Source organism: Eulemur rufifrons, chromosome 7 (genome assembly GCF_041146395.1).
Source record: "Eulemur rufifrons isolate Redbay chromosome 7, OSU_ERuf_1, whole genome shotgun sequence".
NCBI classification, from domain to species: Eukaryota; Metazoa; Chordata; class Mammalia; order Primates; family Lemuridae; genus Eulemur; species Eulemur rufifrons.
Window position 1 is genome coordinate 211,741,771 of NC_090989.1, and position 72,089 is coordinate 211,813,859.

A 72,089-nucleotide genomic window follows, 5' to 3' on the forward strand; every position below is an offset into this window, starting at 1 on the left:
TTGAGGGGCTTATGCACCAGAGTGCTCACTGTTTAGCTTTTCTTTGCAAAGAAAGTAAACATGGCAGTACTGAGGAGAAACTTGTTCAAAGAATGACACTGACAAGTCAGGCTTCTCAAGGAGGAAGAGCTTTTGTAGCTCTCAGCCAGTATTTTTTAAGGAGAATAGAAATTTTATCCTACTGTTTCCCATTTCAACCTCTCTTCAAAAATATTTATTTAACATTTCAAAAAAATTATTATTTCTTAAACATTTGTATTTTTCACTAGTGAAAGCATTCCTCCCTCCCAATTAAGAAGTGAAAACTGAAATGCCTTCACCTGTGCTCATATGGCTTATCAAATATTTGGTGAAGAAATCAGAGATTAATTTCTCATTCAGATCCATCCTACAATGAAGTCATAAATAATAGTAAATTTGTAACATCACATTAATCTCCATGGCAACAGGCTTACTGCGCAAACAGAGGATTATGACTTCACAAGAGAATCAAACAGAGGGAGAGAGAGTGGGTTGCATGGAAGAAAGCTCATTTTCAAACTCATATAATTTACAGTAATTGCACTGGGAATACAGGCAAAGCCTAGCAAAGCAAATTGCTTTTCATAGAAATATTTTGTTTTTTTTTCAAGTTTGTTCCACAGTGAAAATCTTTCTCTAACTTGCATGGAATATGAGACATAAGGCAATTTTAATACATAGCCAATGTGGGACAAGAAATCTGGGATATAAAGATTTGAAGTGGGACTGACAGCATCATAAGAAAAACACTATGCATCCAAAACAGCACTATGTAGAGCTGAAGTAAAACAAAACACAGAATTGCTACCGGTGTGTTTACTATCCATGCCTCTATCTACATTTGTAAAGGAATTGGCCTCTGCATCTTTCCCTTCCCATTTTACATTCTCTCAAATACAATCTATAAAAATTATACTTCCCTTTTAGGATTCACTTCCATTTTGGAGAAGTTGCAATACTCTTATACCTAAATAACATCCTTGGGGATTATTCATATGCAAATTATTTAAAAACATTTCTCCAACTATTCTTTTCTCCAACTGGTATTCATTCCTGTAATCTCCTTTCCTTTTTAAAAGAAAAATCCTGTTCACAGTAAGCCTAGAGCTTGTACAGAACTCCATACCCAGGCAATAGTGCCAAGGTTTTTTCTAAGATAAGAAATTAAAAACCACAACTCTAACAAACTAGTACTTTGGGTTACACATTGTTTATTGTTGTTGTTGATGTTGTACTATGCTTTGTATAATTTGGTTTGTTTTTCTAGTAAGGTAAGAATATCTTTAAGAAAACAAAAAGAAAAACAAACTGAATGAACTAAAATTATCCATCAGTGATACCCAGAAAAAGGAAGGGTTAAAATAATAATTTAACCAGAGACCAAAAGATTGAAAACTCCGCTGAGACTTCTAATATTTATATTGACATAGGGTCTGAGTGAAGTGTTCTAAAAAGCAGTCTATTGTGAAACAGCCAAGACTTTTTGTGAGCCAGTATTTTCATGGAATGTCCCACTAAATTCCCATCTGCCTGTGCAGAAGGCCAAAGATGACATATAACTTATGATTAAGGATAACTGAGTGTGAAAACTACTTGTGAGTTGGCAAGAAGCAGACCTCATTACCCACAACTGGTTCAATTAAATATTTGAGGCAAGAAAAATGATCTGACCAAATCCTCAGAAAACATTATACCAGCTTGAATGACTTGAGCCTTTTACATGTCTGAAATCAAATAGAACGCCAAGTTCCTCAAGCTATTTAATTAGATGGATGTTGACTAGTAACTCAGTATGTGTGTTGTATTTTCTTTCCAACATCTAGTTGATATTACACTTTCAGAAGAGTGGTATGTCATCTGATCTTTCCTCTTCCACCTTCTCATCTGCCTGTAAAGATACACCCAAGTGGACAAACCCAGAACTGACAATCAATTTGGTACCAATTTCATGATAGTCTCTTGAGTCAAGATCAAAGTAGGGACATGGATTTTGCGGTGTTTTAATAACTATCAGAACTAGGGAGATTACAATTATTTCCAGACCTTCTTTAGGTAACTTCTGGAAAATCTCCTCCTTTTTTTTAAACTTTCCTGGTCTTTCCTGGAAGCTTTTCAAGGTCTAGTTATAGGCAAAAGCTGAAAAGATGAGGCTCCAAGGGTCTGGTTCCTTTGCTTTCATCCACATTGATTTTGTCCTCACCAGTGTGGATAAGAATGATTACTTAGGAAAAAAAAAATTCAGATTAGGACCTGAATTAGAAATATATCTATAAATTAAAAAAAGAAATATATTTATAAAGAAACAGTAATTTACATGGCATGCATAGTTTCAAGAAACTTGAGTAATATAGTTAGATACTTAAACTATATTATAGTATTAGTCCTTTTTAGTCAATCCTTTGAATGATAAATTCCACTAACTTAACACCATTATTAATACTGGAAGTAATACTATTTGAAAAAATAATTATAACAACTACTTTTCTTGAGCACTTATCTATCATAACCAGATTCTGTGCTATGTACTTTTATGTCTTATTGCATATAATCCTCATCCCAGTTTTAAAGAGTTGGTATTAAGAGTTCCATTTCATAGATGGAGACATTCGTGCCCAAATAGATTAATAATCTCTTCAAATTCACAGAATGAATAAGTGATGGGATTTGGATGATTAGATAGTCTGTCTGTTATACTTTCTTTACTTTTCAGTGACATTTGCCTATAAAGTTTCTGCAACATGGTGCCAAACCAGAAGACAATTAAATCTGAAAGACAGCAACTTTGCCAGATGGGCCCTAAAAAGATCTGAAACTCTGCAGCTGAGATATAAATACACACACACACACACACACACACACATATATATACACATATGACATATGTTAATATCATGTGTGTGCAGTGAATATACATTATGTATATATACACACATAGAGCCTCCAGCCAATAAATACTGCCCACCGGGGCAAAAAGGTATGACTATCTTTCCCTAAATTCCATCCTCCCCATTGCTCAAGAGGCCTATCTGTGACTTTTTTTTATTCCACTCTGTGACTTCTTTTCCTATTCCATTCTGCCCTTACAGTTGCTGAGTAAAGGGAGAAAGAAGATGAACAGAAGGGCCAGAGTTAAGAGTCCGCTGCTCTTCAGACTCTCACAGTGAAAATCCTTGGAGAGCCCTTGAAATATTTAGATACCTCAGTGGCTCTTAAAAAAAAAACAAAAAACCCCACAAAAACAGATCAATATCTGAAAGTTGAGTGCAGCTTTAAGGTCAATGAAATGATTCCAAGTCTTTCTACTTGCTACAGCAAAATTTATTTATTTAAAACCTGGTCGAGCTTTCTTTGATAGCTTTTAAAACTATTTTTGTTCATTCACATAATGCCTCCAAAGGAAATTACATTTAAAGTTGTGACTTAAGTGTTAATTTGTGTCATAAGCAAGCGTATTAATCTGAGTTAGGCCAGATTTATGACATAGTTTGTTATTTTATGTGATATATGCACAACTTGTTGTTCATAAAGGCCACTTGAATAATCGACGCATAAGGTATATTTATGCTCCTTTTATGGAACTTGAAACATCATTTTACCGTTTGAAATTATTACTTAAATTTATACTGGAAGTATTTTCATTTATAATGTTTTTCTGGTGACACCTATGAGTAATTGGATGTGGTGACTTTGGTCAGAGATACAAGCCGAGTTATTATGTTACTCTATGCTATAGCCAGCTCATTGGGAACAGAGGATCTATTTTAAGACAATGTTGCTCAGAATTTTCCTGATCAAATTTTATAAATGCTCTGGGTTGCAAAGGGCAATCACTTTAGGTGAGGGTTAAACAAGTCAGTGAAGACCAAGCCCATATCTCTTTGTCCCTGAACAAAAGCTTTGTTGTTAATAACCAAATAAACTGAAGCTGGTCAGGGTTAGGGGGCCAGAGGGGAGCAGGACAAATGAATACTCGTCTACTGGGAAAGCTCCAACAAATATTCATCTCACGGAGTCTTCAGTTTTCAGGTTGTTAGTGATTTTTTATTTCTTTTCATAAGTATCATATTGGATCTCAGGACAGAGGAAATACTGGAATCAAAAAGGGCTGCTTTTTCTAAGACATTTGAAGAAGTATAGACAAATAAAGACTACGGAAGACCAGTTTTCAGGATCATTTTCTGTCTGGCTTTGCCCATCTGTGTATAGCACATAAGTTCCAGAAAAGGAGCATAAATATACCTTATGCACTGATTATTCAAGTAGTCTGTATGAACTACAAATTATGCATTTAACGCATAAAATAACTGTGTCATATGCTCTCCTCAACACAGCATCAGCATATCTTTCCATCTGCAACTTCACCAGAATAACATAATAATGCTACTATTAATACTCTGTACCAGACACTGTGCTAAGTTTATAATAAATACATTTTCACTTTTAATTCCTACAAAAACCTTATGATTGGGTATGATTATTCTCATCTTACAGATGATAAAATAGAGTCTGAGAGGCAATAATTAGCTTGCAAAAATCTTGGCAGAGCCAGTTGTCCTCGACACTGCTCTGCTTCTACGGCATCCCCCAGCCTTTGAATCTTGCAGGCTTCTTCCTGTGTCTTTGCTATAATCCTCTGTGGATGAGGAGAAGGTGTAGCTTAAAGAGGCTCCTTTTAAAAGCATGAGAACAATACACATGACTGCGCTGAAATGGTTAAATCACCAAATCCCAAACTGCTACCTTCAGATAGCAGTGATTCACGAGCTAACAATAGCCATGCAGAGAGGGGGGTACTCTTAGCTAAAACCAAAATAGGAAGTTTTACTCTTTCTAAAGAAATCCTGGGAGATTTTTATAGCCCTCCTACTATCCTATGGTAGGAGAGCAAGCAAGAGAGCAAGAGCGAGAGCGAGAGCAAGCGCGAGAGAGAGGTCACGAATGCCTGGGTACCTAGGAATCATAGCATGTTTTGCAGTCTGTACATTAGAGGATAATGAGCCTCTTTGTGTCCAGCTTTTCCCAAGGCTGTGCAGTAATACAGAGGAACAAGAATAGCAGAAGCTATAGAAATAATGACAAAAAAATTGTAAACATACTAAAGTCCCAGCAGTATGGATTTATTATTGCAAATTGTTCCATATTCATACAAATAAATATAATGCAACAAATACAAATATTATTATAGAAGAATTTTGACATGGGAAAATGCTAAGTAAAAGACAGCAAGCTACAAAATAATATGATTTTAATTTTGAATCCAAACACAAAATACTTGCATATGCACAGAAAGGGAAGTGCATACGCCAGTGTGTTAAAGGACTTTTTCTGAAGCAGGAAGATTTCTTTTTGTTTGATCATTGGACCTTTCTTTATTTTCCAGTGTCTAAACACTGAACATTTTTAATTTTTTAAAAAAAGATATTCAATAGTCACCTAAAGACATAGGTAGGTTATAACAATTCAGTACTTAGTATCTACACTGGAATAACAACAAACAGATGCCAGGAAGGTTAACCAATGCAGGGCACAGACAAAAATTATCAAATAAATTAAGAAATGCATAAAGAAAGAAGATAAGACCTAAACAGATCAAAGAGAGACACATTTCTCGTAACATAGTCTAGCTAAATATTTCACCAATTCCCTTAAGAGGAGGGATGAACTAAATAACCAAACCATAGATTCTGACATCAGCAAGACCAGAAGCCTCTAGTACCTGTCCCTCCACAAAGACAGCCAAAACAATACATGAACAACTACACTTTGATAAAAATAACTAGAGTACCAGAGTACATAAAAGGAGTTACAGAAACCTGAGTGAGCACAGAAACTCAGGTTAGGCAGATAGAGAACAGAAGGAAACACCTGGCCTCTTCCAGTCCATCCCCCAGCCAGGATCCGCTGGGAACACGAAGGAACTTCTCCTCGTGGGGAAAAGGTAAGCAAGAGGATCCCACAGCCCCTATGAACACCTTGAAACCTACAGTCCTCACCACTGGCAATTCCTGCAGTCCTCACAGGTGCTGAGCCCAGCTGAGGGAGTTGCCTGGACTCCATACAGCTGTACCCATCCCAAAGGAGGGACGCTATGCTCTGGCCCCTGTGGCCTGCTCAATATTTCACTGTATCTTTGTGGAGGTGGAACTACTGCTGGAGTGTGTCTTGTTCCAGAGGCAAATGGCCACAGCACCTTTTAATCTCTGAGGCTAATCTGCCGCCAAACCACCCCTATCTATTGACCCAACATCTCCAAGCCAAGCTATGATCACCTATGATCAGCCCAGGGGGCCACACAGCAGTGGAGCCACTCCACCTACCCTTCCCTGTCATAGCAGGACTCTCCCTCTTCAGGCAGGCAGGAGCCTAAGCTGCACACTCCCTCCTAGGGAAACGGTGCCTTGGTGGATCAGCTCCATCTCCCCCTTCCAGTTGATGCTGCACCCCTAGGGACCTGAGCTAGAGCTGGGCACTGAATCCCAAGGAAACTAACTCTCCTAGTTGCTGCTGAGCCCCGCTCCTTGAGGCTCAAGCACGTTCCTTCTTGGAAAAACGATGTCTTGGCAGAGTTGCTCCATCTACCCTTCCTGGTTGCTGCTGCACCCTGCCCCTGAAGGTCAGAGCTGAAGCTGTGCACTGCCTCCCACTGAAACAGGGCCTTTGCAGGACAGCTCCCAAAGCCCCTCCCCGTCATTGTGGTGCCCTGCTTCACTAGATTCGAGCTGAAGCTACACACTGCTTCCTGAGGAGATGATGCTTCGGTGGAACAGCTCCTTTACCCGTCCCATTCACTACTGCAATCTGCCCTGCTGTTTCTGCATGGAAGCAACACCTGGCATCCTGGGGAAACAATGCCTTGGCTGCTGGAGCAGTCACACCCCCCTGTGCATGAGCAGGGTACCCTACATCCTAGAAAAACAGTATGCTGGCTTCCCAAAGCAGCCATGCCTCCCTGGTGCCTAAGTTGAAACAGTGCCTTGCTTCCTGGGAAACAGTGCCTTGGCTGCCCAGAATGGTCACACATCTAGTACCTAAGCGGAAGAGGCACTCTGCATCCCAGGGAAACAGTGCCTGGGTCACCCAGAGCAGTCACACCCCCCCGGGGCTGAGCTGACGTGGTGCATTATCTCCTGGGGAATCAGTGCCTTGGCCAAGCTGAGCAGATGCACATCCCAGGGCTGAGCTGACATAGTATCCCATGTCCCAGGGAAATAGAGCAGTGGCTGAGCTGAGATGCCCCACCCTACAGGCCAAACAACTCTAGTACCCTGTTTCCCTGGAGCTGGACTAGCCCCCTAAATTCTGATTTGCAGAAACACCCTTCTCCTCAGGGAGTAGAGTCATTGCCGTGCCGCTCCCTGCCCCCCAGGACCCAAATGACAGCTATACTCCTCCATTCTATGGTACTTGCTGCTGGTGCACTAGCCTCACAGAGTGTGAAACACTACGAAATCCCACCATCCCAGGGTTTAGAGTCACCACTATATTGTGCCTATCCCATGAGACCTGAGTTGCCACTGAACCACATTGCTCTGGTTCTCAAATTGCAGCCATAGCCTGATTCCTGGGCCCAAACCTCAAGAGCACCCCTTAATCCTGAGAGCCAAGACAGTGCTGTGCCCAGGGTCAGAATCACAGCTACAACTTAGCCCCTTGAGCTCAAGATGCAACGGGGTGCTACAGAGGCACAGATCCCGGCTCTGTGGGCAATCTACATAGATTCTTGCCACACAGAGTGAATCTATACCCCAAAACCCAGGTGCGACAATAGGTTCACAAGACCCCAATCCTAGAGCCCTGGCTCAAAAGACACTTTGAGCACCTGCATCTGGAACACAGTGCCACTGTAGCTACATGGAGGTTGTGTAAGACCCAATACCAAGAGGGATACCCTCAGCTAAATCTCATCATTGTGGGGAAAATGAAAAAAGGAGGCCCCCAAAGCCCTTGCCAAGGACATCAACAACCTACACCACTACTGCTGCTGCCACAGGTTTCTACAGCCTAGGTCACTGAGGCACCCACACTTATCTCTGAAGTTGATAGCAGATGAAAAAGTTACATGGAGACTATGTCACTACATCTACTCAGAACCAAAGTCACCAAACCCTTCCCAATTGGCACACTGAGATCCAACTGTAGGTGAAGGTCTTTCCCTATGAAAGCCATTCTGTATAGTTTGGCAGAGGTGATGGTTCCATCAGACATCAATGCAGACACAGAAAACATGAAAAAGCAAAGAAATATGACACCACCAAAGGAGCACAATAACTCTCCAGTAACAGGGCCCCCCCAAAAAGGAAATCTACAAACTGCCAGAACAGGAATTCAGAATAATTATGTTAAAGAAATGTAGTGAGATACACAAGAATAGAGGTAGACAATTCAAAAAAAAAAAAAAAATCAGGAAAAAAATTAACAATAGAAATGAGAAATTTCACAAAGAGATATCATAAGCAAAACAGAAATCCTGCAGCTGAAGACTTCAATGAATAAATAAAAAATACAACAGAGACCTTCAACAGCAGACTAGATCAAGCAGAAGGAAGAATTTCTGAACTTGAAGCTAGCTGTTTGAAATTATTCAGTCAGAGAAAAAGAAATATGAAAGAAAAAGAATGAAGAAAGCCCATGGGACTTATGGGACACAATTAAGCAAACTAATATTTGTATTATGAGAGTTAGAAAAGGAGAAGAGATGGGGAAAACATAAAAAAACCTATTTAATAAAATAGTAGGTGAAAATTTCCCATGTGGGAGAGATATGGACTTCCAGATCCAGGAAATGCAAATTTCCCCAAATAGATTCAACCCACAAATATCCTCCCTAAGGCACATTGTAGTCAAAATGTCAAAAGTCAAAGAGAGAATTCTAAAAACAGAAAACAGCAGCAAGAGAGAAGTGCCATATCACATACAAGAAAATATCCATGAGACTAATAGCAGATTTCTCAGCAGAAACCTTACTGGCTGAGAGAGAATGAGATAATATAGACAAAGTGCTAAAAGAAAAAAAAAAATGCCAGTCAAAAGTATTATATACAGTAAAGCTATGCCTCAGAAATGAAGGAGAGATAAAATTTTGTAGGCAAGCAAAAACTGGGGGAATTCATAACCACTAGATCAGCCTTTCAAGAAATCCTCAAGGGAGTGTCACATCTGGAAGCAAAAGGATGAAAACCACCATCATGACAACATGTAAAAGGATAAAATTCACTGGTATAGCATATATACAAAAGAGCAAGGAAGCAAACCTTATCACTACATAAAAACACAAAATGCAATGATTAACAATACAAAAGGAAGAAAGGAACAATAAGCAAAACAACCAGAAAACAATTAACCACACAACAGTAGTAAGTCTTCACCTATCAATAATAACCTCAAAGGTAAACTAATTAAATTCCCCAGGTAAAATATACAGAGTAGTTCAATTGATTTCAAAACAAAATTTTGAGAGCCGTATCAAAAATAAATCAGTGAAAATATGAAGCAATTATTAACCTAAGAAAAACAATAGTTGTTCACAAAAGTCACTTTGGGGCTCAGCTATAATGATACTTTCAACCCCATTAGATCTTGCACCATACCACATCCCCCTCCTGTTCCAGCCTTATAACACATATCTTATAATGCCCCCTTTATTACCCTGAAATAAATTCATGAAATTCATAGATAATTTAACTTGCCTACACACATAACATAAAGAAAAAAAATGTTATACCGTAACTGAAATATGATGGAGAAATAAAGAAAAACAACTTTTAATGAAATAAAAGCTTTTTATATGTAAATAAACAGACATAACTACTGATTATATTAACAGACACAATAAAGTAGTGGACATTGCACCTAGTTGAGAATCTCCATGAATGGAACAGCTAAAATGCAGATTGATCCATATCGACAACTCGAACAGCACAAGTGATACTGTTTTGGGACATAGGATTTTCCAAGTAGTGTTCAAGCCTTTTTTTTTTCTTTATTGATACAGTGTTTCCAAGGCTGGTCTAAAACTCCTGGGCTGAAGGAATTCTACCATATCAGCCTCCTGAGCAGCTGGGATTACAGGCATATACCACTGCACCCAGCTTAAATAGTGTTCAAGTCTTAATAAAGCTCCAGACAAAAAAAGAACAATCTTCCCTTGATTAATCTGGTAGTTAATTCCTAGAAAATTCATCATATAATAAATTGCCGCTAGAAATACTGTGTGTTTTTATATAAAATACAGACAAGTTCTAGGCTCAGATATTTATAAATGAGTTTTTACATACATGAAAGTACCTAAGTAGAGGATTTCAGCAGGACATTTAGGTTGGGTGCAGGACAATTCTTTGTTTGGGCATCCATTGTACAAGGTCTAAAAATGCTAGATTCTACCCATTAAATATCATTTGTGCTCCAAATCATTGTGAAAACCAAAAAAGTCCCCATTAATTTTCAAAATTCCTTGCAAAGTCCTTTGCAATCTCCTCCACAGTGTTCTCCTAATTAATCCATATTTCTTCCTCACTTGCCCAACCCTAAGCACCACTGCACAGTTGCAGGCTCAGGTCTTCATTGCTGTGTTCCATTCAAGCCCAAGAAGCAGCTTGTTTCTTTAAGTTCTGTGAATCTGTTCTCTCTCTGCAGTAGTATCAGGGCATCACCTTGATGGCATCAAATTCCTTAACTTAAATTATTGTAAAGTTTTAATGAACAGTCATTAAGACTGATTATTCCTACATCCATTGAGAACCAATGATTTATATGGTAATAATGAAAGAAAATACGGAATACTGATTTCACCAAAAATTGTGACAAAAATGGGAGGAGGGGAAGGATGTATTAATATGTTGAGGGGAAAGGGGCTTGAAAGAGTTAAATCTTCATTTTTCATAATAGAAACACAATATGCAATTTCTTAAAGAATCAAGAACCACAAGCATAATTGTGTATCAAGAGATATAGAAGTGGCAAATACCAGAAGAAACATCTAAAAGAACGGAAAGTGCTCTTGAACCCAGGACTTAGGGTAGGGAAGAAGAGGTCAAGGGTCTACTATTTTTTGTTCTAAATCTTATAACATTATTGCTTTTTACAAATTGGCCATAGACATGGCTTACTTTGATACAAATTTAATTTATAAAATTGCTAACTCATTCACCTATTCACCTTGCATAAAATGCTCTTATTAAATAAAACCTTACTGTAGATTCAGTTTATCTGGTTTCAGCTTGTGCTAAAACTAGTTCTGTCTAACAAGATGAAATCTTGAAACTGTCATGCATGCTCTAATATTATCCTTGGTTAACCGTGTCTGTGATGCCAACTACACACCCAATCAAACATCTAAAGTTACCAACTGGCTGCAGAGCTGGTGCCCTGGTTACAAAACACTGGCCAGCTGCAGGAAACATAGAGGGGAAAAAGTTATGCCTTGGCTACTGAGTACAATCCACGCTCAGTGTTAACGATACTATGTCAGTTCATAAATTATAATGGCTAATGCTGGAACATTAACACCACCCAAAAACACACTCATAAGCAAGCCAGCGTGGCAAAATGAGGTCATGGAGAAGCTTAAAACTATTTTAGGATATATCTTGAACACCAGTATAGCTCCTTTGACACCACCTGCTCTCATTTGGAGGACTGTATATTTAAGTCCCCCAACAGCAACTGGGCTCAAACCCAGTGCTGACTCTACAATCCAGTTCAGGATAAATGCTGTCCTGTTGTTAGGTGTTGACCTTTAGATGAGACATTTAAATCCCCCTGACAACATACCCCACCTTCTGCTTAATTGGCATAGTATAAAAGATGTGGCTGAGATAGCATTCAACAGTGGTCATAGTTGCCTGCACAATATCATGGTAATAAAAGCATGTGATTTATTCCTTTGAAAAAAAAAGTGGATGATACAATCCAACATAAATAAATCACTCTTGCTTTGAGGATCACAGTGGCATCAAAACGGCAACTTACACTCACACTAGGAATTTACTTATTCTTTCCATATTGAAATGGGACAAGAATAACTTACCCTAGTGTCTGGGATGAGGACCTACCTTCATATTATCATAATATATGAAATTTGGCAGTACCCTTCAAAAAGAAAAGTTTATGCCCAGATTTCTTTCAAAGCCATAATTCTTGAGTATGGCAAGTTTGGTAAAACTTGAGTTTCATTCCAGCAGACTTTGATAATTAAAGTTATTTCAAATAATATGTAACTCGGAATAAAAATTACTAATATCCTTTGGAGTACAGAGGAATTGTTGGCAAAAGTTAGAAATTAAAAGTTTTTACCACAATGATTTCCGATCATTTTTTTTTTCTGTATTTTATGAATGTTTCTGCATTCTGGAAAATGAATGAACATTGTTTTGTAGAGTTGTAATGTATTTATAATGTGTTTACCATGTGCTCAAAACTAAACTGCTGGCTTCTCAATCTTTCTGTTTTCTCCCAGCATCTAATACTGCTTCCTCTTCCACTATAGTTTACAATAAATAGTGATTACATGAAATTTTATGCACAAAGATCAAATGTGTGAATATGAATCTAGAGTGCTCCTTACCACTGATAACATGGACTGTTCCTATGATTATTGAGAAATAGCAGGATCTTTTTTTCACTCAACCAATATTTATGGTGCACTATGATTTTCCAGGCAACATGCTAAGCAACAGAGAGAGACAGAGGACAGATAAGATGTGGTCCTTAACACAAGGATTTCACACTCAATCTTTACTGCTCCTCCTTGTTTCTAAACTAATATAACTATTATACAGTTATATTATATTATATTATATATATATTTTATATATATATTATATATATAATATAACTAATATAACTAAACTAATATAAACTATTATTTATAGTCCAAGCTCAGTAACACACACAAATTACAACTGCATGTCTTGTTTTTTGCTTTCTTGCTGCCTTGAATAGGTTGGCTGGTGAATGCAGGTGCTAAACGCATGACAAACATGAAATTAGGAAATTAGATTAAGGTTATAGTCAGTTATCTGGGAGGCTGAAGGATATTTAACTCTTAATTGTTTATAATACAAGGCAAAAATGAAAAAAATAAAATAAGACTTCCAAACGTAGGGTAGTATCATTTACATATCAAGAGTATATTAATAAAAGCAGCAAAAAGATATAATGTCTCAAGAAGTTTATATAATATAGAAGTTATCTTGACAAAAAACACTGAATTCCTTCGATAGAACTTCTCTTAATAGATCTACTGGTGAGTCCATACTTGAATATTGCTAGTAAGAAGGAATTTCCATCAAGCATGGTCCATTCATCTTGTTACTGCCATTTAAAGCCACATATTTCAAAAGATAACCTGTCTCCCCCACTCCCTGCCACCCCACCACTCCAATCCAAACAATCCCTATTCCTTCATTCATCAATAATATCACTGAATTTTGAGTCCGTATCTATCTAGAGCTCTTTCCCAAGAATACACCTGTTTACTTTCGTCCCTTCTAAAGAGTAGAACATAGAAATGGACCATATGTTTTTTGGCCATTCTTCTATCTTCTTTTGAAAAATTTCTATTCATGTCCTTTGCCCACTTTTTGATAGGGTTGTTTGATTTTTTTTCTTGCTGATTTTCCTGAGTTCTAAATAGATTCTAGTTATCAGTCCTTTATCGGATGTGTAGTATGAGAAAATTTTTTCCCATTCTGTAGGTGGTCTGTTTGCTCTCGTGACTGTTTCTTTGGCTGTGCAGAAGCTTTTTAATTTAATCAGGTCCCATTCATTTATTTTTGTTGTTGCTGTGATTGCCTTAGGGGTCTTCTTCATAAATTCTTTGCCTAGGCCAATGTCTATAAGAGTCTTTCCCACATTTTCTTCCAGAATTCTAAAAGTTTCACCCCTAAGGTTCAAGTCTGTTATCCACCGTGATTTGATTTTTGTGAGAGGTGAAAAGTGTGGTCCTGTTTCAGTTTTCTACATGTGGCTACCCAGTTTTCCCAGCACCATTTATTGAATAAGGATTCCTTTCCCCAGAGTATGTTTTTGTCTGCTTTGTCAAAGATTAGATGGCTATATGAGGATGGTTTTATATCTGGATTTTCTGTTCTGTTCCACTGGTCTGTGTCCCTGCACTTGTGCCAATACCATGCAGTTTTAATAACCACAGCCTTGTAGTATAGTTTGAAGTCTGGTAAATTAATACCTCCCATTTTGTTCTTATTGCCTAAAATTTCTTTTGCTAAATGGGGTCTTTTCTGGTTCCATACAAAGCATAAAATTATTTTTTCTAAATTTGGGAAAAATGATGTTGGTAGTTTAATAGGGATTGCATTGAATCTGTAGATCACTTTGGGGACATTTTAACAACATCTCTAATCATCAGGGAAATGCAAATCAAAACCACAATGAGATATCACTTAACTCCAGTGAGAATGGCCTTTATCAAAAAATCCCAAAACAATACATGTTGGCTTGGATGTTGAGAGACATTTGTTTATAAAACTTGAAATGTTAGTCTACATAAAGAAAAAGAGGCAAGAGCTAATAATACCAGGCTCAGTTACAGAGTTCTTGCTACTCCCAGTGTGGTCCACAGAGCAGCAGAATGGAAATCACCCGGGAGCTTGTTCTGACTGGGGCTGCATCTCGTGCCCCACTCAGAACTAATTAATGAGAATCTGCATTGTAATAACATCCACCAGGTGAGCATGACCTCACTCAAGTTTGACAAGCCCTGGTCTGGGTGATGGAATTTTACTTCATTATCTTGAGCTTTCCACATGTTCTCTTCATTGAAGAGTTGTATCTCAACCCTATATATTCATGATGCTTAAGAATGGGCAAATTCTGGTATTATTTTTATATGTTTTCCTTCTAAACAAATTATCTGTATTTCCTCACCCACAACAATCACTAAAAGATTCCCTGAGAAAAAGCTGAAATAAATTTTCTTATTTCTTTCAGCACTGGTTTCCCCTGACTAAATTTTCCTTCTTTATGCTTTCTTATATTGAAAAAAGAAATTCAATAAGAATATGGGTAAAATGAACACTATTCTAGTGACGGGCATACTAAAAACTTCAACGTAACCCTTATACAATGTATCCATGTAACAAAAATATTTGTACCTCCTTAATATTTTGAAATTAAAAAAAGAATAGTTTTAGATGTTAGGACAAAAAAAGTTTGGTATTATTATTATCATTTTTATATAGTCGTTTATGATACATTTTCAAACTTTATTATGCCCCATCTTTTAGCTTTTGAAAAACAATATTAATTTTTATGATTAGAAGTGTTGTGATTTGTTAAGTGAGGTATTTCAGTTAGGTTTGATGTGCTCAGGTGCAACACAGTGCGGGACACTCAGACATGAATGGCTGACAGATTAAGTTTGTTACTCACAGATGCTAGAGGGAAGAGGGAAGCATGCAAGGCCATGCAGTCTGAGACGCACACACTCAACCATAAGTAAGGAGCAAGAGAGAGAACAAGGGACCTGTGGGCCAAAATCTTTATTGGGGTCTAGGGCATTACCTAGGTGCGTTTCTCATGACAGAGCTGGATTGGTTCATTGGAAGGGAGTGTGAAGCTAACACAGGAACTTGTGGGGCCACATTATTGGTTTACCAAGTTTAAAGCAGAAGTGAAGTGGTCAAACTGTTCAGCATATAAAGCCTTATCTACCTAGAACATGGAAATGGAAATGGGTAGAGACTGCCTCAAAATATGTAGGTCAAGGGTGACATCAATGGAAAAGAAGACAAACGCTATAAAATAAATTAAGGAGGTTTATTCTGAGCCAAATTTGAGGCCATTCAGGGTTGAGGCTTGGGAATGTAAATCTCTGGATCCAAGCCTCACTATTCTGAGCTCTCACAACCCAAAATCTGATATCATTCTCTTTTCTGACCATCTTACTTCAGTCCATCCCTTGTAAATTGCCCTAAGCTTCTATACACTTATCATTCAAAATGAAACTACCCTCAATATTTTAATAATAAAGAGGGGAAATAAACACAAACAATTTCTGTTACTATGTGCTAGGTATTGTGTAAAGTTATGACAATATTATATGACATAATCTTCACCATAGCCCTGTAAAGTTGATTCTATTATTTATCTCTATTTTACTGATAAGAAAATTGAGACTTAACAGGGGTAAAATCTGCTTTCAAATATTACTCTACACTTCCTTTAGTTGTTCACATTTAGCTCAAATATTTGCTTTGGGTTTAGAGTAGTTTTCTTTATACTAAATATATATCCTTCTATTCCTACTTCACAGAAAGTTTTCTTCATACATTGAAATTGAATTTCTCAAATGCCTTTTAGCATCAACTGAGATGATCACATAAATTTTCTACTTTCTTTGATTTCTTAATATGATGAATTATTTTAATAAATTTTCTACTTTTAAAATGTCTTTTCATGTCTGTGATAAAGTCAACATGTTCATGGTATATTAGTATTTTAACATAAAGTTATATTTGAGTTGATATTATTTATTTAACATTTTTTGATCTTTATTTTTAAGTAAGCTAGCTATTTTGCAATTCATAAAATGAATTGGGGATCAATTCATCTTTTTCTAAACTTAATAAAATGTTCATAGCATATTATTTTAATACAGTCTATCTTTGAATTGTTGTTATTTATTTAGGGTTTTAAAATCTTTGTTCTTATGTGAACTGGCTATATTTTCAATTCATAAAATGAATTGGAAATCAATTCATCTTTTCCTAAGCTCAATAACATTTTAAATAATATAAAAATTGCTTTTTTATTGAAGGTTTTGGAAAATTACCCTTAAAATATTCTTTACCTGGCATCTTCTCAGAGTTAGTTCTTTAACAACCTTCTCAATTGATTCCATGACTATTTAGATTTTCTGTTCCTTCAAATTATTTTTAGAAATTCATATTTTCCTAATGAATTGTCCATTTTATTAAGTTTGCCAAATTAGCTGGCATAAAAAGTTGCTCATAGCATTCACTTTTAGCATTTTATCTCTTCCGTATCTGATGCTGAAATCATTTTCCCCACCAATTGCCCCATTGTTGATCATCTACTCTGTGCCTGCCACTGCTCATGGTGCTGGGTAATTACTAATGAACAAAATATATATGGTTCTAGACCCTTTAAGATCTTCAGTCTAGTAGGGGAAGAACAACAGCAAACAAGTAAGCAAACAAATAAGTAATTACAAATTGTGCTAAATGATATAAAGGCAACAAAGTACAATGATAGCAAATAATTTGGGTCAGGCTATAGGGCTCAGGATAATTCAAAGTTAGATAGAAAAGTCTGGGAAGACCTTACCGTGGGGTGACAATTAAATCCAGACCTGGAATATTAGGAAGAACCAGCTCTTTGAATAAAATGGAAAAAAATAATCCAAAATATTCCAAGGCAGGATAGAACTTGCTGTGTTTGAAGTATTAAAAGACTATAGGTGGCTGAAACACAAGGAGTGATATGGAGAGAGGCTTGGGAAGATTCTGGAGAGCTGGGTACATAATGAAGCATTCAGGTCTTTCAGTGGCTGCCTGAGAATTTACCCTAAAGAAGGACATTAGGTCCTGGCACTTCAATCAAAGGGGGAAACTGAAGCTAAATTTGCAAAGGTTCTTTAGGTGAAATGGAAAATAGTTCAGTCATCAATATTCAAGAATGGGACAAGTTGTAATGAGAAGTTGTGGATCATGGTAAAGAGTTTAGACATTTTTTTAAAAATAGACTTTATATTTTAGCAGTTTCAGGTTTATATTTAAAAAAGATCTGAAAGTACAGAAAGCTCCCATATGACCCCCTTTTCCCTCACCCTCATTCACTCCCCCATCTCCCCCCACACCCCTGCTCACACACAGTTGCCCCTATTATTAACGCCTTACATTAGTAGGGTACACTGTTACAAGTGATGGACCAACATTGATACATTGTTAGCTAAAATCCATAGTTTACCTTAGAGTTTGTTCTCTGTGTTGTACAGGTTCTATGGATTTTGACAAAGGTGTGTGTATATATATATTCCTGTATCCACCACTACAGTATCACACAGAATAGTTTCACTGACCTAAAATCCCTGTGCTGCACCTACTTACCCCTCCCCACCCTCCTCGCCCAGCCCCTGGCAACCACTATATTTTTACTGTCTCTATAGTTTTGCCTTTTCCACAATGTCATATAGTTGGAAACATACAGTGTGTAGCCTTTTCAGACTGACTTCTTTCTCTTAGCAATATGCATTGAAGGTTCCTCCACATCTTTTTGTGGCTTGATAGCTCATTTCTTTATACCACTGAATAAGATTCCATTGTTGGGATGTACCCGTTTGTTTACCCATTCACCTATCAAAGGACATCTTGGTTCCTTCTAAGTTTTTGGCAATTATGAATAAAGCCATTATAAATATTTATGTGCAGGTTTTTGTGCAAAATAGGTATTATTTTATCGGCACTTGCAATCCGTTGAAGAATTTTGAATATGTGTTTCCTAAAAGATGACCGTCTGTTGCTGCCGTGTGGAGAAAGAAGGGTCATACACGGATCTGAGAGGCCAGTAAGGAGGCTGTGACGTAGTCCAAGCAAGGGCGAGTCACAGCTCGGGCCGGGGTGGGGGCAGAGGAGATAAGAGAAGAGGATGCATTGGGTTATAAAATGTGTAAGAGGAATCAACAGGACTTTCTTTAAAGACGGAAACAGGAGTGGGAAAACAATGAAAACTGAGACTTCTGGTCTGTGAAACAAAGAGATAGCACTGCCGTTCACTGAGGTAGGCAAGAAGAGCCGAGGAACATATTGGAAGGAAAGGGGGCAATCAAGAGTTCAATGTTGCATATGTTAAAGCTAAAATACCTATTACCTTAAATATTTACATGGTAAAATACTAAATAGAGATGCAGATTTCAAGGGACAGAGTTGGAGTGGGACTGTAAGGTTGGAAATCATAGATATGTGACTGCCATTCAAAGCCACGGAAGAGGAGCGCTAAGGGTCGACTGTGGGGAGCGCCTTTGGAGGTCTCACAGAGGACAAGCAATATTCAAAAGAACAAAGGGGTATCTAGGGACAGGCAGGAAATCCGGTGGCATGGAGTATCACAAAAGCCAAATGAAGAATGTTTTGAGAAAGGAAAATGCAGTCACTAATGTATCTCATTCCAAATTGTGTGCCTTTGGGTCCCCCCAACCCCATTTGCATTTATCCTGCTAATTAGAGGCTCTCAGTATTTTCTCTTAAAGAATTCGTTCTTGACTTTATTTCCACTTTTTTTCTTGTATACTGATTAATTCTTAAAATTATTCTTATAATAAAATTATTCTTATAATTAAATTCCTTCTGCTGCTGTTTGTTTTTCTTTATTTACCCAATGAATTGAAGTATTTAATTTGTAGCCCTTGTTTTATAACAAAAACTAATAATTTACTTCTGGATTAAAATCTTTGCCATTTACCAGAAAGTATTGTATGAGATATCCACATTATCATTATGTTCCAATTAGTCTGTAATTTCATTTTTACCTATTTCTTGACCATAACATACTTAAGAGATAGTCTTAAATGCCTAAATTTTATCCTTTTTGTTTATATTTATGGTTGTTGATATTGTTAACATTTATGTTGCATTTTGGTCAGGTAATATAGTATAACAAAACTTATGATGTGAGGAAATTTATTGAGATTTTGTTTTTAGTATTAAACACATGATCAATTTTGTAAAAACATTTAGGCCAACCCAAAAGAAAATATATTTTATTTATGTAGGTTGTCAAGCTGGATATATTTCTATTAAATCAATATTATGGTTTTATTGTTCATCCTCTATTTTCTTAGCTGTATTTTTCCTATTTCATCTGTTAAGAACTAAAAGTAATATGGTAATATTTGTGTCACCGTCATAATTATATCATCTCCTTATATTTCTAATAGTTTTTATTTACATTTTAAGCTATATGTTATTTATCCAAGCTCATGATATTCATAATTTATTGCAGATTATACCATTTTTTCAATGTGAAGTGATGTTTAAAGTTTATTTGCCTTACACATATACTCAATCCAATAATGCCTTGAAATCTACTCTAATATTAAGATCAACTACTTTATTCTTTTGCATGTGTGTATCAACTTTACATAGCAACTACACTTTCATTTTCTTTGTAATTTTATTTTAAGTAAAGTTTTCGATCCAAGTTTTGTTTAGTAGCAAGATTACCTAGTTCCATCTATTTTCTTGAATAATAAATGACTGTCATCTTGTTTTATACTTTCTGTTCTTTATGTTTTCTTGACATTTATTAAGTTTCTAAAATCTTTTCCTTTAATAACTTATCTATCCTTTATAAAGACAAAGTTTTTAAAGCATAATTGAACATGGTTGTCTAATTATCCTATTTCACTGTTTTCTAACCGTTTTCTATTTTGATTTATGTAATTGAGCCTCTAAACCAAATTTATATTTTTCACATTTTATGTTTCTCTTTTAATTATCTAATATTGTGACTTTACTTACACAAAATAATCTTATTTAATGCTATATTTACTTGTTTTAAATTTGCTACTGCTCTTTCTTAAAGTAAGACCTCCCCATATTTAAGTTTAATTCACCTCTCAGCTGACTGCTATACGTATTTGATTAATTTTTTTCCCCATTAAATGTACATGACTGAACTGGTCTTTTAGCTATGACCTCTCTTATATTTTTTTGCTTGCTTATTTCCACCACTAATGACAATTTGACTGATGTGAAGTTATTGGAATAATTATCTCCATGAAACTTTTATTATTTCATGGTCTCCTATCACTAATGTTTTTTGTAGAGGAAAAGTCTGAAACACATCTGATTGTTGCTTTTTATTATTTCTGATGAAACATTTGCAGGATCTTTTTATACTTAAATTTAATCATTTCTTCAGAATATGCCTAGAGGTTTCTCTCATTGAATGCATTGTTCTGGTTTATGTTGAGACCTTTTGTTTCAGGGTGGGGCTTTCACTAGTCCGAACCATTTTCATCTATTGTAGATATTATAGTTTCTGTTAAATTTATTCTGATCTCCACAGCTATGTATTATGATCTCCATCTCTGTAGATGTTTTTGTCTTTTAAACTGTTCCTTTGGACTCTAGTTGCACTCCAATTTTGTTCTCCACACTGCTCATTTCTACAGATATTAATTCTAGTGTTATACTTTTTTATTAATCTTGCTTACCTTTCTATTTTCTCTCTACCTCCCAGTCAATTCTTTGCCCCAATATGTAATTCTCTCTTATTGTTAATATTTTATTTCATAATCTATTCTTTGTAAATTTTACTGCAAGCACAAAGCAAGTGTCTACAGTCATATCTGTAGACAATATTTTTAAATAGTGTTCTCTCCCTTTGCATTCAGGATGTCATGTTTTACTCCCAGGAGGCTGCAAAATCTTTCCATACACATTTATCTCTAATTTCCAGGTGCAGATTATTTTTCTCTAGTCAATGTAATGGGTGCTTGGGTGATGAGAGGGAGAGAGATGAAAGTAAAATTTTATTGAAAATTTTAGAATGAGGAAAAAATATAATAAAAATTTAAATAATTACATCTACAATATATAAAAACAAATATGCTAAATCAAGTTGCATTTCTACATTTTCAATGGCTGAAGAGGTATAGAACTGATTTTCAATGAAAAGCTTAGAAGATATGTAAAATCACTAAAAATTTGTTAAATTTAATAGCCCATAGCCTGAGCTTTCCAAAGATTTAAGGATATAGATATTACATGTAAAATCAGTAGTTAAATTCACAACATTATTAAGACCTTAAAAGATAATTCTTTTCAGACTATTTTACAGCTGGATAAAGTGAGGCTCAGCTGATGAATTGCTTAAGATAACACCATTCATTAGAGAAGCCGGGTTTAAAATCACAAAAGCTACCAATCCATATATTTAAAGACCAAAATAAAAAAAAATTTATTCATGATTTGAAAATTAAAACACCATGGTGCTATCTTTAAGAGTTGAAAGCAAAATATTGATTCATACATAACTTTTCCTTTTTTTATACTCTTGTTTTAATAATGACATTGGTAATTTTCCCTAGCAACACCTTCAGCAGTGGAAAGTGCCGTTCTGTATTTAGTTGAGAAAATCCAGTTGAAAATCACACATTAATATTGTGAGTCTGTTCCAAATAATAGTGCTTTTGAGCATAATATGTCATGTAAAATCAGACTGTCTCTAAAGTGTGACATGTGCAAGGAAGTCCCCTCAGAGTTCACTAATGAACAAAGCAGTGTGTAGTAACAGTAATCCCAGCAATAAATGGAGTAATTAGAATGTGCTTGGTAATAGCTGACACGTAATTACAGCAATCACATCAAAACTGAATGAAAATAAAGGGAAGGAGAATAGAGGTCTGATCTTCATATTAAAGAGAAATAAAATAATAAGTTAAATCCCATGCAGGAGAAAACTCTCCTTATTCCAAGCGCACACAGGCAGCACAGAACAAGCCCAGTCACCGCTGTTTGTGGCTTGTTCACTGCTTGACTGTCCCAAGTACAAAATCTTTTGCTCCTCAGCTCTGAGGAGACATAAGTCTTAGGGGACAGGCGTGGCTGGTTGGCTTCCTGTTTATCAACAGAATTTTCTTGCTCTAAGGCAGTGGTCCCCAACCTTTTTGGCACCAGGGACTATTTTCATGGAAGACAATTTTTCCACTTCCAAGGCTGGGGGGAGAGAAGGGGGGAGCAGAGCTTAGGCAGGTGATGCCAACAATTGAGAATGCAGAAGCTTCGCTAGCGGGCCCCCCCTTCCTAAGTTTCATGGAAGACAATATTTCCATGGATGGGCAGGGGGGCAGGTACCTATGCAGTCCAGTCCATGGGACCCAGGGGTGGGGACCACAGCTGTAAGGCACATGGTCTGTCCATCTGTCCGTGTCAATTTAGGATAAATGACTGCCACAGGTGATCAGCTGTTCTTCATCGCCACTGAGATCCGAGAAAGAGAAAAGAGCTTAAATGTGAACATGTGGGAGCTTAAAGGGACAAAGAATTGCTCTGACAGGGAGTTGTCTGATCACAGGAATGGATTACCAAATTAGAGTGTGATACCGGAGAAATATTAATTGTATTGAAGTGAACTTCAAGAGAATAGTCATATAGTCAGAAATGATCTTAATTTAATACTGTTAGCCAAAAGATAGCACTTCTAACACAATGCCGTTCAAAGAAGGCAGGTGTTCTACTGATGCTACATAAACAATAAGTAATTATGCTGGAGAGAGAGGAAAAAAAGACCCAGAAGTTTAAAACTTGAAATGGTGAAAAAAGATCCTTGTATTTTAACACCTTGCTACTCAAAGTGTGGTCTATGGACCAACAGCATCAGTAATCTCTACATTTTTCAAATTTGAAAACTCACTAAAGTTTCATGGGCAAGACAGGCTAAATGTCTAATGACCAATTAATGCTAGAGTTAAATCTAGCTCCCACACCAGAGTTCTGTCCATGGTGCACTCTATCACCCAAGAATTGCCAAATATTAATAGCTAATAAAATGTTAAAAAACTGCTCAATTAGCCTCCCAACCCCTCCTCATCTAATTGTGTATTATTATTTATATTAGTATTCATGTATGAGTTCCCGATTGGATATTTTTAAACTTTCTCAGAAACGAATCCCCTGTCAAAAAATAAACCTGTTAATAGGACAGACGGACTGAACACCAGGGCTATGGATTTAAGGGATCTCCTCTCTGCCAGTCGATACTGATGCAATCCGAGGTACGGTGAGAGATTGCTAGACACAATTAAATGTGTTTTATCTTAGATTGATAACTTTGGTAGTGAGGGTGAGAGGATACTGGAGAGGGAAGAAGGCAGGAAAACCAGGGAAGGGGGAGTCAGTGGTGATACTGCTCTCGCATGCCTGTCTGACATCACTGGCTTAACATTTGTATTTCAGTCCATCGCCTGACTAATAACACCATGTAGTGAAATAAAGCACCCATTCTGGAGGTAATTGTTATGTGGTGGAATATAAACAAGCCCCATTCTGCAGTATATTTACCACAGTGCATATTTACGAGTTGGGTTTAATTAAAAGTCGGGAACACTGGAGCTATTTTTTAACTAGATGCCTATTATCTAGTGTCAAATGCTTGGTTTTAATCACGCATTTTATATCATCGTGACCTAGATCACTGCCTGTGACATATGAGATAGTGTGTTGTCTTTCCTGAGAAGATGTAGCAGCGCTTGATGGATGTTTTCTCATTCCTAACCTCATTACTACCGGCTTCCCATCCATCTAATAAAATGCTATGATAGAGAGTGGGAAGGTGCTATAAATCATCATATTCCAGCCGCTTCGAGCAGATTCATTAGAAAAGCTGACTATATATCTCAGAAACAGAAAGTCAACACACAAAGTAGGTTGCTGCTTCTTCCCAGGATCAAGGCACCCTGTTCCCTGTTTTCTCCCTCTTCCAGTGGAGCAAAAAGGTTCCTTTTGAATGATGAAAACTGCCATTTCATGACTAACCAGATAGCCCTGTATCCTAACATGATTTATGCAATACAGACACTAGTTCTATCAACTAGAGTAGATAGATACTAGTTTTCAGGCTTGTTATACACAATCTGATCATTATTCCTTTGATTAAAAGAGCTGTCAACTTCTAAGTGTTAAGGAAACAGGTGCAGTTAAGATACTTTAGGTTTTAGAGTTTTTGTCACTATTGTTTCTTCCCTGACAAAGAAAAGGACCCTGTGTCTCCTTTAAGGTAAAGGTAGAAATCGTTGAAGAAATGTGTGAGAGCTCTGACATCACCTTCCTTCAGGTAATAGGGCATGAAACCTTGGTGACATCCTTGGCTCTTCCCTTGCTTTCAATTACTCATTTGCTCACTTAGTGAAACTAGGCACCATACTAGGTGCTGGGTTACAGCCATAATAAAGACATGGCCTTCCTGCAAGCAGCCTGCATGTTAGATGAAAACACAGGGTGCAATGGGGACACATAGAAGACGTCCTAAACCAGCCTGGGGCAGGGTACTAGTAGTCAGGGAAGGCTTCCTGGAGGACATGAAATCTAGGCTAACTAGAAAACAGGAGAGGGGAACAGTGTTCCAGAAAGAGAGAACAGAGCATGTGCAAAGATTCAGAGCTGTAGAAAGGATATGATCCAAGTTTAGCATCACTGAGACTAAGAGGTACAGGGAGAGGTGAGAGAAAAATGAGTTTAGATGCAATAAAGGCCAAACCATGAAGGGCCCTGTTTACTTTGTAAATAAGTCTAAGCTAGTCTGAGAGCAAGGGGAAAACATTAAACACTTTTAAGCAGAACAGTGACACAGTAGGTTTTGCATTTTACAATAATCACTCTCATAACAGTGGGGAATAGGTGGGGGAGGGGCAGCAGATAATGATTAAGTCAGGCAAAGTAGCAAGAAGGTATGCCTCAGATGTGACAATGGAGAAAGTTCATAGTAGTTGAGAACTATTTAGGAGGTAGAGATGACAGGACTACTCTAACCCAGCTGGTCACCAAGTTCTTTTTTCAAATGAAGCCTTACTCAGATGTTCCCATTTATTCTCTAGCTGCTATAGGCTATTTCCAAGATGCTCAGCCCTGTGCTGCACCATAACTGATATTCTTATCTGGGCTGATTGCTCTAGTATCCAATCCATGTTCTATAAACAAGTAAATTCTCATGGGCCCCGTCTCTGTTCCAGAATCTTCTGTGACTCTCATGTACCTCTGCAATCCCCAACCCCCAGGGCTGCAGACCAGTACTGGTCCATGGCCTGTTAGGAACTGGGCCACACAGCAGGAGGTGAGCGGTGGGCAAAAGAGTGAAGCTTCATCTGTATTTACAGCCGCTCCCCATCGCTTGCATCACTGCCTAAGCTCCGCCTCCTGTCAGATCAGCAGTGGCATTCAATTCTCATAGGAGCATGAACCCCACTATAAACTGTGCGTGCGAGGGATCTAGGTGGCGCACTCCTTATGAGAATCTAATGCTTGATGATCTCAGGTGAAGCGGAGGTGGTGACGCTAGTGCTGGGGACTGGCTACAAATACAGATCATCATTAGCAGAGAGGTTTGACTGCACAGAGAACATAATAAATCAATTGCTTGCAGACTCATATGAAAACCCTATCCATTAGTAGCAAGTGACAATGTAATAATAATAGAAATGAAGTGTACAATAAATGTAATGCACTTGAATCATCCCAAAACTACCCCCAATCCCAGTCCCTGGGAAAATTATCTTTCATAAAATGGGTCCCTGATAACAAAAGGTTGGGGACCACCAATAAATCTGACCCCAGCTATCTGTAGCAGTAATTCTCAAACTTCATGAAGCTGGGGTGGGAGGCCTGTGAAAAATGCAGAATATCAATCCCTATCAAGATAAAATTATGGGTTTAGATATGGCATGGGATCCAAAAATAAGTCTTTTTAGCAAACATTCAAGATACTGGCAGGGCGCGGTGGCTCACGCCTGTAATCCTAGCACTCTGGGAGGCCGAGGTGGGCGGATCGTTTGAGCTCAGGAGTTCGAGACCAGCCTGAGCAAGAGCGAGACTCCATCTCTACTAAAAATAGAAAGAAATTATATGGACAGCTAAAAATATATATAGAAAAAATTAGCCGGGCATGGTGGTGCATGCCTGTAGTCCCAGCTACTCGGGAGGCTGAGACAGGAGGATCGCTTGAGCTCAGGAGTTTGAGGTTGCTGTGAGCTAGGCTGACGCCACGGCACTCACTCTAGCCTGGGCAACAGAGTGAGACTCTGTCTCAAAAAAAAAAAAAAAAAAAAGATACTAAGGTAGGAAATACATGTTCAGATAACTTTCAGAGTTATAGCCTGGAATTCAACGACCTCTATAATTTCTGCACCCCACCTTGTCCTAGTGACCGTTGTAACTTCCTTCTCTGCCCAACTCATTTTCATTGTACTCTGGCTTGGTTTCTTACTGTAAAAATGACTATGCCATAAGCATTTCCATTCCCACTTCTAGACCTTCAATCATCTTGTTCTGTCTTTATCCTCTATTTGCCTGAATTTGGTCCATGTATGAGGGCTCAGTTTCCACAAATGTAAAGGTCAGAGGGATGATTAAATGATGTGTAAGTTGTATTACAATATTACTCTTCTACGACATTTTAAATCCTACCTCTTTATGAGCCCATCCCTGATCACTCCAGTCTTCAATGAACCTCTCTTTTTAAACTTTGTCTTTCCTCTTCCCCCACAATTAATTATATGAACTATTTAATAGTTTGCCAAAAACAGTATAAAACTTAGATTAAGAGCATAGAAATCAGAATCAAATAGCCTTGGATCTTGATCATTTACTAGCTGCATGATATTAGGGAAGTTGCCCTCTTTCTAAACTTCAGCTTCTATATCTATAAAAGTCTCTGCCTTGTAGAAGTCTTGCAAAGATTAAATGAGATAATCCCTTTACATGGTTGGAATTTATTAAGGCATTCTATAAAAGTTAATAAAAATCAGTGTGCCAGCCTTGCTTCTGCGTACAACTCAGTTGTGAGCAACTTGAAGGCAGAAACGGCAGCTTATATCATTGACCACCTCCCCCATTCCAGAATTTGACACATGATAGCATCACCTAGGAGATGGACTGATATTATATTTACGATATTCAAAAACAAAAACCAGTCAGTGTAGCAGAAATCAATCTTAGTACACAAACTCAAGTATTCCAGAATCATCACACGTCCACGTTTTCTTTAAGTTATCTTCAATCCGATGTTAGCTTCATCCTACTGTACTGAAGGGAGTTCAGTGTTAGTCATTATTGCCCTGGTATACCAGGAGGAAAGGTCCCAAGGTCTTGAGTAGCACCACAGAACTGGGGAATTCTCACTGTTCCACACTGGTCCCTGCTGAGGTGCCTAGTGAGCCAGCCCATGTGGTTCCTGCAGGTAACAGGCAGCTTAGCTCCTTCTCTGCCTCTCATGGAATGTAGGAAAACTGGAGCACTTTGGGGGACTCCTGAACTCAGGATGCAGTTCCCAGTGCTTCCTTTGGCCATCCCTTCTGAGATTCTGTCACCACCCCAGGACTTTGCCAGGAGTGAGATATGAGCCCCACTCTAAAAGGACCTGTTATTCTCTTTTCCCATTTTAGCCAAAGGGATTACCCTTCCCGAACTCCTTGTCTTAAAAAAAAAAAAAAAAAAAATCCTAGCCTCCTCTACTTTCTGGGGTACCTAATTATAACTCTAGTGGGGTACCCAGATAATGACTTTAATAAGTTTAGGATTTTGCTCCCAGCCCTACCGAAAAAATAAATCTTCGAGGCAGGGAATTATTAAGGGCCTGACCCCCAGTGTGAAAAAAAGGAAAGGAAAATAATTGAAAGGATAACAAGCATAAAATAATATTCTAATAAGCTATCCTTCCCAAAAAGCCAAGAGGAATCAATTTGCCCCAATGAAAAAGCATCAAAGCATAAAATAAAGGGGTGCTGGAATGTTGGCAGCATACTCCTTTCTTGAGTCAGACAAGACCTTTTTCTCTGAAGGTTTGGCCTTGAGAAAAAGAATGGGCCTTTGGGCAAGGTTAGGACGCACTCTGTCTCCTTTCCAAATTTTAAGGAACTTTTGGATTGTTACAGTAAGAGCGCCATCCATGCAAGCAAAGCACATCTTGCCTCTGGAAAGAACAAAGGCTCAGAGAGGCCATAAAAATCGCTCATAAGTCTTCTTAGACATCAAAGGACTCTTACCAACAACATGCAGATGACTTAGTGAAAGTAAATCAGAAACATATGGATTAAGATTCTCTTGAAATACACATGGGCTTAGAAACTAGGTGAGGAGGGAATTGCTTAGGGCCAAATGCATTTTGGATATTCTAAATACACGTGTGTGGCTATCACCACTAACATCCCTCTGCTCACCCCCGCATACTCACATACAAACATACAAACATTCGCTGCATGACCTAAAGACCTAGAAAATGGTCTGGCTCCTGCAGACCACACACCATGGGAGATTCATAGCTATTTACCCAAGGTTGGAGTAACTCAACAAATGATTTTTCTAATGTTTTCAGAAAAGGGGAAAAGGAAGGAATAGTTGATTGATGATTCACTATATGCAATAAAAAATTTTTGATTTGGTTCTGATTTCAAGAAAAAATACATATCTACTTTGTTGGTCTCAGTTTTCTCATCTGTAAAACATACGAAGTGGATTGACTGATCTCAGAAATACTTAAGATTTCTTTACACTCTGATCAGTTTTTTCATCTGCTTATTTCTCCTCATCCTTCCTTTTCTAATATGGACATATCCAGATTTTTATAGCAATAATAAAAAGAACTGAAAGTTGAACTTTGAAATATCTCACATCTAAGCCTGGCCCCAGGAGAGAGTCAAAGCAGGTAAAAATGAGCCTTGAGTATCCACCGACTCCCTTTTTTCTGCCTTTCTGCTCCTCCTGGAACACCACCACAAACACCTCCACCCCAGCAACCTAGAACCACCTTAGAGAGTCCACAGTAAGGTCTAATGTATAGCATGTGATGACCATTTTCATAAACAGGAAGTGGTGTGAAGCTTTTCCAAAAATTGATTGTCAATCAGAAAGCACCAGGAGTTAAGTCTGAAATTACAAGCCTAGAAATTGGAAGGAGTGATGTAAGACATTTTATTACACATTGAAATCCTCATCAATAAAGCGAGAGAAAAAGTTACTATCAGTATCAGGCAGATTAAACATCTACAGAAGACTTCTTTCCAAAGCCAGTTTTGTCATTGATAACGCCGTAGCTATCCTAAACTTGAGTCAACACATTACAGGAAAGCCTATTTGTCTTCTGAGGGAGGAAGTAAAGATATTTATGCACTAAAACTATTATTTAGCAGCTATTTCTGTTGTGACTATTTTGGTACAGTCACAGTTATTTCACAACCATTCATTTCTAGAGTGTAAGTGAAGCAGATAATGATTGGGATCTGCCTTTGAAGCCGAGGTCTAAGTTCTCCCCAAAAGCCAATGATATCATCAGTTCTAAATGTAGGACTTAGTTCTGAGTTAATGACATAAGTGAACCCAGACACAGTGCTGACATCAAAACCCTTGACTCTACCAAGATGCATGACCTATAGTGATTGTTTCCTTAAACCTGAGAAAATTGCTTCTAACATATGGGTCCCAATTACTGTGGATGAAATTTCATGGCATACATATTTCAATGTACTTGAAATAATCTTCCCTTCTCCTAGACCAGGCAGATCATGCTATTATAGTTTCTCTTTGCATGCTCCCATACTTCCTGCTTCTTCCTTATTGTAGCATTGAAGACTGTAAGATCTGAGAGGGGAAGAATTGTGACTATCTTGTCCTAAATTTTCGGAGCCTAGACAATGCATGGCATAGATATTTAATAACAAACATTTGCTGAATACACAAATAAATTTTATTTCAGTGCTCTGATACATAAATCAGTACTTAATAACTTCTGCAGATTCTCCAAACAGTGTAGCCATCTCTGTCCTTCTGCTTTACAAACATGATAGTTAAACTTCAGAGTTGGTTCTTTTGTGGCTTCAGAGGGAATTATAAGGCATTTATCTGTTCCTCTCCATGTCTGATTTGAGAGTGGTATTAATTCCATTTCACAGATGACAAGATGAGGCAAAACCTTCTATAGCTGGCTCCCAAAAACCAAATGCAGTTCCTGAATGACAAGAGTGAAGGTGAAGACTCAGGAAATCCTGATTTTCAATTCCATTTGTAATTCCTTAGGAGGAAGAGATCTTCAAGCATTTCCTGTGGAAACCAAAGACTTTGTAGATATGCCTTTGTAGACACACAAAATTAAAATCTGACAATGAAAATGCACTTAGAGAATCATTCAAAGTTAAAAAAATACATTGCACATGAAGAATCACACTATAGCACTGAGGTGATCGAGGTGGAGTTTATTAAATCCTGCTCTGTCGGCATTCCAATGCATGTTTTGCTGAGGGTACAGGGCTGAATAATATTTAATAAAATTAGTATCCTTATATGAAAACTAAAATCTAGATAAAAATCCAAGAATGTACATGAAGAATTATTTTGAAGTCCTCATTAATACATTTCTTTACAGATCAATTGGCTAAAGACAAAAGGTAATTCAGAGCTTTCTTTGATTAATTTTATATAATTTTATCTTTAATATTATTTTATATAAGTTCAGGGAAGAAAATATAGGATTTGTTAATTCATAAAAATACTACAAACAGACACAACAGGAAAGAAATATTTTTAAGCATTTAGACCCATTTTTGATACAGTATCAGTCTGAAAAATTATGTGACACACAGAAGCTAAAGCTCCTATTGAAATGGTTACTAAAATATATGCAGATATGTGTTGTGTAGATGAGCCCTGATACTGAAATGATGCTGGGATACTTCAAAATAGAATTGGAAAAGCCACACAGATTCGTGGGAGCTCTTTCTATTCCCGAGTTTGGCAATTATTTATAATTATAGTGGCTGAGAGTAACATAGTTCACACTTCATACTGAACTTCACTGGGTATGTTGACCAAAACAAGAATATTTATTATATGATTATTTCAAATAAAAATGCATGTGTGTGTTTGGTTATAAAATAAACCGCATTAACTAAATATAATGCATTAACTAAATATAATATATTCTAAACATAATATGATTCCACTACCTGATAGCTTTAATAAGTGGAACAAGTTCAGTTTGCCATACAGTGCTCACAACTACAGATACGTTCTGGGTAATGAAAGAAACTAAATCTTTGAGCCTAATATACTGAGCAGAATAAATGTGTAAAACTCACTGGGTGAAAATTTGTGAATGTCTGACAAAGGCACTGAAATATCTAAAGTGCATTAAATTAAAATTTTAAACATCTCTTGATAATATAAAAAATATTAGATGAGTGTTTTCCTATTTAAAAAAGTGAATATTTAGACTGACTTAGGCACATGAGCATCAGCTTCCTCTTAACTGGAAGCTTACTAATGATGGTATGTGACAGTTTTTATATGCTGGCATTGATTTAACTTTGGTGCTAGCAATTCTTACCACATCTCTTTCAAGGTTTTGGTTCAGCTCAATTGAAAACACTTCTGATATTGCAAAGCAAAATGTTTAAACACTGTTACTACTTGTAAGTACCTAATTGTATGACTCCAGTACTGTGAAACCAAATAAAATACAAAAATAAATTTGATGATGAGCCTGATAAAAATTTAAATTTTTCAAAATCCCAATTTCAAAGTTTAAGTGTTAATCCAATCGATTTTCATTGATTTCCTTATAACAAGCAAGTATCACAAATTGTATGCATAAAGTAATGTTCTACATATACATACAAAAAGGACATACTTTGTAATATGCAATTCCATATAAGATTTCAGTCTTTAAAAGTTTTATATTGCTAAAAATAATTGAAAACCACTGACCTGATCCAAACTCCTCTCTTGACAGATGGTGTAAGAGAGGCTGGAACACTAAGATACTGTGGAATGTCAGTGAATTAGTCTTTCTGGGCTTCTCAAAGTCTTTAATATGCAAAGGTAATTGTGAATTTCCACAAGGATGCTATGCTATTGTCTTAGTTTGGGATCTTTCAGAAGCAGACCCTAAGAAGAAGATTCAGATGCTACTGGTATTTTGGAGAGGTGCAGAAAACACTGGTTGGGAATGGGAAAGTGAGAAAGGGGAAAAAGGCAGCCAATCAAGGATGTGCTATCAAGCCAGCAGCCACTGAGTGCAACCGGAGCATAATTCCTCAGGGAAACTCCGGGACATGGGTTAGAATCTACACCTTAAATCTATCTCAACTGAGGGGCAGAAAAGTCCTGTATTTATATACCAACTGCCATCAGTCATTGGAAGAATTTTGCTTTAAAAGAGGGTGAATTCCAGGTACTTCCAGCACTGGCAGTGGGAAGTGAGCTCCAGCCTGAAAGTGGGAAGGCCTAAGGAATCCATCCAGAGCCCCAAGAGTAGCTGCTACAAGGATATGGTGTTTCCCAAACTCATTGGATGGCAGAACTTTTTTATGGAGCACTAAATAACTTCCATTAGAACTTTAACATTTTGGAAACACTAAAATCATATGGCGCTCAAATGAGTCCTATAGTATTATATAAACAGTGCTTTCCGATACATTATCTAATTTCAGTCTCAAAAACCTATGTAGTATCATCTCCATTGCACAGATGAGAAAAATCGAGGTCTAGACAGGTTAGTTGTTTGGGTAGACCCAAAAAGCAAACAAGCTTCTTCTGGTCTCAAGACTCAAATTCTTAAGTCCATAAAACTGCTTCTTTTAGAAAATGAATTATCAAGTAATACATTGAAGTTTAAAATCTAGAGGAATGTTTGTCTTATCCCTGAAAGCCTTATAAAGAACTTCTGTTCTATTAAATGACCCTGCTACCACTCCCACGTACACATTTCCATGAAAACTAATAGATTTAAAATGTTTTTTCAGACAACTTTGAATTCCATGGTTACTATAGAGACAGTGAAGCTTGCTGTCACTTTTATGTACTATTCTGTCTATAGTACTACTGATAGGTACCTGAGATAGCCTTATAAATTTAAGCTTTTATGTGCCTTCTATATTTTACAGCATAGGATCACAATTTATAATGATATGATATATTGTTATAAAAATTGTCAGCTAGCAAAGTCTAAATATATTTTAAAGATTTGCAGCTATTATCTGTACTGCAGAAAAGCAAAAAGTCTTCAAAAACATATAGATCTATGATTTGGGGTTTTTGAAGCTAATAATTTTGAATACTTGCTATGTGTCCAGCCCTGTCCTAAGGAATTACACGTATTAACTCATTAGTCCTCAGAACAACTCTCTGGGATATATTATTGTCTACCTTATTTGAAAAATGAGAAAACTAAGGCAAAATGAAGTGAAATAACTTATCCAATTTGTACAACTCATAAGGGATAATGCCAAGATTTGAACCTACAAAATCTGGCTTCATGGGCCATACTCTTCGGCACTTTGTCATATGAGACTTACCACAGGATTTCTCAGTGTATTTGCCCATTAAGAATTATCGATGTCTTCATTCTTATTTTATCAGGGTAAAAAAAAGTATTTCCAAAACTTCTGAACAGTCATTATCAGATTAAAGATCATTTAAATAGAGATCTACAGTTTGCATAATAATGTCCAACAGACCTGACCCAAACTATCTTAAGTAGAATTTTAATTTTCTGAGTTCTCCTAATATTTTATTCTCAAGGGTTTTAAAAATTTCGTTTACTGAAATACAATCTTCCCATGCATAGAGGCTGCACATGGAAAACGAGAGACAGCAAGAGAGTGAAAGAAAGAACATAGATTCCCAGACCTAACTTGAAAGTGTTAAAAAGTTGAAAGTTACTCCCGCTAAACTAAAGCAATGGACATTATTCTGAACAGAGAGGTTTATGTTTACTTTTTTTTAAAAAATGTTCATCTGAAAAAGTTTCATGTTGATTTGAGATATGTGAAACCATATATTAACTGACGTCACTGTTTTTTTTTTTTAATTGTTCTCCCACTGACCCAACCTTCTAATGTGCTTTTCCTCCTTCCTGAGGGATTGAGCAAATAGATGATAAACCTTAAACCTGGAAGTGCATTAGTAAAGCTTTTTGTAAACCAAAGCATCCTTTAAGAATAATGATAGCATCTTTAGTTGGGTAAAGCAAGGAAAAAGCAGAAACTAAGGACGCTTGATGAGACTTCTATGGCTTTACAGCATTGCCTGAGAGAGAAAGGAGGCTTTTAATGGAGGTATTTGGGAAAATTTGTCTTTGAAGAATACAAAAAAAAAAAAAAAACGCTGAATGAAAGACTCCAGACATTAATGCATGAAAGGCCCATGACTCCAAGCCCTCTCAATTAATACTATACTAGCATTGAGATAAATATGCACGCTGTAATAGAAAAGTCAATAAAGAGAAACAACATGGATTACAAGGTGGTAAGGTCACCACCTGCGCAGTAGCATCACAAAAACAAATTACTTCAACATTAGCATCAGCGTTTGCACTGACATCCTACCAACTGGCTCCATCTCATCCTACAATTGCTCATAGGTCTAATGAGTTACTCAGCAAAATCATCAAGAGCCAGAGAGAGACAGCTTAGGGTATTGTCTACTTCTGAGAGGCAGGGATGAAAGCAGTAGTAGTTAAATGTTCAATGAATATGGTTGATTTTCGGTCTGCTTCTCCTAAAGAAACAAACAAACAAACAAACAAAAAACACTCAAATAGTCAAATTGTCATCTAAATATGTAGATAATGTAAAGTAATTACAAATGTGAACAAGATTTTAATTGTGTGTGTGTGGTTAATGTGAGCTTTGAAGCTTAAAAAATACTCTGTATATGTGAACTTTAATATCTGTCTTCTTATTATGTGGTCACAGGTGGGTTTTCTTATAGTTCTGAGAGAAGCTCAAATCCTCAAAGTGACTTCAAGAGGAACTGAGTCATTCTCTGGCAGAAGTTTTAAATACCCTACCAATTGCACATTCAAAGGAAGGTAATTTCTACTCATAAATATGAAAGCAAATGTTTGAAGCCACATGGGTGTGTTTGAGAAGCCATACATTAGCAGACACAATATTTTTAAAATCATTTTAGTATTTTAATTTTAACTAGACTAAAGTCAAACTGACCAAATGTTGAGACAAAGAAAAATATCCAAAGGATAAGACATATATTATGACATTGAAACTAATGACCCAAAAAGCACCATTTGGTTGAGGTCTCTATGTCTGACCTCCTGGTAGGAAATTAGACAGCCACTCCTATTTTATGCTATTGGCACAGGTCTTATAATACATATGAATAAATAAATCTTGGAACTTGAACTAGAGGAGCTTCCACTTCATCTTCAGGAATGAAAACAACTTACACCTTACTTTGGTGAAAATCCTACAGCCTTACAACACTGCATGTGAGGGTAAGGAGGCTGTTAATGGAGAAGTTTGGAGAAAATTGTCTTTCAAGAATATGGACAAAAACACTGAATGAAAAGACTCCAGACACCAATACATGAAAAGCCAATGACTCCAAGACCTCTCAAAGCACAAAAAAAAAAAAAAAAAAACAAAGAAGACAAAAGCAAGATTACCAGAGGAAATTTTAGCCCCTGACACACCACACCTACAGCAAACAGTAAACACAACTTAACCTCTAGCCAGATAAAACCTCACACTAAAGGCCTATTTATCTCAGTTACTTTTACTTACTATATCATGCTTTCAAAAAAAATTACCAGGCATACTAAAAGACAAAAGACATAGTTTGGAGAGACATTAGAACTAGACTCAGACAAGGTAGAGATGTTGGAATTATCGTTTAAATTCCCAGCAGACAGGAAATTTGAAACAACCATTATAAACTGACATTTGAACACATTATTGCATTGTTTTATGTCCTTTATTGTAGTTGTTATATATATTTTAACTCTATTGTTTCTCTTGTAGGTAATTTGTTTTTTCTCTATACTAACTATTAAAGTTTTTTTCTTTGTTTTTGGTGTACTATAGTTTTTCTATATTTCCAGGTATGGATTTATTTACACTGCCAGAACTTATATTTCTTAAAATGATGTTGATATATTTGATTATAATACAATAGATCATCTTTTTCTAAAATTCATTTTAAACAGATGTTAGAACTTCTTATTCTACCCTAAATGTTTGTAAACTTCTCTTTTATATTTTCTATATAATTCTCATCTGAAATGCAATCTACTTTATTTCTTCAAATTGATCTTCTGGTCTATTTCCTCTTTAGTTATGTCTAATCTGCTGTTTAATCTGTCCATCCAGTTTTATTTTATTTTAATTTCAATGATTATATTTCTTATTCTTAGAAGTTTTTTTTCTTTTATAAATATACTACTTTTGTATAGTGTCATATTTTTTTCTTATATTTGGCTCTCTAATAATTTATAACACTTTGATTTTATAGTCTCTAGAGTGATAATCTCTAACGTTCTGAAGGAGGAAGTCTGACATATTCTGTATCTGCCAATTCTTAATCATAATTGTCACCTCATGTTTTTTGTAATTTTTTTTTGAGGTCATGTTCAGCCTGAGTTTTTCTGTGTGAATTCTATAGTTAGCCTGGTTCAGAAGATATTCCTTCAAGATGACTATATGTTTGTCTATGTCAGGTGTTCTGGGCTACTACTAGTCAAGACCAATTTTTGTGTTCTCTCTTCAACTGGGGTTCCCTTACCATGCTGGAAGCATAAAATCAAGACTCAAAATAAAGCTTTTTTTTTTTTAACAGAAATCCTAGGCAAAGATGAATTTTTTTATTGTTTCTCTGTGTCATTAAGCAGAATCTTACAACTTCAACGTTTAGCTATTCATAGGTATAATAACATCTGTTCTTCATCTTCCTCCAACTCAGGCTGCTGTGGCATTAGTCGATGAACTTACTATGGACTTAACGTTTTTTATCCCCTGGAACCTGACAATTTTCCTTTCTTGCTTACTAGCCACATCATGGATTTTTAAAAGAAATTGTTCTATTTTTCCTATGGTGTTGAAGAGTTTATGGTGGCAGAATTATTACATTAGATTAGATATCTTTCTAGAACTAAAGTGCTAAGGCATATTTCAATTCAAATCTCAGAATGAACTTTAATTCTCTGCCATAAGCAAAGGATAGCAAACTCTGGCAAATACAGGTAAGAGAGATCTGTCTTCAGATACAACACAGATACAGGCACAGGAAGGACACATACTCCCCACTTCCTCTCCTTATATCTGGATTGAGGATGGCTGTGAGGACAGAGCAGAATAACAGCCAGAACTGTCAAGTAAAAAGAGAAAATTTTTCCCCTATTCTAAGAACCCAAACCCAGGGACTGAGACTAAACTCACTCAGTGGTTTATCCATATATATGCAAGTCGGTAGATGGATCAAGGGACCTGGCAGCAAGTGAATTACCAAAAGTAGCAGTAGTGCTCCTTGGGCTACCAGGAGTCCCAAATACCAATGTTTCTCTAAGACTTGGTTTTCCTTAGCTCTAAAATGGAAACAACAGTAGCATCTGCCTTTTCAGAGCTATGATCAGGGATGATATGAAAAATATTAAGTAGCCAGTAGAACATAGGCACCAGCCAATCAGAACCAGAGGTAAAAAAGCAGCCCAAGCCATGCTATGACTTACAGGTGAATACCCTGCTTATGTATATAGATAGTACAGGTAAAGCATTGCCCATTGTGTCTGACACAGAGCAAGCACTCAATAAATATGAACTATTATTATTAGCCATTTTGAAAGTAGAAATTAGATTTGGAGTCACAGAGACAAGGATTTGGACCTGGAGTTAAATGAAATCAAATAAAAGCAAGTTGCAAACAAACAAGGAAGGATAGAGTCCTGCATGAATGCCTCCAACCATATGACTAATGTTCCCAGTTCACTTTTATTAACTGGTAGGTGAATGGAGCAAGGGAGTTATATTGGCCCAGAGATCAAAAGTCAGATCAGCAATGGTCATAAAGGATAATGACTCACTCAATGTCACACAGTAATTCAAGGACGCAGCCAAAAGAAGAACCTGAATTTCCTAATTCTCATTCTACCACACCAAAATACCTCCATAGCATAATAATTATTTATATTTATATGGATTTTTGACAGCTTTCAAAACATTATGACATGTATGATATCATTTTCAGTGATAATCAATGAATAAATGAATGAATGCCCTAGCCTTCAGAGAAAAAAGTCAGCAGTACAGCTGGATTTCAAATCTACTTTAGGGTGATCCAAATTTAAAGGATATGTTGTTTTAAATGCTGCAGTTCAAGAACTGGGCGAGTTCAATATATATCAATGCAAATATGTTAGATGCAGCACAAATAGTTGCCATGGTAATCTCCATATGATGGATGGATGGATAGATTAAATTTTTGTTTTGAGCCTCGAAAACAAAAATACTACACAAAGCAAAAATTGCAAGAAACCATATTTCACCAAAGAATCTTTTTTCCCAGTAATAGTCAGGACACATAAAAAGGAACCTATCTATAGATAATCATGGATTCATCAATTAAAACTTGGACTTGGTTTTCTGCTTTTATGAAATGAAAAATGTAAATCAGAAAACATAGTGGTTAAAAGTCTAGATTCTGGAACCTGGAATCCTGGCTCCATCCCCTCCTAGCTGTAGGCCTTCAGGCAAGCTGCCTGGCCTCACTAAGCCTCTGTTCTATTTCTAAATTGGGTATGTAACAGAACATAGTCCGTGAGGTTACTGTGAGAATTGAATGAGTCGGGGCAGGTAAAAGTCTTAGAAAAGTGCTTGGCACATAGGATGCTCTGGATAAATGCTGGTTCTATCATTGCATTCCTCACTGTCTCTTATCACAGCTCCATTTGACTTTTAAAGGGTTTTTTTAAATTTTGCTTTGTTTTGATGTTGGGGCTGTAGCAAAGGCTTTTTAGATTGGATGCTATAGTTAGAAATGTGTTCATCAGCAAGTAAAAAAATATGACCTGTGGTGACTTAAAAAAAAATAGACAGTTCTTTTTCTTGGATAAGAAAACATCCAGAGGTAGGGACTACTGGTATCGATTCATGGCTCGCTGAGGTCAGGGTCTGTGTCCGCGCATCTCAACCTGTACTTGGCGCTGCTTTAGCTTCACACATTCAAGACAGGGAGCATGCAGAAAGGAGAAGGATGGCTCTAGAAACATCTGCCCCTTTTATTAGGAAAACAAAAACATTCCCAGAAATCCCCAAGAGTCCCCCATTCATGTCTCATTGGCCAGAACTCTCACATGGTCACACCTAGCTACAACAAAGGCTGAGGAAACTAATATTTAGCCAGGCATTTTGCCATCTGGTTCAAAATTGGGATTCTGTTGGCAAGGAAGAAGAAGGAATGGATCGCATCTGCCACAGGTGCATGGGGGGGATCTTATAGCATCCGATAAAAAGGATTCATTAGGTAATACTCTCTTGAACACTTTGAGAATAAAATGAGCTGTGTAACGTCTAACTAGTTTTAGCTGCCAATTAAAGCACATCTTTTGCCTTCTCCTCCTTTCTGAATTTATCCCCTCTGTACTTGGTACTCCCATTTTTCCTATAATCAAAATTTAGGAATTATCATATGTGAGTTCATGTGGCCACATTGTCATGAAAGGCAATCAGTGCTAGGTTGCTGTGGTACTGCTGCAGGTGTGTGTAAAGGTATGAGGAAGGAAAATCTAAAATGCTCACTTACAGTCTCCCATTGCTTTGCTCCAGAACCTCCACACCTACTCCATCTCTGCAATGTACATAATCAAAACAGTGCAGGTGCTCGGCCTGATTGAGTTGAGCCTGCTTCCCTCCCGACTGCAGCAATTCTCATTGGGGGGAGTCATACGGTGGCTGTGATGGAAGGGACCTCTCCCTAATTATGGAGATTTGTCGTTGGTGTTGGAGGTTATTTTTCGTATTATTTACACTATTCTGTCTGGCAGCAATATTTCTGTCTGCCAGTGACAATTACATTGCTCTTGACTGGCGCAGATCAGCAGTTTGTGATAGCTCTGAAAAGCTGGTGTGCAGCACATGTCACCAGCAGACATATTAATGTCGCCGACGAGAAGTGCATGTGATGTAACACGATTAGATGGTGCTAAGATAAAGGACCATCTTGAAGCCCATGAATAACGAAGAAGTAGTGAGGTGACAACTATCAATTATTTATTGCCCTTGTCCAGTATATTATTAACAGCTCCAGGAAAGCATACAGTCTTCCTTTCCTGTTCTCTCTCCTTTGTGTTAATGCTCAGCTCAGCTTATGGGAGGTTATATCCTGAGGGAGACATTTTGCTTTCAGCCACCATTAGACAATCTGGAGAAAAAAGTGAAATGACCTCAAGACAGACTACATTCAACTTTTTTGGCTACCAGAAAAGAGACGTCCCTCTCTGCTCTCCACAGGTGATTCCTCTCAGCACCTTCACATGTAGAGCTTCCTCTTTAGTCTTCGTCCCTCGAGTCGGGGTGGATTGCTGATTTCACAGTAGTTCATACTTTGAGGGGAAAAAGTGATGTCCTACGATTAAATCTCATATGCATACATGGAGTTAGGCTCTCATTTCCTAGGGAGATGGTTACAGGTTTTTATACTGATTTCACTGCTGAGTCAGGAAGAGACTATTTTATATCATTTTGTATTAAACATAGAGAAGTTATAAACAGGTACTAGTTGGGTTGCTTTCAGCTGCCAGTAACAGGCAATCTGTCTCAAAATTATATTAAGCAATAAGCAAAATTATGTCACCTATCCAGATACTCAGACTTGTTGTCAAGTATGGAGGGGCTTTTCACCTCTCTGCGTTGTCATCTATGGTGTCGATTTCCCCTCAGGGTTCTAGGATCAAGTAAGGCTTTATTCTTCCTCGTATCTGTCCAGCAAACAAAGGAGAACCTCTTCTCAACCAAAGGGAAAAAGAACCTGCCTTCAGGCTGACTAAGCTCACTTGGGTCAAGTGTTCCTCACTAATAGTAAATGTGATCATTAAACTGAACACTCAGCAGCAGTTATGAAAGCTGAATCCAACTGGAAGAACAAAAACAAAACACACAATTCAAAATTTGAAATGTGCTGTTCCTGGGCTCTTAGTTCAAGTTCTATACAACATATTTCTTTAATCATAATAATGTTAACAATAATAATAATGAGATATAGAGGTAAGAAAGCATTTCATATTTTCATTATAACTGAACTAATTCATTCACTCATGCTCTAGTTATTCTACTTTATAAAAAGATTAATAGAAATAACAATAGCAACATAGTGCATGTACCATGTGCCAAGTTATATGCTAAATGCCTTACATGTATTTATTTTTTGTTGATACCTACATCAATTCTATCAGGTAGATATTATTCTTATCCTTCTGTTACAGATAAACATACTAAATCAGGGAGCGTCAGTAATTTCTTTGCCAAAGATCATACAGACATCCATTGCACAGATGAAATAAAAACCTTAACAATTTGACTTCAAAACCCAAGGCTTTAATAATTTTACTTTGCCTCCTGATTCCTGGCATTTTCAAAGAATCTACTGTGGGTCCAAACCACACTAAGTTTGCTGATAGCTATAAAGGATATGTAATTTCTAACTTCTCTTGCCTGTAAGACATGATTAACACACGGAAATAATTTTTAAAACAGCACTAAGCAGAGTACAATACAATACCGAACAATGATTACCAGAGCTTTAGGAGTTCAAAGAAGGATGAGATCAAAGTGGTCTGATGTAATCAGGACAAGTGTTGAGGACAAAGTTTTGCACTGCAAGCATAATTTCCCTAAAAAACTGGTAGGAGACTTCGAGGAAATAACATAGAACATCTATCTGACCTTGGCTTTGGCAATGACTTTTTAGATATAACATGAAAAATATAATCCATAAAAGAAAGAACTGTTAAATTGAACTTCATTAAAATTAAAATCTTCTTCTCTGCAAACGACACTGCTGACAGAATGAAAAGACAAGCACAGACTGTAAAAAAATATTTGCAGAAGACACACATATCTGATAAAGGACTTGTATCCAAAATATACCAAGAACTCTTAAAACCCAACAATAAAAAAAAAACCCAATTAAAAATGGGCAAAAGATATGAACAGACACCCCACCAAAAAGATACATAGTGGCAAACAAGCATATGAAAAGATGCTCAACATCACCTGTCATTTGAGAATTGCATATTAAATGACTAAAACCCAAAATATTGGCAACACTAAATGCTGGTGAGGATAAGGAAAAACAGAAACTCTCATTTATTTCTGGTGGGAATGCAAAATGGCACAGCCACTTTGGAAGATAGTTTGGCAGTCTCTTACAAAGTTAAACATCAGTCTACCCTAAGATCCAGAAATCACACCCATAGGTATTTACCCACATTAATTGAAAACTTATGTCCATACAAAAACCTGCATATAAATGTTTATAGCAGGTTTATTCATAATTAACAAAATTTGGAAGCAACCATTATGTCCTGCAATAGATGAATGGATAAACAAACTATAATATATCCAAACAATGGAATCTTATTCAATGATAAAAAGAAATGAACTTTCAAGCCATGAAAAGCCATGAAGGAATCCTAAATGCATATTGCTAAGTGAAAGAAGCCAGTCTGAAAAGGATACATACTGTATAATTCCAACTATATGACATTCTGGAAAAGGCAAAACTATTGAGACTGGTAGGTTTGATGTAATCAAGGCAAGTTTCAAGTGATGTATTATAAAAAGACTGGTGGTTGCTGATGGTTTGGAGGCAAGGGAGAGGGATGAACAGGCGGAGCCTAGGGTGGTTTTAAAACACTGAAACTATTTTGTATGATACTGTAATGATGAACACATGACATTACCCATTTCTCAAAACTCATAGAATGTATAACACAAAGAGTGAACTCTAATGGAAACTATAGACTTCAGTTGATAATGTATCCATATTGGTTCAACAATTGTAACAAATGCACCCCACTATGAAAAGATGTTAGTAACAGGAGAAATTAATGTTAAGATGTTAATAATAGGAGGGTGTAGGTAGGAAGGGGTATACAGCATCTCTATACTTTATGGCCAACTTTTCTGTAAACCTAAAAATGCTCTAAAAAATTTAAGTTTATTAAAAAAAACTGTTAGAAAGTTCTACGTTCAACCTTACCAAATTTATCTTTAAGCCACCATGGCCATTCCTAGGCAGCATCTACAGTATGAGATGAATTAGGAGATCCACAAATACTCAGCACCCACAGTATTAGTTTCTTGCACATGTTCCCTCCTGCTCATAGCTCTGCCAGATGCTGACCATACTTTTGTTTCTCTCTCTTTTTTTTTTTTTTTTTTTACCCTGACTTTATCTTTCTGTTAGCTTTATTTTTCTGGGGTTTTAAATATTTTTATAAGGTTGGGTATGTATATACACATTAAACTCAATAAATAAAAATATATACCTGTATATGTGAACACTAGCATTCAATATATTCAACATGAATCTACTAATATCCATTTCAAACTAAATAATAACAGTGATAGCAAACATGATATGCCTGGTACTCTTCCAAGCATTTCACATAGGCTCAATACATTTAATCCTGATGACAACACTGACATCAAATCAAACAAAACTCCATACCAAACTTTAAAGATGCTAACCATTAAATTTTCAATACTTATAAAATAGTCAGAGATTGAAGGCCACATTTAAAGTATATGTTTTCTCACTGTGATTGTACCCCTTAAATATATATAAATATAAAAAGTATTAAGAGACAAATTAAAAATTAAAAAAATAAATGATGTTTTCTGCTATTTTGATTTATGTTGACCCTTGATTATGAAACAGCACTTTGGCCTAATATTGACATTAGGCTGGTATAGAATACTACACATACATAGTGTCAAGCAAATTACAGTTGCCAGACACCCAGAGCTTGACAGAAATCAGACTGAGTCTAAGGGATGTGAAGTGACATTCAATAGAAAATTTCAACAAAATATAAAGATGATGCATTACAAAATCAGAATTCTTTTTCTCATAGACTACCATCAGATACATATTTGTGACGATAGTTGTAACCATGAAAAAGAGCTGGAGAAATAAATGTTCATGGCCTGGTAAGGTTATGTTATTGCTATATTAATCTACTTACTAATATTTATCTTTCTATTTATCTGTCTGTGTGTATCTATTATAACAAACTGTTCTATACATCATGCCATATAGTTAATATTATATATTGCATTATTAAATTATTATATTATACTTCCTATACGTACATGTAATATTATTTCTCCCGTATGTGAAATATCTCCAACTGGAACTAAGAACATAGAAAACAATGAAGATCTAAGTATGCAAACACCTGTGTGCATACTCATGTGTCGCCTTCTGTACTAGCTCCCCAGGCTTTTAATACAGAATCCAGTAGGATCACTTGCCAGTATCTACCGGCTTCCATTACTCACTATTGTGAGTTTGTGACATCAGAAACTCTTCAAATTGATGGGCAAGGGGAGGAAGGGATAGGGGTGGAGGGAGGATTGATTCTCTCATGAATTAACTTACTGTGTTAATCCGTAAGATTTAACACATACAAACACACAGACACACACAGAAAGGATTAGTTCCCATCATTTTTCTCCAAAGACTCACTCCCCAGCTTATCTTGGTAGTATCTTTCTACACATCCTTCATTCTTAGAAAAAAGACCATTGTTTCAGGACCTGGTTGGGAATACTCTCTTACCCACCCTAGCTTTTTATTTCCCAAAAGACACTTCCATATTACCTCTGGATCTCAGTTAACAGTTTAAAAACTACTCCGTAAAAATTGTGTGGCTTTAAAGCGTAGAGACAGAAAAAAGGGCAATTATCTAATTCAGGGTTAGCAAATCTTTTCTGTAAAAGTCCAGAGAGTAAATATTTTAGCCTTGTGGGCCGTGCGGTTTCTTTAGCAATTATTCAGCTCTGCCACTGTGGCACAAAAGCACCATAGACAACGCTGTCTTAGTTTGCTTTGGGTTGCTATAAAGGAATACCTGAGGCTGAGTAATTTATAAAGAAGAGAGGTTTATTTGGCAGCTGGAAAGTTACGATTAGGCATCTGCATCTCACGAGGGCCTCAGCCTGCCTCCACTCATGGCAGAAGGGAAGAAGGGAACCGGCCCCTGCAGAGATCACATGGTGACAGGAAAAAAAGAGAGAAAGGGGGAGTTGCAGGCCCTTTTGAGAACTCACTCACCCAGCGAGGGCATTAATCTATTCTTGAGAGATGCACCCTCATGACCCAAACACCTCCCATTAGGCACCACCTCCAACACAGGGGACCAAATTTCAACATGAAATTTGGAGGGAACAAACACCCAAATCATATCAAGTGCATTAAAAAAAATTGGTGTGGCTGTGTTTCAATAAAATTTTATTTACACAAACAGGTGGCAAGTCAGATTTGTCCCACAGGTCACAGTTTGCCCACCTGATCTGACCTAATATTTATTTTCTAAAAGATTGTGGTCAATTTTACTCCTTTCAATTTGATTCTAGAGAATCAGTATTGTCCATGGCCATTCCCTGTAGAGTCCTCCCTCATCATGACTCTGCTCAGTCAATGAGATATCAGCAAACGTGGTGCAAGAAGATGCTAGATAAAAGTTTGCGCAGCGGCATGTACCTTCTCTACTTGCTGGGAACTCTTCTGCCACTATGTGGAAAGACTGGGCTGGCCTCCCAGAGATGAGAGAGCATGAACGGAACAGCCTGAGCTGCCCCAGCCATGGCTCAAATGCAAAACTGAGCCCAGCACAAGTGGTGGTGCAGAGCCAAGCCATCCCAGCTGAGCCCATCCCTGGTTGCCACCCACAGAATCGTGAGCAAATAAATGGTGGTTGTTTCCAGCCATTATATTTTGGGCTGGACTGGTGGGCAGTCATAAGTAAATGATATAGTAATCTAGGAGTGCATAAATCCCAAACCCTCATTCTCAAACACATTTGCTCTGTCGGTGTAACCAAAGCAAGAAATGAATGAGCTATGTAGACGACTTGTGAATTAGTGGCTATCTTAACAGTTAGTTCAGATGATTCTAAATTTCTAGATTGTCCTAACAGCAACTGGGCTGTTCTGGTATTTCTCTGAACATTCAGAATTGCTATGAGGAACAGCTCAGATTCACTGCATAATTAATAAAAAACCTCCATTTCCCTTGATTAAAAAGACTCCATGATGATGATTCACAGAAAAACTAATAGAAATAACTAGGTTGTACAAGGATTACCCTGACTGAGGTTCCCACAAACTACTTTCCTTTGGCTCCCAAATACCAAATCCAAGTGAAGCTATATTTAACCAGCTAACTGTCATGCAAAGTGGTTAGTGCATGCGTCATCAAATTAACATATATATTTTGTCTCAAGCTTATGAAAGTCCTGGATTCCAGCCTTTTTGATACTATTCTGAGGATTGTTATGCTCTTAATAAGCTCAGCATTGCCCATATAGCTTTCTTAAGAAACAACCAAAGATCCAACTTTATAGCTATTGACCACATCATTTCATAACTTTCTTAATAATAAGTCTGGAAATATACGCAGCCAAGAAAACTATGGAGCAAATGCTTCACACAGGAAGTTTTATAGAAAGAGCGAGGGCAAATTAAATTTTTCTCAACTTGTAAATATAAGCAAAGGCTCTTATATGGAAAAGCAATTTTCTATAACTGACTGGCAAAAGTCTACAAGAAGACTAAAAGTTCACCAGTTAGAATTAGTGAAACACGCCCATTCATGGATTGCAGGTTTTCAAGTAGTGAAGCCTCTGCATTTGGATGGCATTGTCCTATATATTTCCATAGGTGTGTTGGCAGGCTATAGATGACACTGCATGTGGTTTGTGGAAGGCAGAGAATGTCATCATAGGTCTTATGTCCTGTCATCTGTAAAACACTTGGTTCATGCATAATCCTCCCATGTGTGATGGTTACTCTTTACTAATTAAAAAACACTGAATAAACTCTATAGTATTCTGGAGGAGGAGAGTCTCTAAAACCTTTAAAAAAGAGACATACCAGGACTCTCCAAGAAACAGAGAAGTTCAAAGACAGTGAAGTTTCAAAAAGGATTTTGGAAGAAGTGGATAGACGAAGGCCAGACAAATTAAAGAACTGTGGGAGGTAATGGGAGCCTAAGGAGGCTGCGTAACTACACCTGGAAACCAGAACTAGTGTCATGTCTGGAATGGAGAATGACTGTTGTGGGAAAACAGTTCCCCTGTTATGGGAAAAGTGAATTTCCATTTAACACATTGACTCCCACACTAGGAAAAAAAATTTTTCCTTGGAGCCCACAGGGTTTTGTTATGAAAATAGAATAAAACTTTGAATACAAAACAATCCTTTCTAATTTAATGAAAAAGTTGTTATTTTTTATTGTTTTCTGTGCATGAGTCATATGCAATTAAATTGTCAATATTTATTGTAATAATAAGAACACGAACAAGCAAGATTTTCATGAACCAACTGCAGGGTTTTGCTACAGCATGGCAGTGTGAGCTGCCTGTGCACCAGGCAGCTCCCAAGGTAAATGTAAAGTGGTATGTGAGTTACATACGCTTCATGAGGCCCTAGGCTCAAAACTTGCACGAGTTAAATACAACTCACATGGCAGTTAAGATGCCAAAACACTCTGAAAGGACCAGATCCAGATTCCCCAGACCTCTTGCCACACAAACCTAGATTCTTAAACCATGGGCAATCCTTTGTGAGAGAGATAATTATGTATAATGAAACAAAGAGGCAAAACATGCTCTTTGAACCACTAAGACATCCAACCCAGCTCTTGTATTTGCTAATTGTGCTACTACCTTGGACAAGACATAGGCTATATGACTAATACCTTAATGGTTTGCTGTTAGGATTAAATTAATTCACTTATGTGTAGAATCCTGGCAAGATATCTGACATTTAGGAAACCCTCAACAAATTCTCATTTTTCTTTATCTTTTCTTTTTTTGTATGGCCTCTGGCTTAAAGCAGTCACACTCTGTCTCTAGTCAAGCCAATTAATTTCCTTGTGCCTCAGCTTCCTTTTCTATAAAATGCATTGAATCTTTTAGCAAATCTTTAAGGTTGCTTCTATCTATAAATCCATGAAGGGTAAAAGGTACCTACAAGTTTTCATGATAACTCTTATTTGCATAAATATGTATGCAAGGTATAAACATACTCATTATTGAAATTCTATTATAATGTGTTAACTGCTCTTTTAAATTTTAGCAATTGTTAATTGCACAGAAACTTACAAACCACTTTTGGGGTTGATGAAGTCTTCTGAACACATTCTCACTGAGCTTTTATGTAGCATCCTGACTATATTTTAGGTCTTCCTCTTACCCTCCACCCCTCCTCAATGTGCTTTGCCTGCTAATTAATTCTCTCTGGAGAGGCAAGTTAAGTGTTATTAGCCTCGCCACCATTTCATCTGGGGGCAATTGAGCTGAATATTTGCCCCAGTTCCTAAAGATGGTATCAGAGCCAGATTTAGCACACAGGAGTCCCCCAGTCCCTAAGCCTGTGCTCACTCCACACCTCCCAGTGAAAGCCAGGATTGTTTCTGGTGCCAAATTATGCGCAGCAGTGCTTTCATTTTTTATTATTTAAAGATTTCAGGGATGTGAGGAATGATTAAATAGGAGTTCTAATAGATATAAAAGGATATGGAAAAGACTCAAGGGACTTCAGTCAAAAATATAGGCTGCCATTATTCAAGTTTCTATTATTAGCATAGAGAAAACTATATAGCTAAATCTGGGAATAGTAATACCATGGAACTGAAGTAAAAATACTATTGAACAACCAAAAAGAATGTATAAATTGAGGACCACTGCCACAGGACGACATGCATTTCCTACTATTTGTGAATACTTGTACCCTCATGATGGGACAATTCACTTAACCAGGTATTGAGCCTATGAATTAATTCTTGTCCACTTTCCTAATTACTTCATGGATTTCAGATTGTGTGAAAAAAAAAAAAACCAGCATCTTTTAGGCAGGGGATTGATTTTGGCCAATCTTGCATTCATTTGCAGTCACATTTATAGACTGAGACTTCCTCCAAGGTCTGTGCCCACACAGAAGCAGAGAAAACCTAAGGTAGCAGAAAGAGTTAGAAATGCAAATCCCTCTGACAAATTCTTTGGTTTTTCCATTTTTTAAAACTGTGGTAAGTGGAAGTTATTCTTTCTAGAAGCATTAGCTCATCTACAGAAAACCACAGCCATAAAGGACTTGGTTCAATCTTGAAGTTTCTGAAAGCAGCATCCTATAGCCAAGGTTAGGTTTCAGATTTACTGGAAAAGTTTCTAACCAATGGCAAACTGAGAAGCTAAACCAAATATCTTTAAGCCTTGCTATTCAAAGTGTGATATGAGAACCATGAGCATCAATATTACCTAAAAGCTTTCAGAAATGCAGAATCTCAAACCCCACCCAGGACCTACTAAATCAGCATGTGCATTTGAACAAGAATACCAGGGATTGATATGCCCATTATAAATTAAAAATATGCCAACCAAAATAAATATGTGAATGTTATAAGTACTGGAAGACGAAATAGAGAAAAATCTCTCAGATAGTAAAATAAAAAGATAGACATAGTGGCCAGGCATGATTGAACACATCTGTAATCCTAGCATTTTGGGAGGCTGAGGAGGAGGATTGCTTGAGGCCAGGAGTTCAAGACCAGCCTAAGCAACATAGTGAGACCATGTCTCTACCAAAAATAGAAAAATTAGCTAGGCATTGTGGCATTAACCTGTAGTCTCAGCTACTCAGAGGCTGAGGTGGGAGGATTGCTTGAGCCCAGAAGTTTGAGGTTGCAGTGAGCTATGATGATGCCACTAAACTCTAAGCCCAGATAAAACAGAAAGACCACATTTCAAAAAAAAAAAAAAAGTAGAGTCAGAAAAAGTGAGAAAAATAACAGAAACTGGAGAATTAATTCCAGAGTTTTACCTTCTCATTAAGAGTAGCTCCAGAGGATTCAGAAGATGGCGGAGTGGCGGTGACTGCTTGGATCTGCGCTCCGGCGACGAACCGTGGATCCGGACCTGCCACAACGCTAGAGGACCGCTCCCACACAGGAACAGCGGTGTGAATCCACGGAGAATCAGCGTGGGACAAACAGAGCAAGTGAGGTCTGAGGTGAACAGAAATTAGGATCGCGGAACTCTGCGGAAGGCGCGGAACAGACAGTAGCCAGCGGAGCGCAGGCGGCTGCGCCCGCCCCCAGGTGGGGCGGGGGCAGTCTTTAGGAAAAGCGGCTTGTGCTCCTCACTGACCTCCACCCCCAATTGCTTGGAGACCCCCTCGCAAGCCAGAGCAGAATCTCCGAGCGAGACGTAGGGCATTGCAGACAGGAGGCTTTTTCGGGAGAATAGCTTGGAACCTGGGAAGTCTCGGCTGAGACAGTCCTTAGCGAGAAGGGACGGACCTGTGCCAGGGGGGAGGGGCACGATCAATCCCCGATCAGCGAATTGCGCTGTACCTCTGCGCTACTTTTGTCGGTGGTTCTTCAGCCGGTGGCCCCCGGCGGCTTTGCCCGCCAAACCCCCCGGCAGCGGCGGTCCCTGGTCTCTGCCTGCCGGGGAGCCGGTCCCCCTCCGACACCGGAGCGCTGCGGGCGCCATCTTGAAAGCAAAGTCGGAACCGCTCGGGAGCCATAAGGTGCCCAGCAGCTCTCTCTCCCCGGCGGCCCCCGCTGGTCTCTGGGCCCGCGCCATCTCCGCCGGCGGCACTCGGCGTGAAGGGGCGGAGCTGCGCTAAGACTTAAAATAAACACTGAGTTGCCGCTCCGGAACCAACGGAGCGGGCGTGAAGGGGCGGAGCTGCGCTAAGACTTAAAATAAACACTGAGTTGCCGCTCCGGAACCAACGGAGCCGGCGTGAAGGGGCGGAGCTGCGCTAAGACTTAAAATAAACACTGAGTTGCCGCTCCGGAACCAACGGAGCCGGCGTGAAGGGGCGGAGCTGCGCTAAGACGTAAAATAAACACTGAGTTGCCGCTCCGGAACCAATGGAGCGGGCGTGAAGGGGCGGAGCTGCGCTAAGGCGCAAAAACACGATCATTGAGCCGCTGAACTGTATACTTCAGAATTGTGTATCCCTTCGTTTAGTGATGCGTTGTGGTGTTGTGTAGCTCTGTTTTTGTTCTTTTGTGTTTGTGTTTTCGCTGTTTCTGGGTTAGGTCTCTTTGTGTTATTTGTTAGTTTAGTTTTTGTTTTTGTCTTTGTTTTTTTTTTATTTTTTTTTTTTATTTTTTTTATTTTTTTCTTTTTTTCCTCTTCTCTTCTCCTTTTCTTTTCTCTTTCCTTTTCTTCTCCTTCTGTTCTTTCTTTTCACTTCTTTTTTTTTTTTCTTTTCTTTTCTTTTTTCTTTTTCCTTATTTCTTCTCTCTTTTTGCCTTCTAACTGGGAACCCACGCTGAGCTTGGGAACGGGCCAGGCCCCTGGCTCTGGTACATACCGGAACCTGAGTAGTCACTCCCAACGCCGGCGATCTACGGGCGCGCAATAGCCATCTTGGGGCCCACAGCCAAGTCACTGCGGAGCAATAGGGTGCCAAGAGGCTCCCTGGACGGCCCCCTCCCCAGGTCCACAGACCTTATATAGGGTCCCCACCCACGTCTAAACATTGACTACTTCTCCAGAAGCGAGAGTGTGGAGCCTGGTCCCTGGGGACATTGGGCCAAGGCAGACTTTTGCCTGTGGGAGTTGCGGCAAATGGGGCGCTGAGCGAGCGAGGGCACCATCCACTCCCCACAACTAGTATTTTTCCTGCAGATAGAGACAGAAACCACCCCTATAGAGGAAGAACCAAAGGGAAACAAACAAACAAAGAGAATTTTGGCCCACTACTAGTGTGGACCCTGCCTGCCCTCTGAAAGACTACAACACAGTGTCCTAACTCACCAAAGCAGTCTTGGATCACTCCAATCCTCTAGGATTGGACCCATCAGAAGCAGTCCCCCAACTGAAATAGAAAAATTTCTAAACAATTGACAACAGTCTTCCCCTCTTGCCAAAGGAAGCAATATACCTAGACTACTCCACAGCCTAAGAATAGAGCACAGAGAGTGCTGTTAACCAGACTAAATCTATAAGTAAAGATCCAACGATTAATCTAGATGGGAAGGGCCCAGCGAAAAAACACAGGAAGCACAAAGAATCAAACAGAAAGCTCACCCCCAAAGAGAAATACCGGCTCTCAACCATTTGACACAAACCAGACTCAAAACACCAACATGTCACAGGAAGAATTCCAATTATGGATCATAAACAAGCTAAATAATATACAAGAATCAATGGAAAGACAACACAAGGAAAATGCAAAAAAAATTCAGGATTTGGAGGAAAAATTCACTAAAGAAATTGAAATATTGAAGAAAAACCAAACTGAACTCCTAGAAATGAAGAATTCACTCAGAGAGCTACAAAACACTGTGGAAAGTCTCAAAAGCAGGGTAGATCAAACAGAGGAAAGAATTTCAGAAATTGAAGATAACTCCTTTCAACTAAATAAGTCAGTCACAGAGATAGATCAAAAAAGTAAGAGAAATGATCTGAGTCTTCAAGAAATGTGGGATTATGTGAAGAAACCTAACTTGAGACTTATTGGCATCCCTGAGGGTGAAGAAGACAATAAGCAAGGGTTGGACAAGCTATTTGAAGACATAATCGAGGAAAATTTTCCAGGCCTTGCCAATACTCTAGACATACAGATTCAAGAAGCTCAAAGGACCCCTGGGAGATTCATAGCAAATAGGAAAACACCACGCCACGTAGTCATCAGGCTGACCAAAATATCCACTAAAGAGTCCCTTCTCCGAGCTGTAAGGAGAAAGAAACAGGTAACTTACAAAGGAAAACCCATCAGAATTACGCCAGATTTCTCAGCTGAAACCTTACAAGCAAGAAGAGGTTGGGGCCCCATTTTCACGCTTCTGAAACAGAATAATGCCCAGCCTAGAATCTTGTACCCAGCTAAGCTAAGTTTTCTATACGAAGGAGAAATCAAGACATTCTCAGATAAACAAAGGTTGAGGGAATTCACCAAGACAAGACCAGCCCTGCAAGAAGTACTCAAAAGAGAGTTACACACGGACCAGCACAAGAAAGATCCACGAATGTAAAACTACTCAAGAGCTAAAGATCAAATTCCAGATACCACAATGGCTCAGGAGAGAAAACATTGCAATGAAGTTCTACCCAACAAGCTGAACAAAAAACCGTCTCACTTATCAGTTTTCTCAATGGCTTGAATTCCCCGCTCAAGAGACATAGACTGTCCCAATGGATAAAAAAGCACAAGCCAAGTATCTGCTGTCTCCAAGAAACCCACCTAACGAGCAAAGATGCATTTAGACTGAAAGTAAAAGGATGGAAATCGGTATTTCAAGCAAACGGTAACGAAAAGAAAGCTGGTGTGGCAATCTTAATTTCCAATAACTTAGCTTTCAAACCAACAAAAATAATAAAAGACAAAAATGGCTACTACATACTGGTCAAGGGCACAATTCAACAAGAAGCCATGACTATACTCAATATATATGCACCCAACCTAGGTGCACCTAGATTCATAAAGCAAACCCTACTAGATCTGAACCAGATGATAGATAATAATACTGTAATAGCTGGAGACTTTAACACCCCACTGACAGTACAGGACAGATCCTCTAAACAGAAAATAAACAAAGACATAATGGACCTAAATAGAATGCTAGAACAAATGGGCATGGCTGACATCTATAGGACATTCTACCCAAAGTCCACAGAATATACATTCTTCTCATCAGCTCACGGGACATTCTCTAAGATTGACCATGTCCTAGGACATAAATCATGTCTTCAAAAATTCAAAAAAATAGAAATTATACCATGCATCTTCTCAGATCACAGCGGAATAAAAGTAACAATGATCACAAACAGAAACCCTCACTCTTACTCAAAGTCATGGAAGCTAAATAACCTTCTCCTGAATAATTATTCTATAAAAGAAGAAATCAAGATGGAAATCAAAAATTTCTTTGAATTAAATGACAATGGAGATACAACTTATCAAAATCTATGGGATGCAGCTAAAGCAGTCCTGAGAGGAAAATTCATATCCATAAATGCCTATATCAAAAAGACAGAAAACATGCAAATAGACAACCTAACGAATAGACTCAAAGAGCTGGAGAAAGAAGAACAGAACGATCCCAAACCCAGCAGAAGGCGAGAAATTACTAAGATCAAATCAGAACTAAATGAAAAGGACAACAAAGAAACTATAAGGGAAATTAATAAAACAAAAAGTTGGTTCTTTGAAAAGATAAACAAAATAGACACACCTCTGGCTAGACTAACCAAGAGCACAAAAGTAAAATCTCTAATAACCTCCATTAGGAACATGAAAGGAGAAATCACAACCGATGCTACAGAGATACAAGATATCATCTATGAATTCAACAAAAATCTTTATGCACACAAACTGGAGAACGTGGAGGAAATGGACAAATTTTTAGAGACACATAGTCTTCCCAGGCTCAACCAGGAAGAAATAGAGTACCTGAACAGACCAATATCAAGAACTGAAATCGAAACAGCAATAAAAAACCTTCCCAAAAAGAAAAGCCCTGGTCCAGATGGGTTCACACCTGAATTTTACCATACATACAAGAAGAACTGGTGCCCATCCTACATAAACTATTCTCCAATATTGAGAAGGATGGAGTTCTCCCCAACACGTTCTACCAAGCCAATATAACATTAATACCAAAGCCTGGAAAGGACTCAACAAAAATAGAGAACTACAGACCAATTTCCCTCATGAATATAGATGCAAAAATTTTCAATAAAATACTAGCAAATCGAATCCAAGTACTTATCAAAAAAGTAATCCACCACGACCAAGTGGGCTTCATCCCCGAGATGCAGGGGTGGTTCAACATACGTAAATCTATAAATGTAATTCACCACATAAATAGAAGCAAAAACAAAAATCATATGATACTCTCATTAGATGCAGAAAAAGCATTTGACAAAATTCAACACCCTTTTATGATAAAAACGCTTAACAAAATAGGCATTGATGGAACCTACCTAAAAATGATACAAGCCATATATGACAAACCCACAGCCAACATCATACTGAATGGGGAAAAACTGAAAGCACTCCCACTTAGAACTGGAACCAGACAGGGCTGCCCATTGTCTCCATTACTTTTCAACATAGTATTGGAAGTCCTTGCGAGAGCTATCAGGCACGAGAGCAAAATCAAGGGAGTCCAAATAGGGAAGGAAGAGATCAAACTCTCACTTTTTGCTGATGATATGATGTTATATCTGGAAAACCCCCAGGATTCAACCAAGAGACTCCTGGAATTGATTAACGAATACAGCAAAGTCTCAGGCTACAAAATTAATATACACAAATCAGAGGCATTTATATATGCCAATAACAGTCAATCGGAAAACCAAATTAAAGACTCAATACCCTTCAAAATAGCAACAAAGAAAATAAAATATCTAGGTATATATCTAACTAAAGAGGTAAAGGACCTCTATAAGGAAAACTATGAAACACTGAGAAAAGAAATAGCAGAACTTGCAAATAGATGGAAAAATATACCATGCTCGTGGATCGGAAGAATCAACATTGTTAAAATGTCTATACTACCCAAAGTGATCTACAAATTCAATGCAATCCCTATTAAATTACCAACAACATTCTTTACAGACATAGAGAAAATAATTATACACTTTGTATGGAATCAAAGAAGACCCCGTATAGCAAAAGCAATTTTAAGCAATAAAAACAAAATGGGAGGTATTAATTTGCCAGACCTCAAACTATATTACAAGGCCGTGGTTCTTAAAACAGCCTGGTATTGGCACAAGTGCAGGGACACAGACCAGTGGAACACAACAGAAAATCCAAATATAGAACCATCCTCATATAGTCACCTAATTTTTGACAAAGCGGGAAAGAATATACTCCGGGGACAAGAATCCCTATTCAACAAATGGTGCTGGGAGAATTGGTTAGCCACTTGCAGAAGAATGAAACAGGACCCACAGCTTTCACCTCTCACAAAAATCAAATCACGGTGGATAACAGACTTAAACCTTAGGCGTGATACAATCAGAATTCTAGAAGAAAATGTAGGAAAGACTCTTACAGACATTGGCCTAGGCAGAGAATTTATGAAGAAGACCCCCAAGGCAATCACAGCAGCAACAAAAATAAATGAATGGGACATGATTAAACTAAAAAGCTTCTGCACAGCCAAAGAAACAGTCCAGAGAATAAACAGATCACCTACAGAATGGGAAAAAATTTTTGCATACTACACATCAGATAAAGGACTGATAACAAGAATCTATTTAGAACTCAGGAAAATCAGCAAGAAAAAATCAAGCAACCCTATCAAAAAGTGGGCAAAGGACATGAATAGAAATTTTTCAAAAGAAGATATAAAAATGGCTAACAAACATATGAAAAAGTGTTCAACATCTCTAATCATCAGGGAAATGCAAATCAAAACCACAATGAGATATCACTTAACCCCAGTGAGAATGGCCTTTATCAAAAAAGCCCAAAACAACACATGTTGGCGTGGGTGTGGAGAGACAGTAACACTAATACACTGCTGGTGGGACTGCAAACTAGTGCAACCCCTGTGGAAAGCATTATGGAGGTATCTTAAACAGATTCAAGTAGACCTGCCATTTGACCCAGCAATCCCATTACTGGGCATATACCCAAAGGAAAAAAGGTCATTCTATAACAAAGGCACGTGTACCCAAATGTTTATAGCAGCACAATTCACAATAGCAAAGATGTGGAAACAACCCAAATGCCCATCAATACATGATTGGATTAGTAAACTGTGGTATATGTATACCATGGAATATTACTCAGCTATAAGGAATGATGAAGATACGACATCTCTATGGTTCTCCTGGAGAGAGTTGGAACCCATTATATTAAGTGAAGTATCCCAAGAATGGAAAAACAAGCATCACATGTACTCACCAGAAAATTGGTTTCCCTGATCATCACCTAAATACAAATCTGGGAATGACACCAATTGGACATCAGACTGAGGTGGGGGGTGGGGGAGGGGATGGGGGTATGCCTACACAATGAGTGCATTGCACACCGTTTGGGGAGTGGTAACACTTGAAGGTGCTGACTCGGGAAAGGGGGGGTGGGGAAAAAAATATGAAACTATTGTTTTTAACTTGCACTGTTCACTTAATAATTTATCATGAATATTTCCCATATTATTTCATATCATTGTACAAGAAATAATGTATACATTATGAGGACATACTGTATCTAACAAGATATACTGTTAGACTCTTTGATTCTGTAAAACTAAATTGAAAAAAAATATATATATAATAAAAAAATAATAATAAAAAAAAAAAAAAAAAAAAAAAAGAGTAGCTCCAAAAAAAGAAAAGACAGAAAACTATCCAACATTAGGCTGGTGCAAAAGTAATTGCGGTTTTAGACCATGAATTTTAAATCACTATAACTGGGCTCAAACACATCTTTATTAATCAAAATAGGAACCATTACAACCAACATATTTTTGCCAATGAGAATTAAGTTTGTTTATTCTTGTAGTGTAAACATCCGTGCTTCAGAATTCAACGAACTCTTGGAAAGCATTTTCTGCATCCTGCTGATTGTGGAAGCATTTTCCCTGCAAAAAGTTGTCAAGATGCTTGAAGAAGTGGTAGTCAGTTGGCAAGAGGTCAGGTGAACATGGAGGATGAGGCAAAACTTTCTAGCCCAACTCATTCAACTTTTGAAAGTTGGTTGTGCAACATTGGGTCGGTCATTGTCATGGAGAAGAATTGGGCCCTTTCTGTTGACCAATGCCAGCTGCAGGCATTGCAGTTTTTGGTTCATCTCATTGATTTGCTGAGCATACTTCTCATATGTAATGGTTTCACCAGGATTCAGAAAGCTGTAGTGGACCAGACCAGCAACAGACCACTGAACAGTGACCAGGACCTTTATTTGGTGCAAGTTTGGCTTTGGAAAGTGCTTTGGAGCTGCTTCTCAGTCCAACCACTGAGCTGGTCATTGCTAGTTGTCATATAAAATCCATCTTTGATCACATGTCACAATCCAACTGAGAAATGGTTCGTTGTTGCGTACCATAAGAGAAGGCGACACCTTTTTTTTTTTTTTGCAAGTTAAAAACAATAGTTTCATATTTTTTCCCCACCCCCCCTTTTCCCGAGTCAGCACCTTCAAGTGTTACCACTCCCCAAACAGTGCGCAATGCACTCATTGTGTAGGCATACCCCTATCCCCTCCCCCACCCCCCACCTCAGTCTGATGTCCAATTGGTGTCATTCCCAGATTTGTATTTAGGTGATGATCAGGGAAACCAATTTTCCGGTGAGTACATGTGATGCATGTTTTTCCATTCTTGGGATACTTCACTTAATATAATGGGTTCCAACTCTCTCCAGGAGAACCATAGAGATGTCGTATCTTTATCATTCCTTATAGCTGAGTAATATTTCATGGTATACATATACCACAGTTTACTAATCCAATCATGTATTGATGGGCATTTGGGTTGTTTCCACATCTTTGATATTGTGAATTGTGCTGCTATAAACATTTGGGTACATGTGCCTTTGTTACAGAATGACCTTTTTTCCTTTGGGTATATGCCCAGTAATGGGATTGCTGGGTCAAATGGCAGGTCTACTTGAATCTGTTTAAGATACCTCCATAATGCTTTCCACAGGGGTTGCACTAGTTTGCAGTCCCACCAGCAGTGTCTGAGTGTTCCTGTCTCTCCACACCCACGCCAACATGTGTTGTTTTGGTTTCTTTTGATAAAGGCCATTCTCACTGGGGTTAAGTGATATCTCATTGTGGTTTTGATTTGCATTTCCCTGATGATTAGAGATGTTGAACACTTTTTCATATGTTTGTTAGCCATTTTTATATCTTCTTTTGAAAAATTTCTATTCATGTCCTTTGCCCACTTTTTGATAGGGTTGCTTGATTTTTTCTTGCTGATTTTCCTGAGTTCTAAATAGATTCTTGTTATCAGTCCTTTATCTGATGTGTAGTATGCAAAAATTTTTTCCCATTCTGTAGGTGGTCTGTTTATTCTCTGGACTGTTTCTTTGGCTGTGCAGAAGCTTTTTAATTTAATCATGTCCCATTCATTTATTTTTGTTGCTGCTGTGATTGTCTTGGGGGTCTTCTTCATAAATTCTTTGCCTAGGCCAATGTCTGTAAGAGTCTTTCCTACATTTTCTTCTAGAATTCTGATTGTATCACGCCTAAGGTTTAAGTCTGTTATCCACAGTGATTTGATTTTTGTGAGAGGTGAAAGCTGTGGGTCCTGTTTCAGTCTTCTCGAAGTGGCTAACCAATTCTCCCAGCACCATTTGTTGAATAGGGATTCTTGTCCCCAGGGTATATTCTTTCCCGCTTTGTCAAAAATTAGGTGACTATATGAGGATGGTTCTATATTTGGATTTTCTGTTGTGTTCCACTGGTCTGTGTCCCTGCACTTGTGCCAATACCAGGCTGTTTTAAGAACCACGGCCTTGTAGTATTGTTTGAAGTCTGGCAAATTAATACCTCCCATTTTGTTTTTGTTGCTTAAAATTGCTTTTGCTATACGGGGTCTTCTTTGATTCCATACAAAGTGTATAATTATTTTCTCTATGTCTGTAAAGAATGATGTTGGTAATTTAATAGGGATTGCATTGAATCTGTAGATCACTTTGGGTAGTATAGACATTTTAACAATGTTGATTCTTCCGATCCACGAGCATGGTATATTTTTCCATCTATTTGCAAGTTCTGCTATTTCTTTTCTCAGTGTTTCATAGTTTTCCTTATAGAGGTCCTTTACCTCTTTAGTTAGATATATACCTAGATATTTTATTTTCTTTGTTGCTATTTTGAAGGGTATTGAGTCTTTAATTTGGTTTTCCGATTGACTGTTATTGGCATATATAAATGCCTCTGATTTGTGTATATTAATTTTGTAGCCTGAGACTTTGCTGTATTCGTTAATCAATTCCAGGAGTCTCTTGGTTGAATCCTGGGGGTTTTCCAGATATAACATCATATCATCAGCAAAAAGTGAGAGTTTGATCTCTTCCTTCCCTATTTGGACTCCCTTGATTCTGCTCTCTTGCCTGATAGCTCTCGCAAGGACTTCCAATACTATGTTGAAAAGTAATGGAGACAATGGGCAGCCCTGTCTGGTTCCAGTTCTAAGTGGGAGTGCTTTCAGTTTTTCCCCATTCAGTATGATGTTGGCTGTGGGTTTGTCATATATGGCTCGTATCATTTTTAGGTAGGTTCCATCAATGCCTATTTTGTTAAGCGTTTTTATCATAAAAGGGTGTTGAATTTTGTCAAATGCTTTTTCTGCATCTAATGAGAGTATCATATGGTTTTTGTTTTTGCTTCTATTTATGTGGTGGATTACATTTATAGATTTACGTATGTTGAACGACCCCTGCATCTCGGGGATGAAGCCCACTTGGTCGTGGTGGATTACTTTTTTGATAAGTACTTGGATTCGATTTGCTAGTATTTTATTGAAAATTTTTGCATCTATATTCATGAGGGAAATTGGTCTGTAGTTCTCTATTTTTGTTGTGTCCTTTCCAGGTTTTGGTATCAATGTTATATTGGCTTGGTAGAACGTGTTGGGGAGAATTCCATCCTTCTCAATATTGGAGAATAGTTTATGTAGGATGGGCACCAGTTCTTCTTTGTATGTATGGTAAAATTCAGGTGTGAACCCATCTGGACCAGGGCTTTTCTTTTTGGGAAGGTTTTTTATTGCTGTTTCGATTTCAGTTCTTGATATTGGTCTGTTCAGGTACTCTATTTCTTCCTGGTTGAGCCTGGGAAGACTATGTGTTTCTAAAAATTTGTCCATTTCCTCCACGTTCTCCAGTTTGTGTGCATAAAGATTTTTGTAGATTCATAGATGATGTCTTGTATCTCTGTAGCGTCGGTTGTGATTTCTCCTTTCATGTTCCTAATGGAGGTTATTAGAGAATTTAGTTTTGTGCTCTTGGTTAGTCTAGCCAGGGGTGTGTCTATTTTGTTTATCTTTTCAAAGAACCAACTTTTTGTTTTATTAATTTCCCTTATAGTTTCTTTGTTGTCCTTTTCATTTAGTTCTGATTTGATCTTAGTAATTTCTCGCCTTCTGCTGGGTTTGGGATCGTTCTGTTCTTCTTTCTCCAGTTCTTTGAGTCTATTCGTTAGGTTGTCTATTTGCATGTTTTCTGTCTTTTTGATGTAGGCATTTATGGATATGAATTTTCCTCTCAGGACTGCTTTAGCTGCATCCCATAGATTTTGATAAGTTGTGTCTCCATTGTCATTTAATTCAAAGAAATTTTTGATTTCCATCTTGATTTCTTCTTTTATAGAATAATTATTCAGGAGAAGGTTATTTAGCTTCCATGACTTTGAGTAAGAGTGAGGGTTTCTATTTGTGGTCATTGTTACTTTTATTCCGCTGTGATCTGAGAAGATGCATGGTATAATTTCTATTTTTTTGAATTTTTGAAGACATGATTTATGTCCTAGGACATGGTCAATCTTAGAGAATGTCCCATGAGCTGATGAGAAGAATGTATATTCTGTGGACTTTGGGTAGAATGTCCTATAGATGTCAGCCATGCCCATTTGTTCTAGCATTCTATTTAGGTCCATTATGTCTTTGTTTATTTTCTGTTTAGAGGATCTGTCCTGTACTGTCAGTGGGGTGTTAAAGTCTCCAGCTATTACAGTATTGTTATCTATCATTTGGTTGAGATCTAGTAGGGTTTGCTTTATGAATCTAGGTGCACCTAGGTTGGGTGCATATATATTGAGTATAGTCATGGCTTCTTGTTGAATTGTGCCCTTGACCAGTATGTAGTAGCCATTTTTGTCTTTTATTATTTTTGTTGGTTTGAAAGCTAAGTTATTGGAAATTAAGATTGCCACACCAGCTTTCTTTTCGTTACCGTTTGCTTGAAATACCGATTTCCATCCTTTTACTTTCAGTCTAAATGCATCTTTGCTCGTTAGGTGGGTTTCTTGGAGACAGCAGATACTTGGCTTGTGCTTTTTTATCCATTGGGACAGTCTATGTCTCTTGAGCGGGGAATTCAAGCCATTGAGAAAACTGATAAGTGAGACGGTTTTTTGTTCAGCTTGTTGGGTAGAACTTCATTGTGATGTTTTCTCTCCTGGGCCATTGTGGTATCTGGAATTTGATCTTTAGCTCTTGAGTAGTTTTACATTCGTGGATCTTTCTTGTGCTGATCCGTGTGTAATTCTCTTTGGAGTACTTCTTGGAGGGCTTGTCTTGTCTTGGTGAATTCCCTCAATCTTTGTTTATCTGAGAATGTCTTGATTTCTCCTTCGTATAGAAAACTTAGCTTAGCTGGGTACAAGATTCTAGGCTGGGCATTATTCTGTTTCAGAAGCGTGAAAATGGGGCCCCAACCTCTTCTTGCTTGTAAGGTTTCAGCTGAGAAATCTGGCGTAATTCTGATGGGTTTTCCTTTGTAAGTTACTTGTTTCTTTCTCCTTACAGCTCGGAGAAGTGAGTCTTTAGTGGATATTTTGGTCAGCCTGATGACTACGTGGCGTGGTGTTTTCCTATTTGCTATGAATCTCCCAGGGGTCCTTTGAGCTTCTTGAATCTGTATGTCTAGAGTATTGACAAGGCCTGGAAAATTTTCCTCGATTATGTCTTCAAATAGCTTGTCCAACCCTTGCTTATTATCTTCTTCACCCTCAGGAATGCCAATAACTCTCAAGTTAGGTTTCTTCACATAATCCCACATTTCTTGAAGACTCAGATCATTTCTCTTACTTTTTCGATCTATCTCTGTGACTGACTTATTTAGTTGGAAGGAGTTATCTTCAATTTCTGAGATTCTTTCCTCTGTTTGATCTACCCTGCTCTTGAGACTTTCCACAGTGTTTTGTAGCTCTCTGAGTGAATTCTTCACTTCTAGGAGTTCAGTTTGATTTTTCTTCAATATTTCAATTTCTTTAGTGAATTTTTCCTCCAAATCCTGTATTTTTTTTTGTTTTCCTTGTGTTGTTTATCCATTGATTCTTGTATATTATTCAGCTTGTTTATAATCCATAATTGGAATTCTTCCTGTGACATGTTGGTGTTTTGAGTCTGGTTTGTGTCAGATGGTTGGGAGCTGGTATTTCTCTTTGGGGATGAGCTTTCCATTTGATTCTTTGTGCTCTCCATGTTTTTTCGCTGGGCCCTTCCCATCTAGATTTATCGTTGGATCTTTGCTTATAGATTTAGTCTGGTTAACAGGACTCTTTGTGCTCTATTCTTAGGCTGTGAAACAGTCTAGGTATGTTGCTTCTTTTGGCAAGAGGGGGAGACTGTTGTGTATTGTTTAGAGATTTTTCTGTTTCCGTTGGGCGACTGCTTCCGATGGGTCCAATCCTAGAGGATTGGAGTGATCCAAGACCGCTTTGGTGAGTTAGAACACTGTGTTGTGGTCTTTCAGAAGGCAGGCAGGGTCCACACTAATAGTAGACCGAAATTCTCTTTGCTTGTTTGTTTCCCTTTGGTTCTTCCTCTATAAGGGAGGTTTCTGACTCTATCTGCAGGCAAGATACTAGCTATGGGGAGAGGATGGTGACCTCGCTTGCTCAGCGCCCCAGTTGCTGTAGCTCCCACGGGCAAAATTCTATCTTGGTCCAATGTCCCCAGGGATCAGGTTCCACATTCTCGCTTCTGGAGAAGTATTCAGTGTTTACACTTCCGCGGGGATCCTATATAAGGTCCGTGGACCAGGAGAGAGGGCCGTCCAGGGAGCCTCTTGGTACCCTATTGCTCCGCAGTGACTTGGCTGTGGGCCCTAGAATGGCGATTGCGTGCCCGCAGATCTCCGGCCCTGGGGGTGACTGCTCAGGATCCGGTATGTACCAGAGCCAGGGACCTGGCCCGTTCCGAAGCTCACCATGAGTCCCCAGTTAGAAGGCGAAAAGCGAGGAGAAAGAGAAGGAAAAAAAAAAAAAAGAAAAGAAAAAAGAAAAGGAATGAAAGAAAAGAAAGAGGAGAAAACGAAAGAGAAAAGAAAAAAAGTAGAAAAAGAAAGAAAGAAAAAGAGAAAAAAAAAAAAAGGAAAAAAAAAAGAAAAACGCAAAAAGCCAAACCAAAAAACACCAAAACGCCAACAAAAATGAACAAAAACAAACTACATAGCACCTCACCACACCGCAAGGCAGAAAGATACACAAATCTGAAGTATATAATTCAGCGACTCAATGTTTTTTTGTTTGTTTGTTTGTTTTACGCCTTAGCACAGCTCCGCCCCTTCACTTCCGCTCGGCTGGGTCCGGAGCGGCCATTAGATGTTTTTGTTTTTACGCCTTAGCGCAGCTCCGCCCCTTCACGCCCACCCTGCTGGGTCCCGGGCGGTTTCGCAGTGGATTTTAAGATGGCGTCTGCGCGCCCGCACAGCTCCGAGGGTGGTGGGGGTCCAACCTCCGCGCTCAAAAAGGCGCGGCAGCCAGAGGCCCAGAGGGCAAAGGTGCCCGCCGGGGCTGTCCGGCTCGTGAGCCGCCGGAAAAAAAAAGAAAAAGAAAAGAAAAGGAAAAAAAAAAAAAAAACCAAAAAAACCAAAAACAAACACAAACACAAACAAACAAAACCCAGAATAAATTTACCAAGAATAAAATATACAGTTCGGCGAGCCTATTCTTGTTCGTGGGCTTTTTTTTTTTTTTTTTTTTGTGCCTTAGCGCAGCTCTGCCCCTTCACCCCGAGCACGGCCCCGGCATATCCCGCACTCCTGGTGTTGGTTCAGAGACCAGCGGAGGGCGCCGGGCAGAGAGAGCCGCTCGGCACTTTATGGCTCCCGAGCGGTTTTGCCCTCGCTTTCAAGATGGCGCCTGCAGAGCTCCGGGGCTGGAGGAGACCAGCTCCCCGGCAGGCAGAGACGGCCACTGCCCGGGGGCTGGCGAGCAAGGACACGCACCAGGGGTGACCGGCTGGAGAACCGCCAAAAAAGGAAGCATGGGCAGAAAGAGCCGCTGGGCACTTTTTGGCTCCCAAGCCGTTTCGCCCTCGCTTTCAAGATGGCGCCTGCCGAGCTCCGGGGCTGGAAGGGACCGGCTCCCCGGCAGGCAGAGACCGCCACTGCCCAGGGGCTGGCCAGCAAGGACACGCACCGGGGGTGACCGGCTGGAGAACTGCCGAAAAAGGCAGCACGGGGTACAACGCTATTTGCTGTCCGGGAATCTTTTGTGTTTTTCCGCCCTGGGGCAGATCCGTCCCTCCTCGCCAAGCGCTGTCTCAGCTGAGATCCCCCAGGTTCTAAGGTAATTTCGCAAAAATGCCTCCTGTCTGCAATGCGCCACGTATCCCTCAGTGATTCTGCGCTGGCCTGGGTCAGGGCTCTATTCAGTTGGGAGCGGAGGGCAAGCCGCTTTCCCGAGAGGCTGCACCCACCCCGGCTGGGGGCGGGTGTATCCGACCCGCGCTCCGCTGGCTAGTGTCTGTCCCGCGTTCCTAATATTCGTTCACCTCAGACCTCACTCGCTCTGTTTGTCCCACGCTGATTCTCTGTGGATTCACACCGCTGTTCCTGTGTGGGAGCGGTCTTCTAGCGTTGTGGCAGGTCCGGATCGATGCCTTCCTTCCCGGGAGCGCAGATTCAGGCCGTCACCACCACTCCGCCATCTTTTTCAGGCGACACTTTTAAATGATGATATTTTTGATTTTCAGTCAGCTCATGAGGCACCCACTAACTGAGCTTTTTCACCTTTCCAATTTGCTTCAAATGCTGAATGACCATAGAATGGTCGACATTGAGTTCTTCGGCAACTTCTCGAGTAGTTGTAAGAGGATCCGCTTCGATGATTGCTCTCAGTTGGTTGTTGTCAAGTTCTAATGGCCAGCCACTGTGCTCCTCATCTTCAAGGCTCTCGTCTCCTTTGCAAAACTTCTTGAACCACCACTGCACTGTACGTCCGTTAGCAATTCCTGGGCCAAATGTGTTGATGTTGCAACTTGTCTCTGCTGCTTTACCACCCGTTTTGAACTTGAATAAGAAAATCACTCAAATTTGCTTTTTGTCTAACATCATTTCCGTAGGCTAAAATAAATATAAAATAAACAGCAAGTAATAAGTCACTAGCAAAAAACATAAAGCAAGAAATGTGCATTAAAATGATGTATAACATAACCACATTTACTTAAGAATGTATTCCAATAGCAAATGGCAAATTTCAACAATGCTAAAACTCCAATTACTTTTGTACCAATTTAATAATATAAGAGCATTTCCCAGAACTGAAGACTATGAATTTCAAATCATTCAAATCCACTGAAAGCCCAGAATGATGAATAGAAAAAGCATCAAGGAACATCATCCTGAAATTTCAGAACATTGTAGACAAAGTATCATAAAAGTTTTCGTACAGAAAAAGGAATTGAGGCCAAATTTGAATACAGCTTAGTAACAATAGAATCTAGAAGATGATGAAACTGTATTCTCAAAATTTTAAGGGAAAACTATTTTTGAACCAGAATTCTCTACTCAGCCATATTACCAATCAACATTTTCAGACACCCAAGTAATAATAAAAAAATAAGTATAATTTCAAGGCACCTTTTCATGGAAAGCTCCTGAAGGATATGCAACAGAAAATGGGAAAGTTATCTACATGGAATCTGGGAAACAGAGACTAGAAAACAGGAGGGTGGTAAAAAAATGCCCTCGAATGAAAGCTGTCATTCTGACAAGAGAAAGTGAAAGACTAAATTGGAAGGATGTCAAAGGAGGGTTCCTAAAAAAAAAAAAAATTAACTAATATATTATTTGATGGTTTGGCATATAGAAACAATGTTAGCATTATAACAGAACTGTTGGAGCATTTTGAGCAAAAAAACAATACATTCATCGAAAACTAAACAAATAAATACTTTTTTTAACTACAGAAAAAATATACCCTAAAATAAGAGAAGTCACAATACATTGCTTAAGTCTGCAATGTACAATATTTACAAGGTAATAATATTATAAATACTAACAATTTAACCAAAAATTGTGATAGAGCTGTAATAGGATAATTGGAGCAGGGAAAGTAGAAGAATGATAAGAGATAAATGCTATGCTATCATATCAAAAAATTAATGTATAATACACAAATGTTAGTAATTCAGGAAATAGTAGTACATATTTATTATTTAGAAATATCTACATGAATAAAAGAAGAAAGTTGTTGAGTAACTAGGGAGGGATGGAAATAAGTACTGCTTTGAAAAATATTTGCTTTAAAAAATATGTAGTATTATTCTAGTAAAACCTGTAAATTATTAAATATATTTGAAAAGATAGGCATCCTAGGGAAGATGAATAGAAAGAGAAACTCCTTTTTGAAGCAGCAAGGCAGGGGGAAACGTTATGTGAGATTAGGAATGGGGAGAGAACTATTTTAAGCAGTCTGGCGCCTGCATAGGTCCACCACAGAATCCAGAAAGGTCCACCCTGTTCGGGAAGCAGGGGAACCACCTAGATACTGTGCTAGTGGGGGAAGCTACCCCCTGGGTACAAAAGCAAAAAGCCGCTGGATTTCTAGGAGACTCAGCAGACTTGAGCAATGAGGATTTCAGAAAGAATGAAAACAAAAGACAATGTATTTGACCAAACTCAACGTTTACTCTCTATAACCTCCAAACAGAAACTATGGAAAGCAAACTACCGGGATGGATAAATGGAAATGACAGCAGTTTCTTTAATAACAGAAGTAGCAGTAAGTAGAAATGTGATGGTGGTGAACATAGGTGAAAGCTGAGAATTCAAAGGAACTAGACAAGAAAGAAAGGTAAGCACAACAGAGGAACCAAGAGATTATATTGCTGTTCCAGAACTGTGAAGATCTACATTACAGGGAACATTCCAGGTAAGTTAGTAACAAGTCTGAAGAATTAAATCTCAAAGTTGTCCTTTACTGTGTGACCCTGAGCAGTTCCAGTTACCCTTTAAGCCTCAGTTTCCACATCTGCAAGACGAGCATGATATCTACTATAGTGTCGATATGAATGCAACACTGAAATGATTTCAACAAATGAGAGCACCTAGGAAATAATAAATTTCCATGGCAAAAGTTGCTGCATGACAGGGAAATCTTCCCCAAGAGAATCCTAAAAAAGGAAAGTTTAGTGGGGTGACAGCAGAGGTAAAGTAGCAGCTCACGATTTTGCTATTGGTCTTCTCTGGGAAGAAAATGTCAAGGCCACCATCATCTTGAACAGCCCAAGTTTGATCCATTTCGATTTGATTCTGGTACTCGAGATGGACAAAAACAATACCCTTTTACCATATCTAGAAATTAAAGAAAATATCCCCTTAAGATTTAAAAAAAACTTCCAATGGCACAATAATTTAAGCAAAGGTGAGTATTTACATAATAGAAAATTCTAGAAACAAAATAGTAGAAATAGGATTTTAGAGCAAATAGCACGTATATATCAGAAAGGCCTTTACGTGATTTGTGGCAAGGGCTTCTTTTTCCCATTATGAATTTTATTTTGATTTGCAACAACTTGGTTTTCCTCACTCTGACTTTCGTTACTTTGGCTCTGTATTTGAAACTTCTGATTTTCTGCCTTATCAGTTCTTTCATTGCATGTACTAGAGTGGTTTAGAATGTGAGGATAATAGGAAATAAATATTTAACATGATAATATAATACAACTAACTACTGCCATCTAATTTCCCACAGTGTAAAGGAGGTTAGGAACAGTAATACTGCGTTTTGGTGGATATTTCTACCTAGTTTGAATGAGAAAAGCCATGAAAACTGTTTTAGCCTTTCAGATAATTATCAGGAAAAAAAAAACCATAAAGGATCATAAATTAAATTTATTTTAGGAAATTTTTCAAAGAGAAAACTCTAAATTTTCCTTTTTTTTTTTTTTTTGGTCAATCCTTTAAGCATCATTGAATATCTCCCCTCCCCTCCAATACTTAGATTCATTTTGTGATCCTGCAGCTTTACACTGGTAAAACAGGTTAAAATCAGGTGAGCTGGATCTAAGTAATTACCTAACACTGTCATTTGGTGAAAAAAAATAAAGCAAAATGATAGGCTGAAAGAAACTACATGCAACAGTTTAAATGGGTATTTAAGTTGCATTTACAGCCAGTTTTTTCTTTCCTTGGAATTTTTTTTTTTTTTTTTTATTCTAACAAGAGAAAAAGCTTGACATTATCTCAGGGGCTTTGTAGGCTGCAATGAATGGCCTACATTTAGGGAAACTGGCATTCGTTGTCTTGAATTTCTCATGAAACAACAGAGATTCCTGTCTCAAAATCACCCATTAAAGCTACTTCTGTTTATTTTTTCAGCCTAGGGTTTCAAATTCATTTTCAGTCTGAAATTCTAGACTAATGCTTCCTTTAGTTTTACATTTAAAAATGAAATTCAGCTAACATTAGTTTTTAAAAACCGACTGACAAAACTAACCATAAATAGAACCTACCCTACTTTTCAAATTGCATAAAACCTAAGATTTGGAAATGTCCAATAGATACAATTAAGACATACATCTAAGGACATCCTATATATCAAATTTACCACTGAGACCATCTATCCTATGACCATTAGGTAATGTGTGATTTATATAACGTTGAATCTGAGTAATAAATTTTGGTGTTTTTTTTTTCTTTTATAGAGGACTCTGCAATGCATCAGATATAATCATCCAAGTTCTCACTGCAAATATAATTGCTTTTTGGTAGAGGTCTGAACAGATATTCTTTCCAAATAGGCAGTCGAGTGGGCAGACCATGACTCTGAGTTCCACTGTTGATGCTCCATGTGCTCTCTCCAGAACCTTATTTACTGGATACCTGGGGGTTCTGTTGATTGACTGTTGAGAAAAACTCATAATTCTCTAAGTTAATTCTCAAAATAAAGCCAGAAGCAAATATGCTTCAACAGTTTGTGATGTGAAAAACTTTTAACAAAATGATGACCAAAATTTAAAGACCTTAAAAAAATTTCTTTGTGATTTCCCACCTGCCTTGCTGTGCTGTCGATAAGAAAATTCTAAAACTGTTCAGGGCAAAAATGACTTGGGAAAGACATGCACTGGGCAAACTTTCAATCATGCATTATGCCACACCCCTTGAACAAGGAGATTTCAGAAATGCTGTGGCTGTCATTAGTTTCAGCCAAAAAACCCCTCAACCACATAAAACACATAGGCAGTGCCCTCATGCTCTCTTCTGACAGCACATCGACGGGACACACCTGGAGTGTGCTGGACACCAAGGCACTCTGCCACTCCAGAAGAACATTGCCAGTGCCCTGTGTCATCACAGTCAGTTAGACTGAGAACTGTTCACACACAGACTGGAATCCAGAATTTGATGCAGACAGATATAGGCTGGTGCTTTCAAGCTATGCCACCAGCAGGTGGTATCTTTAAAGTACTTTCATTTTGGTTATTATTGCTGAAACATAATTCATATACCATAAAATTCACCCTGTTAAAGTATACAACTCAGTGGGTTTTAGTACATGACAAGGTTGTGCAATTATCATTAATATCTATTTCCAGAATATTTTCACAACCCAAAGGAAACCCCATAAGCTTTAGTAGTCTTTACTCATTCTCCTGGCCCCCAGCCCCAGGAAACCACTAATCCACTTTCTGTCTCCCTGACTTTATATATCCTGAACATGGCATGTAAAAGGAATCGTATAATACATGGTCTTTTATGTCTGGCTTTTTTCACTTAGCATAATGTTTTCAAGGTTCACCCATGTGATAGCACGTATCAGTACTTCATTTCTTTTTGTGGTTGACCAATATTCCATTGTGTGGATAAACCACAATTTGTCCATTCTTCAGTTGATGGACAATTGAAATTCTTTGTACTTAATGTCTATTATGAGTAATACTGCCATGAACATTCATGTACAAGTTTTTGTATATACATAGGTTTTCAATTGGGTATATACCTAGGAGTGGAATTACTGGATCATATGGAAAATCTATGTTCAACTTTTTAAGACACTGCCAAACCATTTTTCAAAGCAGCTGTACCACTTTACATTCCATATAGAAGGGTATCACTGCTTTTACAACCTTGCTAATACCTATTATTGCCCATCTACGCGATTATAGCCGTCCTAATGGGTATGAAGTGGTATTTCATTGTGGTTAGATTTGCATTTCCCTGATGACAAATAATGTTAAGTATCTTCATGTACCTATCAACCACTAAATATCTTATTTGGGAAAATATCTATTCACTTCAAATGTTTTGCCTATTTATTTTTATAACTGCTTTATTGAGATATAATTCATATACCATAAAATTCACTCATTTAAACCACAATGTAATGGTTTATAGTATATTCATAGGATTGACTACATCAATTTTGGAATATT